This window comes from Schistocerca serialis, chromosome 2 (genome assembly GCF_023864345.2).
Source record: "Schistocerca serialis cubense isolate TAMUIC-IGC-003099 chromosome 2, iqSchSeri2.2, whole genome shotgun sequence".
Lineage (NCBI taxonomy): Eukaryota > Metazoa > Arthropoda > Insecta > Orthoptera > Acrididae > Schistocerca > Schistocerca serialis.
The window spans coordinates 493824494-493896582 of NC_064639.1; the positions used below are offsets into that span (position 1 = coordinate 493824494).

Consider the following 72089-nt stretch of genomic DNA (forward strand, 5'->3'; position numbering starts at 1 on the left):
AACGAGTTTTGGCTAATTATATTCAGTTCAAAACAGATCACTGCAGACAGACACAGTGCACAGTCGTCTGCATCAAATTTTGATTGACATTCACCAATAATTGAAAAATAAACCTTCTCTGACTATGTCCAGCAACTATATAAAACGTTGTCAAAAATGAGTTGTGGCCGGTAGACATCACTCTGAAGACGAATGAGGTATTCTGTTTGTGTGTTATTTGATTAATGCCATTAATAAAACTACATATTACTCCCACCTAATACGTAACAAGCAGAATTCGTTCTTTTTGCAGAAGACATTTGCATGTTAATCAATGTAAAGAAACTTAGGGAAAAAGAAGAAATTGTAGATACTTTTTTAAGCGCATTATTGAATGGTATTCTATAAAAGGTCTTATGATAAATTTCTAAAAGACGGCATATTCACTTTTATAGATACTACACCAACGGTAAATTCAAAAAAAGGTGATAAGTAGGTTTGAAACTTCAAAGTTAATTGATGACAATCTAAACTGAAAACAAATTTAACGTCATAAACAGCTCAGTTCTGCCACGTTTGCACTAACAAACATTGCAAATCTTGGGGAGAGACAAATCGATGAGTTGACGTATCTTGCATATATCCATTCAATAATGTCCAGTGGAATAATGTCATGGGATAGCTCATTTTTAAGAAGGAAAGTTTTCACAACTCATGCGCTGTAAGGATAATATGTGACACTCGCTCATGATTATGTTTTAGACATCTGCTCTTGGGGCTACATTTTTTTACTACTGCATCACTGTATTTCTGTTCCCTCATTAAGTTTGTTGTAAGTAACCCATTACACTTCACTAAGAACGATGGTATTCAGAGTTACAATGTCGGAAGAAGAAGAAGTAGTATTCATTATTTCATATTAATACACTACTGGCCATTAAAACTGCTACACCAAGAAGAAATGCAGATGATAAACGGATATTCAGTGGACAAATATATTATACTAGAACTGACATGTGATTACAGTTTCACGCAATTTGGGTGCATAAATCCTGAGAAATCAGTAGCCAGAACAACCACCTCTGGCCGTAATAACGGCCTTGATACACCTGGGCATTTAGTCAAACATAGCTTGGATGGCGTGTACAGGTACCGCTGCCCATGCAGCTTCAACACGATACCACAGTTCATCAAGAATAGTGACTGGCGTATTGTGACGAGCCAGTTGCTCGGCCAACATTGACCAGACGTTTTCAATTGGTGATAGATCTGGAGAAAGTGCTGAGCAGGGCAGCAGTCGAACATTATCCAGAAAGGCCCGTACAGGACCAGCAACATTCGGTCGTGCATTATCCTGCTGAAACGTAGGGTTTCGCAGGGATTGAATGAAGGGTAGAGCCACGGGTCGTAACACGTCAGAAATGTATCGTCCACTGTTCAACGTGCAGTCAATGCGAACAAGAGGTGACCGAGACGTGTAACCATTGGCACCCCATATCATCACACCGGGTGATACGCCAGTATGGCGATGACGAATACACGCTTCCAATGTGCGTTCACCGCGATGTCGCCAAACACGGATGCGACCATCATGATGCTGTAAACAGAACCTGGATTCATCCAAAAATATGACGTTTCGCCATTCGTGCACCCAGGTTCGTCGTTGAGTACACCATCGCAGGCGCTCCTGTCTGTGACGCAGCGTCAAGGGTAACCGCAGCCATGGTCTCCGAGCTGATAGTCCATGCTGCTGGAAACGTCGTCGAACTGTTCGTGCGGATGGTTGTTGTCTTGTAAATGCCCACATCTGTTGACTCAGGGATCGGGACGTGGCTGCACGATCCGTTACAGCCATGCGGATAAGATGCCTGTCATCTCAACTGCTAGTGATATGAGGCCGTTGGGATCCAGCACGGCGTTCCGTATTACCCTCCTGAACCCACCGATTCCACATTCTGCTAACAGTCATTGGATCTCGACCAACGCGAGCAGAAATGTTGCGATAAGATAAACCGCAATGGCGACAGGCTACAATCCGATCTTTATCAAAGTCGGAAACGTGATGGTACGCATTTCTCTTCCTTACACGAGGCCTCAGAACAACGTTTCACCAGGCAACGCCGGTCAACTGCTGTTTGTGTTGTAACCTCCCCACCGTAATTTTAAAAGAAAAATAACGATACTAATTAGAAATGCTGATGGACATGGCTCTATGCGTAACCTGCCCACAATGAAATGTACTGACAATGGCAACAAAAATGTGAAATTCGCAATCTGACTCAAATATAAATCCTTCAAAAAATTAAAGTCCATTCAGTGACAAGAAAATTCAATTAAACCGAAATATCGGTCTTTGGCCCTGTGTAAAACAATCAGAATTAAAGTCTTACCTCAGAATAAATGGATGTCACATATCTGCTCTTGTTGTTGCGCACCGCTTGGAGGAACTGCATTGCAAATAATAATATTCTCTTTTTTTGTGATTTTAGTGGAATTTTTCTTCAAAAGAAGTGGAATGAAATGGGAAGTGCAACGAAATCTTGAGTTCAATAAAAAATTAAATTTTTGAGAAAATGCTTTTGAAAAATAAAAAGATTATTATTGGGAGACTTGTTGGAGAATGATTACAATAAATAAAATTTTTCATTATCTAATGATTATATTAATTAAGAGTATACCTTATTCCTCATCTTGACCAGTGTTGCCGACCGCCTACATCACACAACCGCACTGGGCTGCTACTACTGACCGACCGCTCTGCATGACGACTACAGACTGAGTACTGCTCTCAACTAGACAGAGCTACAGACTCGCAACGACTACTACTGACTGACTCGCAACGACTACTGACAGACTACTGCTCTGCACAGCGACAACTAGCGAACTGCTCGCAACACTCGCGCGGTCAAGCGCATACTCTCTGGTCACAGATGCTACAATGCCTCGCCATCGCTGCTATGTTACATACGTGTTTCATAACCCTCCACTGGGGGGGCAAAAATTTGGCAGCGATGGTGAGTCATTTGGACTTGCCAAGCGCGGCAAAATTTTTCTTTAATTAACAAAATCCTACAACTTACAGAATATTTAAATGTTGTGCACACGCACTAAGTACAAAATATATCAGACAAAGACAAAATGTGAATACTAAACATAGTAGCAAATCAGAAAAAAGTATATACAAATTTTTTGACAGATAAAGTGCACAGGCACTGAAAAAATTCTTTAGCATATTCAGAACAAATAAACAGACTGGCAAAAAATATTATGTTGACAAGTGACATAAGTGTACTCGCATTGGAGTTCAGCGAATCGAAAAATGTATAATCTATGAACATAAATGATGTTACCAAAAAAAATTTTTTCTTTATGTGACAAGAATCAGGATAGGAAAGGGAAGGATTGCATCATGGTTGTAGCACTTTAGATTGCACACAGCTGCTCTGAAAGTCCATATCTTTCCACAGAAGTACAACACCAAGTGACACAACTTGAAGTTCTTTTCCCATCAGAATTTATCAGTGTAGCCAAGACACTGAACTGTCGTAGTAATGTTCCATGTTGTCATTTTGGCAGTACATTACGTACACCAAACAGTGGGACCATAATAATGTCTTCATCGCTCATGGTGGTGGACAGCATGTCGTGTCAACACCACACTCTTACAAGGCACACCAACGTAGAATTAGTGCAAAATCAAATATAGTGCTCCATGATCACTGGGATAAACAGGACAAATGGACATTGCAGTAATTCAGGGTAGTCAGCTTATGAGGTGAAGGACATCAAGTCACATAATATTGACAGTTACAGACTTAATTAGTAGTTTGTGGCATTCATAGCCCAGTTATTGAACATTTCTGTACCAAGTATGTAGTATTACAGAAAAATGTTCATTAATTGTTGTACATAGAATCAGTAGCCTTCTTTTCCTGGTTACAAAATATTATGAAATAATCGCATTCTTTTCAGTTACAGAGTATAATTAAGAATCATTAACCTTCTCCTAATTACAGTTAATTAATCATTTGTCATTAATTAATCATTTGTCTAATTACAGGTAATTAATCATTTGTCATTAATTAATCATTTGTCATTCTAATATAGTAAGAATCATTAGTATTCTCCTAATTACAAAGCATTATGAAACAATCACATTCTTTTCCAGTTACAGAGTATAATTAAGAATCATTAGCCTTCTCCTAATTACAGTTAATTAATCTTTTGTCATTCCAATAATAATCATTAGCCTTTTCCTAATTACAGTTAATTAATCATTTGTCGTTAATTAATCATTTGTCTAATTACAGTTAATTAATCATTTGTCTAATTACAGTTAATTAATCATTTGTCGTTAATTAATCATTTGTCATTCTAATATAGTAAGAATCATTAGTCTTCTCCTAATTACAAAGCATTATTAAACAGTACCATAGCTAATTAATTGTGTCATTCCAATGTAGTAAGAATTATTACCCTTCTCCTAATTACAAAGCATTATTAAACAGTAATTAAGATTCATTAGCCTTCTAATTACAAAACATCCTAATGACAGTTAATTAATCATTTGTCATTCCAATCTATTAAGAATCATTAGCCTTCTTCTAATTACAAAGCATTATTAAACAGTCACATTCTTTTCTGGTTACAAAGTATCAACATTGGAAACAAGAGCTAATCAATGGCATAATTAATCACAATTCGTGGAGTGACATTAATAATTGGCACTCAGTGGCCAGCAAGTATTGAATAGAATCATCATTCAGTATTATTCAGATTATTACGAAGTCATTATTAAAAATCAGTTAATTACAGTCAAATCATTAATAATCACAGGCATTATAAGTGGTAACATTACAATAAACAGTGTTCCTCCTTCAGTAGTATTCAGACCATTACAAAGTCATTATTAAAATCAGTTAATTACAGTCAAATCATTAATAATCACAGGCATTATACGTAGTATCATTACAATAAACAGTGGCAGTTATTAGCTAGTGACAAAGCATCATTTTGAATATAGTCTGATTAAGAGGTCATTACTCAAGTGACATGCTATTCAGAGTTGATCAGTATTATTCAGAATTTTCTCAAACTGGTATCACTATTTGGGACTGTTAATACTTTTTTTTTTTTTTTGTTAGCAATGCATTGCGTTGGGATCGATAATTAATTGCTGAGGCATAATACTTTTTGCTTTTGACCTATTGCTGCAAATGAGGATAGGTAACGTCATTCGTCATGAGTCAGCTGTAGCAAGATTATGTAACAAGGCAGTACATGTGATCACATTTAGAAGTGATAAACACAAATGGGTAAAAATATAAAAATGCAAGTACTAGAACAAGTATAATAACTAACAGGTTTAGTAAGTGTCATGAAAAACTTCTGCTGGAAAAAATACAAAAACGGATTATTGACCTGAAAGAAGAAACGCACACTATGCTGAAAAGTAGTGAACTTCGAATTAACAGGTAGCGAAATGTGTATAAAAATGTGTTTCATAGCTGTCCTTTCCAAAACTTTCTGTCATCCTACTATGCAATGTAACACCTGCTGTCAAAACAAACTGCAACAAATACTTAAATAACTACGTAGCATAAATACATAACTTCAACATTATCCTCGTCTGTAAAGAAAAAACTTCATTATCCATCACTTCATTATCCATATTATCATAACTTCATTATTATCATCACCTGTAAAGAAAAACTTCATTATTCATAATACCATATCCTTCATCATTATTCATCAGTATTCATTATCATCTGCAAAAAATCACTTCATTACTCATTACACAATTATTCCTTATCTCTAGCATATTTCATCACTAAAACTAAGATGTGTAGTTCTCTCTGACAGCCTGCATCAATCACCTTGTATTCTGAAAGAAAAAATTAGTTAAGACTGCTATTCTTCGATGAGTATAGTATATTCTTGTTAATGCTTGTTAATCCTGATCCATTTACTCTTCCTCATAAAGTTATTGCATCTCCTTTCGTTTATTCCGTAGGTGAAATTCCCATTTATGTTAAATTTATTTCTTAGAATCATCATTCCTTTCTGAAATTGATGAACAAAGATTAATGTCCTGCATTTAAATCATATACCCACTAGATAATGACTGGTTTATGGTAACATAATTAACCCTACAGCATAACATGACAGAAAACGTAATATGTCAAAAACATTGACAGTGTTCAAAAACAAAAATATACACAGAATAATACAATGCAGCAGCAAAAAAATGTGAAACAGTCACGATGTTGAGATGTCATAAGGCAAAAAAATGTCAAAGTCGACTGGTGTGTGTTATATCTTAACTATTTCATAGTCCATACAAACAAAACTGGAGTACAGTCATATACACAAAAAAATGAAAAATGTGCACGGTCTGATGTGTAACGACAAGAAAAGCGACCTGCTAACCTTACCTTGCCGGGCACTTGCCAAGAAAAAATACGATAATCATCAATAAGTAGTCAGGTGAATTAATTGCATTAGTAAATGGCATCATAGTGTGTTGAATCATACAGTGGTTTCACTCAATAAACGGTTTAATGTTTGAGATATGGTGATTGCCTTTCGATTTTCTGGTTCTCAAAGTTTCGACGTGTACAACATTGGGGTGAGGGATGCTGCGAATCCGATATGGACCTGCGTATAGAAGTTCAAATTTACTGCACTTACCTTTTAATTTGCTGGATAAATAGTGTGTACGTACTAGTATCTTCTGTCCAACGTGAAAGACGCGGCGTGTACAAACCTGTTTTTGCTGTCTTCTCCGGCGCTCTGCGGCACGTTTGATGTTGTTCAGCGCAATGTCAATTATTTCGTGGTGTCGTAGGCGACGACTTTTGGGAAATTCTATTAATTCTTTAATTTTGTTCGGTGGTTCAACGTTTTTCAGTATAACGGACGGAGATAGCATAGTGGATTCATTTGGTATGGAATTAATTACATCTTGGAATGAGAGTATGTATGTATCCCAATCAATATGTCTTTTGTGGCAGTATATTCGGCACAGCTTACCAATTTCTTTCATTAATCTTTCACAAGGGTTCGAAGAAGCGTGGTACTTGGATATATAGATCGGAGAAATGTTTCTGGCTCGTAACATGCGTGTCCATACGCTACTACGAAATTGAGATCCATTGTCAGAAATTACTTTCATCACATGCCCTACATGAGATAGAAAATGTTTTACAAATGCTTTCGAAACAGTTTTAGCAGTAGCTTTGCGTAACGGAGTGAAAGTAACAAATTTTGAAGTGAGCTCAACAGCGACAAAGATGTAGCAAAAACCTCTGTTAGTTCTCGGAATCGGACCAAAAATGTCTACTGCGGCCATGTGTCTTAATTTCACAGGTATAATGGGATATAAAGGAGGAATATGTGAAGTGGTGTCTGATTTAGCTTTCTGGAAAATTTTACAAGACGCTAAAACTCGTCGTATACGTTTCTCCATGTTAGTAAAATAACAATTCTGTCTCAGTATAAGAAAACATTTTCTTGCTCCGTAATGTGCGTAACTTAAATGAGTGTACCAAATTAGTTTGTTAACCAGTTCGTCAGGTATGCATAATAACCAATTGTTGCTATCAGGATGAGAGCGGCGAAACAGAATGTCATTGCGTACAGTGTAGTGGTTCCTAATCGTAACATTATTCTTATCTTGCCAAAGCTGTTTAATTTCTTTCCACACATTGTCTTTATTTTGCTCCTTTGCTATGTCCTGTAATGACGATGAAATAAAGTTTTCAAATGCAACTTGCTGAATGTACATGACACTGAAATTTGTTTTGCAGAAGTTGGTTGCTACGTCTTGCTGATTGTTGCTGAGAGAACGCGATAGTGCGTCTGCTATAACATTTTGTGTGCCGGGAATGTGAACAATCGTAAAATTAAATTCTTGCAAATAAAGTTTCCATCTGCTTAATCTATCGTGAGTAAATTTAGCTGAAAGTAAAAATTGTATCGCTCTGTGATCCGTGTAAACGGTGGTATGTCTGCCATAAAGAAAGTGCCTAAATCTCGTAAAAGCCCATACAACACATAATGTTTCTAATTCTGTAACGGAATAATTTCGCTCAGCGGGTGACAAAATGCGACTTGCAAATGCGATGTTTTTAATTACTATACAGCCATCTTCTTCTATTTCCTGGAAAATGTGTACGCCTAAAGCGGTGTTGGAACTGTCGGTAGCGATGGAAAAATTTCTGGTAAGATCTGGGTGCGATAAAAGTGGAGCATTCAACAGAGCATGTTTCAGGTTCATGAATTCAGAGTGTGCTTGCTTATCCCAAGACCAAATACTGTTTTTACCTGTTAATTGACATAATCTGGGTGTGTCTAAAGCCGAGTGATGAATAAATTTACGAAAAAAGTTAATTAACCCCAAAAAACTGCGTAATTGTTTCTTCGTCGCAGGAACACTAATGTCACGTAGAGCTTGAAGTTTTTCCGGATCAGGTGCAATGCCTTCTGCTGAAATTACGTGTCCAAGAAATTTTATAGAAGTTTTGCCAAAATGCGATTTACTGAGGTTAACTGTAAGTCCTTGTGCATAAAAGGTTTGTAACAGTTGTTCAAGAATCATATTGTGTTCAGACCAGTTAGCTTCTGCGATAAGAATATCGTCTACATACGTCGTAATTCTGTCTTTAAGTTCTGTCGGAAGTATAGTGTTCAAACCGCGAATAAAAGCTGCAGAAGAAATAGTTAAGCCGAACGGTAGTTTGCAAAATTGATAACAGTCGCCGAAACAGAGAAAAGCTGTATATTTTCTACAATTCGGATGAAGTTGAATTTGCCAAAATCCCGATTTCAAATCTAATGTGGAATAAATAGCAGTGCCGTGAAATTTCTGTAAAAGTTCCTCTAATGTCTGTGGTCGGTCTGTTTCATTAATAATAATGTCATTAATGTGACGTGAATCAAGTACAAGGTGAAGTGAGCCATCTTTTTTCTTAACAATATGTAGTGGGTTTATGTACGGACTAACTGCTGGTTCTATAATTCCTTGGTCGAGCATATCCTGCAATTCTTTTTTAACCTGTTCTCTGTGAATGTATGGAATAGGATAATGCTTTGCTTTAAATGTGTCGTGCGGTTTGACTTGAAATTCATACATAAAGCCGGACATAGTACCAGGAATGTTGTCGAAAACTGGAGCTTGCTGTAAAAGAATTTTGTGTAATTGCGTTCGTTCGTCGTCTGTACTTGCACTGCTCTCTTTAACCTTATCAGAAATCAATTGCATTACGTCGTAGTCAGCTTCGTCTGGAGTATTATAGTTGTGTACGTACGTATCCGTGAACAATGTGGGATTACAGTCTATGTTACGTGTTGCGGAAATGACCTCTGTGCGGTTAATTGTTTGTTCTTCCGTAGATAAAGAGTGCTGAAATTCTAAAGCAAGTTGTACATTTTCATCCTTTAACATTAAATAAGAATTCTGAAAATCAATAACTGCGTCGTGTTGTACCAGAAAATTCGTACCTAAAATAACGTCTGTTGTCAATAAAGGCACAATCCAAAAATTAGAGTGAAAAGTATGACCTCCAATACAAAATGATAAATGCGTCTGTAATTTAACGTCTACTCCTTTACTCGATACTGCTCCTTTCACTTTTGTTTTGCCTAAAGGTAACGTCGGATAAGTATTCTCTTTGTTGCACTCGTTGAAAGTCTCCTCATTAATTACTGATATAGGTGATCCGGAATCGATTACTGCTGAAAATTTCGATGAACCAATTTTAATTTCGATAACAGGATGTGAAATGGTTCTCTGAATAACTGGTCTTTCCTGTAAAAGAGTGTCTCTGATGTCGTCAAAAGTAATTACATTTTCGTGAACAACATTTTGCGTGTCTAAGGTAGTGCTTGTATTATTGGAAGATGCGTCCTGTACATTATCTAGTCAGATTCTATCTGACGTGTTATTATTATTAGGAGGATTCTGTGGCATTTCGACTATTTGAACTGTCCTATTACTTCTTCCAGACGTGTTACGCTCTGGATGGTACCTACTGTCGGGTTCATTCATGAGAATATGTTCTTGCGTATGGTTTTGCTGTTGGTGGGACCGACTGTTATTATATGTACGCTGATAATTGTGCTCGTCGTTTTTACGTCTGTCGTAATAGTCATTCCTGTACGGTGTATTGCGATGGGAATTGAAATACTGTCTTCTTTGTACATAGTTGTTTCCTTGCTGACGTACGTTACTATTTGTTGGACCAGGGGCTATACGTCCACGCGGCGAAACATTAAAGCCTGGTTGACCTTGTGTATTCCATTGTTGGTTAGGTATGCTAACCGGCTGGTTTTGATGTTGTTGTTGTGAAACACCTCTATTGTTACTAAAGTGTTGTTCCTGTTGCTGAAAATTTTGACGGTATTGATAATTAGAATTTTGCCTGTTATTAAAGTTTTGGTAGTTGTCGTTCCTAAAACGTCTGTTATCTTTCCGATTGGAATTACGTCCCTGATCATAATTGCAGTACTGTTGTTGACCTTGGTTGTTACTCGAAAAGTTTTTGTTTACAAAAGAATAATCGGATTGCTGTACCTCCAAGAGCTGTAAAAGATCTCTGAATGCTGAAATGTTTTCTTTTTGCTGGCCCGTTAGAAGTGACACTCGTAATGACCGTGGTAATTTAGAGATGCATAGTTGTATAAGTGCGGATTCACTGTACGGTTCACTTAGGTACTGGTTTTGTTGTACCATGTGCTCAAAAAATTGCGTTACACTGGGAAAATTTGAGTTTTCATAGTTTGGCAAACTAATTAGTTGGTCTTTAATTCCGCGCTGTGTCGTCTTCGACCAGTACGCTGACAGAAAAGCATTCTGAAATTCCTCTACCGAGTAACACTGTCTCGCGATCGGTCTCATACGAGTTGCCGGTTCGCCTTCCAAAAAACTGCAAATAAATTCAAGTTTATGTGTTACAGGCCAAGTCGGTGGAAGAGCAAAGCTAAACTGTTGAATCCAATCCAGTGGGTGAATCTGCGTTCTATCGTTTTTAAATATTTTGAACTTTCTTACTGACAGAAAATGTTTATAGTCGAAATTATCATCTCTGTGTAATGAAACAGGTTCAGGATCGTAAGAGTATCTATTGAACTGCGGTTGATCGGAATCTAAGTCCCGTACTCTCTGTAGATTACCCAAATTATACGCGCTGCGTGAGTCTGACACATGTTCATAAAGTGGCGTCTGTTGTGGTATGTTATTAACTGACATGTTTTTCATCTCTGTTACTTCTTGTTGTAAATTTGATAACTTCCGACGTAACGTGTTGTTAGATGAATCGATTTCATTAATTGTCTGCTGTAAATTTTGAAATTCAGGTGTTTGGATAAAAGAAACCGGTGCAGTATCGTCTGATTTATTGTCATTAGTATTTTCGATAACATCAATACGACTGGCCAATTCATCACATTTTTCAGTCAGTATTTTAACCTGATCATCGGTTTTAGAATCAGACGCATTAATCTGTTTTTGCAACTTACGCGTAGTTTCGCTCAGTTTTTTAACATCAGCTTTGATGACATCGCAATCCTGTGTTAGATCTAATTGTTCGAATCTATCTGTCACTGTTTGAATATTTACTGTGTGTGTATCTGTTTTTGCTTTAAGATCAGAAATTTCATCCCGTAATTCCGCGTTCAATTGTTCTATGGTATTAATTTTGTCGGACACTGTAGTAATATTATTGTCTACATACGTCTTCGCTTTCGCGAATATTTTACGTTTGTCCTCTTGTCTCTGTGCAGTGATTGTTTCCATGACTTGTCGTTTTACTTTGTTTTGATCTTGAATAAATCTGCGGAAACGCGTATCACTGTTCTGTATGTGCTGACTAAAGCGCTCGTTAATCTGAGTGTTCTGCTGTTCGAATTTCGCGTCTATCTTTGCGTCCATAGTGCGTGAAAGTTCTACCGTCATTGCTTTAAACTCGTCCCGTAATTGTGCAGCTTTTTCAGAGCATTGTTTAGCGACTCCGCTAATTTCGTCTCTGAGTGTTTCTGTTGCGACTGTTTGCATTTCTCTTAATTCTTGCGCAACAGATTTAATTTCTTCGCTATTTTTTTGTGAACACGCCTCAATTTCCGCGCGCAACTGTTCCTTAGTGTCATGACACTGCGCGGCAACAGCTTTAATTTGTTCACTAAGCTGCCTCGAATTGTCGTCAAATTTTTCATTTTGTTGTCTGACCTGTTCACTAAGTTGCTTGAGGTTTTCATTCTGTTGTTTGTTATCTTCCCTAAGTTGTTTGAGATTTTCGTCATTATTGTCAAGTTTTTCATTTAAGTGTCGTTTGAGTTTTTCATTATCTTGTTTGATATCTACACCAAGATCGTTCTTAAACTGTAGCATTATTGTCATAAATTGATCCAAACTTAAAGTAGCTGTTGCATTCTCAGTACTGTTTAATGGTGTACCTGCAGTTGTCGCGCTTTGTGTGACCATTTGGTCATTTTGCAACTTACAAAAAGGATTATCAGTCGGATGTACACTGTCAGACATTATTTCGGAATTAAATGGATCCGTCATACTCTCACTACACTGATCATTTTCATTCGAAAAATTTGTCTGTACATTACTTGGATTTTCTAAATCGGGTGTGTTAAACTCGGCAGCGCTCATTACCATAGAGCATTCTGCGTCATCAATTGTCGTCAAGTTAACAGACGAGACAATTGAGTTCGTTTGTTCATCATTAAGGTGAAAGTCATCTTTAGTGGTTGGAATGCACTGATTGTTAGTGAACGCAGGATTGTCATCATTACGTTGCGTATCACAATTACTATCGGTCACGTTGTTTAAGTCGGTAATTTCATTCACAATACTTCGCGATACACTATTCACAGTCTTTCGCGGCATTTTTACAATAGTCAAAATTTTTCACAAAACAAATCAACACAGTGCAAAAGCAACACACAAATACAACAAAGCAACAAACTGCCGTTGACCTGTAGAGAGAAAGTCACAATATTATTAACAGCGTTGCGCTAAATCCTAATTATATCTAAGCAAACAAGAGCAGATATCTGACTGTTGTTCAAAAGACTCTCAACGAAATACGATCCTGGACTGGGTGTCGCCAAGTGTAACCTCCCCACCGTAATTTTATAAGAAAGAAATGTAATGACAATACTTAATAGAAATGGGAGCCAAGTGTAACCTCCCCACAAAAAATTTTTAAAGAAAGGACGATACTAATTAGAAATGCTGATGGACATGGCTCTATGCGTAACCTGCCCACAATGAAATGTACTGACAATGGCAACAAAAATGTGAAATTCGCAATCTGACTCAAATATAAATCCTTCAAAAAATTAAAGTCCATTCAGTGACAAGAAAATTCAATTAAACCGAAATATCGGTCTTTGGCCCTGTGTAAAACAATCAGAATTAAAGTCTTACCTCAGAATAAATGGATGTCACATATCTGCTCTTGTTGTTGCGCACCGCTTGGAGGAACTGCATTGCAAATAATAATATTCTCTTTTTTTGTGATTTTAGTGGAATTTTTCTTCAAAAGAAGTGGAATGAAATGGGAAGTGCAACGAAATCTTGAGTTCAATAAAAAATTAAATTTTTGAGAAAATGCTTTTGAAAAATAAAAAGATTATTATTGGGAGACTTGTTGGAGAATGATTACAATAAATAAAATTTTTCATTATCTAATGATTATATTAATTAACAGTATACCTTATTCCTCATCTTGACCAGTGTTGCCGACCGCCTACATCACACAACCGCACTGGGCTGCTACTACTGACCGACCGCTCTGCATGACGACTACAGACTGAGTACTGCTCTCAACTAGACAGAGCTACAGACTCGCAACGACTACTACTGACTGACTCGCAACGACTACTGACAGACTACTGCTCTGCACAGCGACAACTAGCGAACTGCTCGCAACACTCGCGCGGTCAAGCGCATACTCTCTGGTCACAGATGCTACAATGCCTCGCCATCGCTGCTATGTTACATACGTGTTTCAGTGTATGAGAAATCGGTTGAAAACTTTCCTCATGTCAGCAAGTTGTAGGTGTAGCCACCGGCGCCAACCTTATGTGAATGCTCTGAAAAGCTAATAATTTGCATATCACAGCATCGTATCCTGTCGGTTAAATTTCGCGTCTGTAGCACGTCATCTTCGTGGTGTAGCAATTTTAATGGCCAGTAGTGTATTTTCGATAGCACCAAAAGAGGTGCATATTTCCATTAATATAATTTTTGCTCACTTACCCACGATATAAAGCTTCTTAGAGACAGCAAAATTAAATTAGAAAACAAAATGAAAAAGTTTGTCCTTGACATTTTGTATTCCGTCGAAGAATTTCTGTTTATTTAGTACGTGAACGACGGTGTATTGGAAATTATTAATTCACTTCCGCATTATAGGAAGAAACAATTTGTAAATGGTTAGTACGCAGCCATATTTACAAGTATATAGGAATGTGTAATAAGAGTGCAAAATGTCTCATTCCACATCACTAAGATTAATCGTATAAACCATACGTGGAATGCGTAAATATGCATAAATAACGCACCATGACTGTTAATTTGTACATCAGTTCGCTGAATGGACAGGTTGTGGTGCCGTTCATGAACAGCTTTCCAGGATCTGTTTTACAATGGGATAACGCTGCTGTTATAACCCAACATTCTCTACAGAGTTGCTTTGTCCTGCTCGATCACCAGATCTGTCTCCAAACGAGCACATATGGGACGTCATTGGAGGACGACTCCAGCGTCATCCACAACCAGCATTAAGCGTCCCTGTATTGACCGCCAAATGCTACAGGCAAGGAACTCCATTCCACAAATCGACAACCGGGACCTGCACGACACAATGTATGCAATCTGCGTGCTTGCATTCAGCATTCTGGCGGTTACACTGTTTGTTACAGAACCGTCAATTCACCTTTGGAATGGCTTATCTCGTGTTTGCATTAACCTCTGATCTAGTAACGTAAATCCCTTAAGGGGGGTAGGACGTCAAACGGGCCGATTTGGAGCAAGAGAGGCACCACATGACATTTTAATTTCCACTGTCTATACTTTTACAAGTAAATTCATAAAACTTTGTCAGCATGACCAGGAAGTATTCAGGATTCACACTCGTAACAGCGGAAGTTCAAAAACATAACAAAATATTTTTTTTACATGTGAAATTTCATCATTTTTTCGCTTACTATTGGCTGCATTTGTTGCTATAGGCAGACTTTTCTTCGTAAGTAAGAGAGACTGTTCGATGAATTTTGAACATCATACAAACCATACTTACAGGTGTCTGAAACTCTAGAATCTATTTAATTTATTAAAAAATGAATGAGCTGTTACGTTTTAAACTTTATGTTTAGAAAAAAATCAAATTTTGTAGTTAATTATCTCAATTTTTACCACAGTTTTTAATAGATTTGGAAAATTCTAGAGTTTCATACACCTGTAAGTATGGTTTGTACGCTGTGCAAAATTCATCAGAGAATCTCTCTTACTTGTGAAGATAAATGTACCTATAGCAACAAATGCAGCGAACAGTAAGTGAAAAAAAGATGAAATTTCAGATCTAAAAAAAATATTTTGTTATGTTTTTGCACTTCCACTGCTATGAGTGTGAATCCTGAATTCTTCCTGGTCATGCTGACAAAGTTTTATGAATTTATTTGTAAAAGTATGGGCAGTAGAAAATAAAATGTCCTGTGGTGCCTCTCCTGCTCCAAGTCGGCCCATTTGACGTCCTACCCCCCTTAAACATGTTACCTACACTATTGTATTTTTTGGTTGTGTGATTTTTTTCCATCAGTGTAGTTACATTTTAGCATATGAGCTTTAAACGAGCGGTAATGGGAATGTTTGCAGGTGTCATACGTGACCAGCCCGGCCTCGGACCTGCAGTACTTGTTGTACGCGAACGGCAGTGAGCCGGTCCACCGCCACCACATGGATGACCTTCTGTGCGAGTACCACAGCACGCTGTCGGACATCCTACGGTGCCTGGGTATGCAGCAGGAAGCTGAGGGCTTCACTTTAGAGGAGCTGAAACGGGACATGGACCGCTGTCTAGTTATGGGATTTCTCTTCAGCTGCATGAGCGGCTTTGCTCTGACTTCCGAAAAGTACGGTGTGGAATACGTGAAGGCATTCAACGACCCAGAGCACGCCGACGAAGCTCTCGCAAAGATCTTCAAGAATCCTTATTCGTTATCCTACATGAAATACCTGATGCCAATTTTTGACAGTAAAGGAATTTTATGACAATTTGTAGCACGTATAGCTATTAAGATTCAAATAATCTAACTTTGCAAATTTCTGCCTTAGACGTTCTTCTAACTCACTGTAGGCTATGAGTAAGTGGGTATGATGAACTAGCAGGGGCGTGCCAACTGTGTTACGTGATTAATTCGCATTTATTTCTTGAGGATTTGTATTTAAGTAGTAGGGCAACTCTTGTACTCCAAAAGCCCTTTAAAATATGCTTGGTATTTTTTTATTCCATGGATTATTTTTGAATATACTGATATTGAGCGAGTTCTGATGAAATGATTACAAACATGTCTGTCATTTATGAATCCTTCAACAGTTGTCGAAAAGATATAGTCGCCATTTCTTATGCTGGTGAGCACTGGTACAACAGTAATCGTGTACTGAGTAACAGAATAAATCTTATGTTGTGTGTCAATCATTCAAGGCGAAAGTTAGGGATAGTGTTGTACCTGGAGGGTAGTGTATCTAGGAACACAGTCCTGGTCGGCGGTTTAATCTAGTGACTGAGTTTAGAAACCGAAGGACTGTGCACTAGAAACCGTCATAAATGCTTCCGACATTTTCCACTGTTTTTGTTATCGTGAGACATGAGATTGTGCTCTGTATGCAGCGTTTATAAATATTAAGAATTCTACATATTTGTGGGCATAATACACATTTAATGGCTATTGTTAATTCAGTAACATAGTTTTACACTGAGTAAAATGCTGTATATTTTCAAAACCAGTCATGTAACATGTGGATAGTGAAGCCGTACATAGTCGGTCGTGCACCATCTTGTACTTTGAAACGTAATAAGATCTTGTACATGGAAAAGTGGTATTTGGAAGTGAACGGAGTTCCTTTCGTGTCTTATCAATCTTCACTCTCTTGAAAATGGAAATCTGTGTTCACTGTCAATAGCTTCTATTTCAACATATTATTAAATTATAACTGGTTCCTACTAATACTTCTTAATTTGATTTCACTTACAGAGTACTGATGTGAAGTAGAGTAATAATGTAACACAAAGGCTATTGAAAACAGTACTGACAATACCTTCCCGAAACACTTTTAAATTTGAATAGAATATTTGGTCCTTGGTTACATCACCATGTTGTACCTTGGAATAGTGTTTTATATTTAAACAAACGTTATTTTTCCGGAGTAATTATTTTTAATTTCAGAAAAAATGCAGGACATATAAACTGAATGCTATCATTTCATAATGGAATAAGAAAATATATCAAACTTCTATTACAGGGGTGACTGGAGGCGAAAGGCTGAAAATGTTCCAACGCACAACACTCTCCCCTATTGCTTAGCAGGCACAACATTCACTGCCACCAAGTAACGAAGTTGGAACAATACGGAACAGAACTTCTGTTTTAAATTAAAATCCCTGAATCGTTTTAACCAGTTTCGAATAAGCTGTGGACATGGGGAAAGTGGTTGATTTTGCCTACTTGTGGTGTCGTCGCAAAACCGAGTGTCCAATGCCGCCATTTCCTCTTAATGGCAGGAAAACAGTTTACGCCTGACTTACTCGGGGGCAAACAAAAGCGAACATGCATCACTGAACCAGACTTCTTTCAACTTTAAATGGTAAGCTAACGCGAGCGAACTGCATTCGATCGTGTTCGGTTCGCATTCATTGGAATTCGGCCGTGCTCCGCTAGTTGCTTGTCTTTTAGCGAAACATCAATGGAAGTTCGTCTGTTCTTTGTTTCGGAGCTAGCAGCATAGAAGATTTTCGTCTAGTATCTTGTCTACTTTTGTGGTTTACATCAGTTACCCGAGCGGGGGAGTGATATGAAGAGAGCATGGCGTTCCTGATAGAAAAGCATAGATATCATGGGAGCTTCTGGACTGGTTGGTACAAAATTTCCGAGGCACTCAAAGATGCAAAAGGGGAGTTCAAAATGACTGTAAATTCATCATTACTTGAATATGGTGGGAACGGAGTGAATGAACACTACCTTTGTAGCTCTTTTTATCAATGAGAAAAAATGTAATAAATTATCTTGAAAGTAAACACGTGCTAATTTTGTATCAAGTATGCTATTTAAAAGATTTGATCATTCTCTTCTTTATGTTGATGGTAGTTGTAATTGAATGGCTCTTATGCCATTGTTATATTAGAGATTTCTGATGACGAACTGAAATTGTTCACGTAAGAATACCGTACGTGCTCTCTAACAAACTATAGAGCACATTTTATCACGTAGCCCGTAGTATTAAAGTTCGACCCATACTAAACCTAAAATGTACTGGCTGGCCATTCTAAGCTCATTAGCCAGAATTATCAGGAATCCCTACAATCTTTACCCATAAATGGAACAAATATCAAGTACTCTCATTCAGCAAAGCTAGAAGTAATGGAAATGAAGTCCCATGCTTCTTGACAGAGCGTAGGGGAACGATGCGGGAGACCCGCACCAAGGTACCAGGCAAGGTTCTAATGGAGGTGGTTTTGCTGTTGCCTTCCTCAGACCGTAAAGGGGATGAATGATGATGACGAAGACGGCACAACAACACCCAGTCGTCTTTGGGCAGGTGAAAATCCCTGACCCTGTCGTGAATCGAACGTGGGACCCCGTGATCGGGAAGCGAGAACGCTTCTGCGAGACCACGAGCTGTCGACTGTAGAAGTAATAAGAGATGAAAATCTAAATTGGACTGGGCACGTAAATGCAATGCGCAAGAAAGCATAGGCATCTCTTCATGCGCTACAAAAATATTAAAGGCTCTTCCCTCTTGAGCTGAAAAAGAAACTTGTACAGACATTTATACTTTAAATTAATGATTAAAGCCATGATATCCTGCAAAGATTTTCTCAGGAAAGCCCACGCCGCCTGGAATTGATTATGACTACTTGTGTTCGACTCTTTGATCACATTTCATCACAGCATGAACAGCTATCCCTGCTGCATGCAAACAAGGACGACGATTTCCATACCTTCCGTCTTATGGACGAACGCTGTCCCTCATATCTCTCCTAGACCTTAACGCTCTTGTGTGAACAACATGGCAGAAACAACAGTTTTAATCAGAGAAAAATCTTTTCTAACCGCATGTTCATCTACTGTCTCGAAGTCCTTCTCAGTAGCAAGAACCCGACTTCGGAATAAACTACTGCAGTATCTTAGAGAACTGAACAACATCTCCAGCTTCAGAAGACAGTTAATGATACACCTGCTAAAGCAACAATAACGATTACCATTGTTCCCGTACATACTCTTTACTGTTGTACATCCTTCTTTCCAACCAGCATTTCCTACTACCACGGCATTCTTAGCTGGTGCACTCTTAAATATCCTTTCCCCAGAACGTGCTATATCGGAAAATATATATTTTGTATACCTATAAATTCTTTTTATATCTGCCACTATTATTATTGTTATTATTGTAATTATTTTGTTATCTTTATTAGTATCACCACTGTTAGTGGCAGTAGGAGTACAAGTACTGCCAGTTCAAAATTGGTTCAAACTGCTCTGAGCACTATGGGGAGGATGCTAAGTTCACCGGACTTGGATAGGATGTGACGTCATTATGATGTATACACGCTACATCGAAAACGATGGAAACCGTATATCGACTATTCGACTTTTGTGAACTTTCGAGAGGTTGTGACAGGGTAGCGCTGTGCTCTGCGCCATTCGTTTAAATGTGTTTTGCGTTCCATGCGTTTAAATCGTGTATTGTACTGTGTTTGTGTCCTGTGTGTTGTTTTTCGTTTGCTCGTCTCTAATTATGTGTTCAGCATTCGAGAGACTAATAAGAGAAAAGCTGAAAGAGTTCAGCATCGATGACGACGGGCAATTGCGTGGTTGTTGTGAATCTCAAGCAAAAATTGATGTACTTCTGACACAGCTGAAGTGCGTCGGTTATTCGTACTCGGTGAGAAGAAGCACTCAGCAGCCAAAATCTTTAGATGCGTCAAGACACTAACCTTTGGTTAAGATTACACTGAGAAATCCACTTCCCCTCATATTTCATCTCCGGTCGACGATTTTTCTTCAACGATGCCTCATATTTTTTTTTTTTTAAGTTCGAAATTCAATCATTCTACACACCAGTCATTACTGGACACTAAGGTACATGTCTCTGCGGTCAGAGTGTAAAATTACTTATAATTATGGTTGATAAAACACTATCTTGGGATGGACATATAAATTACTTAGCTAACAAACTTGCACGCGTTCTCTTTCAGCTATATAAATTTAAAAAAAAAGTCAGCAAGAGTATGATGTTACAGTCTAATATGTACTGACAAGACCAATTGTATGAAACCATAATAAAATATTGATAATAAATAAATATTATTTTCGGCGTAAGCGTTCAATACAACAATCACACAATCTAATCTGGTCGGGACATAAGAAGACTTCACTTTTTTACGAAACGTGTTTTCCGTGGTGTTTTCAAGGCCACGGTCAGGACTATTTCTATTAATATCCAGCTCTTTTATTTTGGCGAAATACATATACGCTGCCACACTGAGCTGTTATCAGAATCGCACGTGTCAAAACAAACCACTAGCTGACGACAGTTTAGAATCTCGAACGTTCGTAAAAGTCGATAGGTGTGTTAATCGACTAAAGCGTATATACGTCATAATGACGTCACATCATATCCAGGTAGGGTGAACTTAGCATCCTCCGCACTATGGGACTTAACATCTGAGGTCATCAGTCCCCTAGACTTAGAACTACTTAAACCTAACTAACCTAAGGACATCACACGCATCCATGCCCGAGGCAGGATTCGAACCTGGGACCTTAGCAGCAGCGCGGTTCCGGACTGAAGCGCCTAGAACCCCTCGGCCACAACGCCCGGCTATACTGCCAGTATTAACTTCATTAGTTCATGATATACTTATTCACACTACGCTATAGGCACTTAAATAATTTTAATACTGTTTGTCATATTAACATTTTTGTTTCTTAGGTACCTGTGATGCAAAAAGGTTTTGTATCTGTTAAACCCCGGTCCGATGTAAAAGATGGTCTGATGGCCTTAGTCGGGTTAAGGGGGTAGGTCGTCAAACGGGCCAACTTAGAGCAGGAGAGGCAGCACAGGACATTTTGATTTTCCACTGTCTGTACTTTTACAAATAAACTCATAAAACTCATAAAACAGCATAAATAGGAAGGATTCAGGATTCACACTCACAGCAGTGGAAATTTTATAATTTTTTCACTTACTATTGGCTGCATTTGTTGCTATAGATACACTTTCCTTCATAAGTAAGAAAGATTCTTCGACGAATTTTGCACAGCATACAAACCATACTTACACGTTTATGAAACTCTAGTACTTAATTTATGAAAAAATGAATGAGCTGTTACATTTTAAACTTCATGTGTAGAAAAACCTCAAATTTTATAGTTAACTATCTCAATGTTTACCACAGGTTTTAATAGATTTGGAAAATTCTAGAGTTTTGTATTAAGGAGTTTGTGTTTAATAAGCATACCAAGTTTGAAAGTAACAGGATATTTATTTTGCATATTACATGGACCTAAGTATAAAAATTTGTGTTTTGCGGAAAGTGGCCGTTAAAGTTTCTGCTTGTATTTGGCATTCTTTAGGAACTGTCCAGCACCATACGCAGATTCTTTCTCATATTATAGATCAGTTTTCTTCCTTTTCACATACCTATGACGCACTCTTCTTGATTTTATCACCTCCAAAAGTTATTTATCTGCTTTCCCTATACGCTCTCTGTCTCTTGCACACAAATCTTTGATGCAGTTCACTCCTAGCTTAGTTCCCATTTTCTCTAAAACATATGTTCTGCTTTGCACATCACCATTAAAATATGAAACTGCATCATAAATAGCAATGGCAAGTGCATTTCTTTCCCCAAAAATGGTTTTTGGCAGCTTTTCCCTTAGGCATTACTTAAAACTCTCATTTGAGTTTTTGGTTACCGCCATGAAGACATTTTTTCAATGAGTTCATTTGCAAGGTCCCTGAATGTAGGTTTGGTGGCTTCCATTACAGCAGTTGGTAGAGAATTCTTGTGATGATATTCTTCACTTACAAATGACAGAAGAATGGTGTGCAGAGGGGTCTGGCGCTGTATCTTGGTACACTTAGGTCCAAATAATGTGCCTTATAGTGTCTCAGATATATATGTTTTATACATCATCCTATTCAGGCTACAAAATGAGCATATTTTTGAAAAATAAATTTTTTTTAAACTTTGTGACATCCTATTCACCCCCATGAAATAAATAAAAAATAAAATAAATGTGACAGGTCTCCGCCCTCGTAGGTCTGTGGTCAACATGTCTGACTCCTATGCGGAGGCCTCGGGTTCGATTCCCACAACCGCCGGAAGTTTTGTCCTCGTTGGGAGGACTGGTACGAGGTGCACTCAGCTCGTGAGGTCAGCTGAGGAGTGGTTTAATGAGAAGTAGCGGCTTCTAGCTCAAAGCTCAAGAAAGCCGGCAACGGCTGGGCGAGTATTGTGCTGACTGTCGACCCCAACGCCTTCTCCCCCCCCCCCCCCCCCCCCCCACATACAGCATTCAATGACGACATTGACATATGATGACAAGGCGGTCAGTCAGCGCCGATTAGCCCTTCAGGGCCAGAACACGGAGACTGCTTTGCTTAACAGTCACAGGTCGTATGTACGAGGGGTTATCCAGAAAGTAACAGACATTTTAGCCTATCGCGGCTGTGAGCGTGGCTAGAGACGCCATCTTGATGCCATAACGTTCCTATACGCTTTATGCATGCAGCGATGATAGCGTGTGGTCTGCGTCTCAGCTACATTGTTTTCTATGACGTGTTAAAATGTACGCTGCAATAGAAGACCACGCCACTTGTGAGATGCGTGCTGTGATTAGGGTTTTGTTGGCAAAAAACTGTAAACTAATGGAAATTCATCGTGACGTTTGTGATGTGTGCAGAAACGGAATAATGAGTGAAAGCTGAGTGAGGCATTGTTCATTGATTTTAAATATGGTCGTACCAATATTCACTATGAAGGCCGCAGTGGTAAGCCTAGCCTTGTTACTGACGAACTGTTGATGACAATAAACGACAAAATTCGTGAAAATCGTCGTTTCATGATTACGGAACTTTCGCGGCATTTTACCCAAACCACACTGAGTTTTCTGCATGAAAGTGTGGCGGAGAAGCTTGGTTACCACATATTTTGTACTAGTTGGGTCCCCAAAATCCTAACGGAAGCCCATAAAAAAATAGACTGACTGCAGTACCGACCTTCCTTGAAGATTATGAGAAAATTGGTAACAAAGTTATCGGTCGTATCATAACTGGGGACGAGACTTGGGTGAAGAATGTCAGTTGTGAAAAGAAAAGGCGGTCAACGAAATGGTGACACACGAATTCTTTCAAGAAAAGAAGGAAATGTTTGCAAACGCTGTCAGCAAGAGAGGCCTTTGCTGCTCTGTTTTGGGATCTAAGGATGTGATTCTTGCTGATTTCCTTGAACATGATGAGAATTGTAAAAAACTGACGAAGTTAAGGCAGTCGATACTGAACAATCATCGGGGAAAACTTAGCACCAAAATTTCGTTTTTCACGACAACGCGCGACCACTTGCGGCCAATCATACCCGAGAGCTGCTACAGGGTAACGGATGGGAGGTGTCCGATCATCCGCCATACAGTCTCAGAGCATCTACCACCTCTTCTCAGCAATGAAGACATAGCTCGCTAAACAACGCTTTTATACTGATGCCGAACTGCATACCGGTATAAATCTGTGGTTGCAATAACAAGCAGCAGATATTTGCAGAGACAGTAGTGAAAATCTTATGCCACGGTATGATAAGTGCCTCAGTTTGAATGCCGACTGTGTAGAAAAATAGCTTAAGAGTGTAACTTTAAAATGTACATAAAAAACTTAGGTTTTTGTACGTCGTTAATTTTTACTTCAGGACGTCTGTTTCTTTCTGGGTATCCCTAGTATATTTCATATTTCATAATTTTATTGACGTTATCTTTCTTACTCATACATTAATAAAAGTAGTGCTTCAGATCTGTCGTTTCCGTAGTGCAGATATCAGAAATTGTCTGAGATATAGCAGCTACTCACATGCGAAACCGTCACTGATATAAACGTCTCCAATTACTAACAGCCAGAATAAAAATATTAGCCTTTCTTCACATTATGCTAGCTGTCGGTAATGTGTTCTGCTTTTAAATTTTCTCCTCAGTTGTGATGAGAAGCCAGCGAAAAGCGACAACTGACCTACGTGCAAAGTTGTGGAGTAGTGTTAGAGAAAGCTGGAACTCCAGTTCAGTGTTAAGTGCACTACTCCCACGCCTTTGACGCTCACGCAGAATTTATGACACCTAAAATCATTCTTTTTCTATGCTCATCTGCTTACTTCATCAAAAACAGTGCTCTTTGTGCCGAATATTAGCGCCCAGAAAGAATAACGCAGCGTATGTTCGTTACCTTCTTTTCTCTGCGTTCCCTCTAGTCTAAAAACTTGTTCACAGAAGCAAGTGAACAGTAGCGAACACTAGCGAATAGTCTGCAAATGTTCATTCGCTGTTTTTCGCTTGCATTCACTCCGGTATAAAACAAGATTTATAAGTATTTCGTTCTGCTGCTATTCTTTCCGACAAGAACCATAGTTTTCATTACTCGAGTTACTGTCGTGTGTTTAGTTATCATCCTCCGTATCGCTATGACCACTGGATTTCCGACGTAATTCAAATGGTTCAAATGGCTCTGAGTACTATGGGACTCAACTGCTGAGGTCATTAGTCCCCTAGAACTTAGAACTAGTTAAACCTAACTAACCTAAGGACATCACAAACATCCATGCCCGAGGCAGGATTCGAACCTGCGACCGTAGTGGTCTTGCGGTTCCAGACTGCAGCGCCTTTAACCGCACGGCCACTTCGGCCGGCCCGACGTAATTCCTTACAATAATGAGTGTCTCATTCCCTCTCTCTCCCTCCCCACTTCTCTCCCTGTGTGTGTGTGTGTGTGTGTGTGTAACCACGGATAAAGAAGATTAATTTCGACGTTGACCTCATGATAGCGCTCTAGCAGTAATAAGTTCCCGGCCATTAAAATTTTGCGGCACAGTTACATTGCAGCATAAAATATAAATGGTCTAATGACTTCCTTCCGTTAGCTAAACAAAGAATATTTTATTCCTTTTTGGAAAGCAGTCTAATGTTCATAGCTATCATCTCGACATGCAGAATGTAAATAATATTGAAAGCCAACTTCTACCCTCATAGTAGGCAGATGATCGGCTTATCTGTGCCAAAAACAGTCGTCTATACATTTTCCTAGTGTTATAAAATGACTCCAATTTCAGGCTCACATTGTAAGAAGCAAGAGAAAGTACGTCAGGATGTATAGTACTCCAGGAACGAAGAATGTCGATTTTCACTACCAATCATAGCCCACCAAACGGGTATAATACTGATGAATAATGGCAATACTGCGTAGGAACTTTTCCAATATGCAACAAAAATCTATCGGTATTATCACAAATCTAACTCCTTCCTTATCATGAAGTCCTGTGACATATTTAATCCAAGGAGTATCATAGTTTCTCGTGTGATTTACAAATTGTTTAAAACAGGAATATACAGGCATAAATGAACAACAGAATGTGTACTTTGGCTTCATGTGAGTTCGGCTAGCATTGTCACGTGTTTGATATGTAATGCATTCAGCCGCAGAAGTTCTGCCTATAACAGGCTGAAACGTTGTAAACCAAATACGCAATTGGATATTCAATAAAAAGATGTCTCCACCTGTACACCTAAGAAATACAGTGCAGTAACTTTAAATGTTTTGAGAGGTTGTAGCACCAATAAATCCGAGCGTTAAAGTTTACGTAAATAAGTATCTGCTTTATAGTACGCATAGAGTATCGAGATTTGAATGTTCCATATAAAGGGATACTACTGCTGTTTCAATAAAATTAGTTTGGATCGTTGACCTATCACTATACGTTGCTTAATCAGGGCAAAATGAATTAGTCAGTAACTCAGAAGAATTTTGTTGAAGCAGTCTAGGCCTCAGAAGCCAACGAACCTACTGCAGAGTTTCTTCTGTGTGTCAGCCTATAAATGAACAATCACCTGACTCCGACATGGAAAAGAACATACCCAAAAATACAAACTCCGAACAGATATACTGTTCACCTTCCTTTACTGTAATAGATTCTTGTCGTTTGGGATTATCTATGTTTTCCTAATGAAAGCGATGCTTTCCATATTGTGAGCGTCGTCTTTTGTACAAATTTTTCCTTTATATTCCCTCAATCTCATATTTTCTCAACGTAAAAAATCTGTTGAAGAAAAGAAGTTCAAATTGCACTATCCTACGTTACAGGATTCATTCACACAACAACAGAGAAATAAGACAAAAACAATAACGATGTACATATTTTCACATAAGTACTGTTCCGAGTGACAGAATTCGCGACTCCTACAATAATATTACTCTGCCAACCAGGGCATTTAGCGGAAAGAAACTAGACCCTGGCTATGAACATTAGCATCTGAGATGGTAGTGCAAACTGACGGAAACGTTGGAAACATACTGTATGTATTATGCTGTCTGAGTAATGCAGAACTCTGACATTGATTATTATTCTATAGTAAATTTCCTTCCAATTCATGGCAGCGCAAAATCAACTTATATAGCAAATGTCACTATTGTACATAGTAATCTCCATTCGTAGATATCACACAAGTGCCTACATCACATCATCCTTTCAAAACATTGCTGTCATATTGAATATAACACTGAAAAACATAACTGAGGAATACCCAAAGGTACTGAAATAAAATGTCTAGACAGGTGTTTATTACACCTGTATGTTAACTGTAATAAAATGTTAGTAATGATCCCTACACAATCGACGCGGTACCTCATCTGCGAGCAACTGTAAAATCATGTGCAGATCGACTGTAACGTAATGATCTGCTGACAGTGTGGTCTCTCATCACAGTTATTTCAAGAGCAAATGAAAATTCTTAAATAACTCGATCGAACCGCAAAATTTTAATGGCCGGGAACTTATTACTGCTAGAGCGCTATCATGAGGTCAACGTCGAAATTAATCTTCTTTATCCGTGGTTACACACACACACACACACACACACAGGGAGAGAAGTGGGGAGGGAGAGAGAGGGAATGAGACACTCATTATTGTAAGGAATTACGTCGGGCCGGCCGAAGTGGCCGTGCGGTTAAAGGCGCTGCAGTCTGGAACCGCAAGACCACTACGGTCGCAGGTTCGAATCCTGCCTCGGGCATGGATGTTTGTGATGTCCTTAGGTTAGTTAGGTTTAACTAGTTCTAAGTTCTAGGGGACTAATGACCTCAGCAGTTGAGTCCCATAGTACTCAGAGCCATTTGAACCATTTGAATTACGTCGGAAATCCAGTGGTCATAGCGATACGGAGGATGATAACTAAACACACGACAGTGACTCGAGTAATGAAAACTATGGTTCTTGTCGGAAAGAATAGCAGCAGAACGAAATACTTATAAATCTTGTTTTATACCGGAGTGAATGCAAGCGAAAAACAGCGAATGAACATTTGCAGACTATTCGCTAGTGTTCGCTACTGTTCACTTGCTTCTGTGAACAAGTTTTTAGACTAGAGGGAACGCAGAGAAAAGAAGGTAACGAACATACGCTGCGTTATTCTTTCTGGGCGCTAATATTCGGCACAAAGAGCACTGTTTGCCGGCCGAAGTGGCCGTGCGGTTAAAGGCGCTGCAGTCTGGAACCTCAAGACTGCTACGGTCGCAGGTTCGAATCCTGCCTCGGGCATGGATGTCTGTGATGTCCTTAGGTTAGTTAGGTTTAACTAGTTCTAAGTTCTAGGGGACTAATGACCTCAGCAGTTGAGTCCCATAGTGCTCAGAGCCATTTTCAAAGAGCACTGTTTTTGATGAAGTAAGCAGATGAGCATAGAAAAAGAATGATTTTAGGTGTCATAAATTCTGCGTAAGCGTCAAAGGCGTGGGAGTAGTGCACTTAACACTGAACTGGAGTTCCAGCTTTCTCTAACACTATTCCACAACTTTGCACGTAGGTCAGTTGTCGCTTTTCGCTGGCTTCTCATCACAACTGAGGAGAAAATTTAAAAGCAGAACACATTACCGACAGCTAGCATAATGTGAAGAAAGGCTAATATTTTTATTCTGGCTGTTAGTAATTGGAGACGTTTATATCAGTGACGGTTTCGCATGTGAGTAGCTGCTATATCTCAGACAATTTCTGATATCTGCACTACGGAAACGACAGATCTGAAGCACTACTTTTATTAATGTATGAGTAAGAAAGATAACGTCAATAAAATTATGAAATATGAAATATACTAGGGATACCCAGAAAGAAACAGACGTCCTGAAGTAAAAATTAACGACGTACAAAAACCTAAGTTTTTTATGTACATTTTAAAGTTACACTCTTAAGCTATTTTTCTACACAGTCGGCATTCAAACTGAGGCACTTATCATACCGTGGCATAAGATTTTCACTACTGTCTCTGCAAATATCTGCTGCTTGTTATTGCAACCACAGATTTATACCGGTATGCAGTTCGGCATCAGTATAAAAGCGTTGTTTAGCGAGCTATGTCTTCATTGCTGAGAAGAGGTGGTAGATGCTCTGAGACTGTATGGCGGATGATCGGACACCTCCCATCCGTTACCCTGTAGCAGCTCTCGGGTATGATTGGCCGCAAGTGGTCGCGCGTTGTCGTGAAAAACGAAATTTTGGTGCTAAGTTTTCCCCGATGATTGTTCAGTATCGACTGCCTTAACTTCGTCAGTTTTTTACAATTCTCATCATGTTCAAGGAAATCAGCAAGAATCACATCCTTAGATCCCAAAACAGAGCAGCAAAGGCCTCTCTTGCTGACAGCGTTTGCAAACATTTCCTTCTTTTCTTGAAAGAATTCGTGTGTCACCATTTCGTTGACCGCCTTTTCTTTTCACAACTGACATTCTTCACCCAAGTCTCGTCCCCAGTTATGATACGACCGATAACTTTGTTACCAATTTTCTCATAATCTTCAAGGAAGGTCGGTACTGCAGTCAGTCTATTTTTTTATGGGCTTCCGTTAGGATTTTGGGGACCCAACTAGTACAAAATATGTGGTAACCAAGCTTCTCCGCCACACTTTCATGCAGAAAACTCAGTGTGGTTTGGGTAAAATGCCGCGAAAGTTCCGTAATCATGAAACGACGATTTTCACGAATTTTGTCGTTTATTGTCATCAACAGTTCGTCAGTAACAAGGCTAGGCTTACCACTGCGGCCTTCATAGTGAATATTGGTACGACCATATTTAAAATCAATGAACAATGCCTCACTCAGCTTTCACTCATTATTCCGTTTCTGCACACATCACAAACGTCACGATGAATTTCCATTAGTTTACAGTTTTTTGCCAACAAAACCCTAATCACAGCACGCATCTCACAAGTGGCGTGGTCTTCTATTGCAGCGTGCATTTTAACACGTCATAGAAAACAATGTAGCTGAGACGCAGACCACACGCTATCATCGCTGCATGCATAAAGCGTATAGGAACGTTATGGCATCAAGATGGCGTCTCTAGCCACGCTCACAGCCGCGATAGGCTAAAATGTCTGTTACTTTCTGGATAACCCCTCGTACATACGACCTGTGACTGTTAAGCAAAGCAGTCTCCGTGTTCTGGCCCTGAAGGGCTAATCGGCGCTGACTGACCGCCTTGTCATCATATGTCAATGTCGTCATTGAATGCTGTATGTGGGGGGGGGGGGGGGGGGGGGGGGGGAGAAGGCGTTGGGGTCGACAGTCAGCACAATACTCGCCCAGCCGTTGCCGGCTTTCTTGAGCTTTGAGCTAGAAGCCGCTACTTCTCATTAAACCACTCCTCAGCTGACCTCACGAGCTGAGTGCACCTCGTACCAGTCCTCCCAACGAGGACAAAACTTCCGGCGGTTGTGGGAATCGAACCCGAGGCCTCCGCATAGGAGTCAGACATGTTGACCACAGACCTACGAGGGCGGAGACCTGTCACATTTATTTTATTTTTTATTTATTTCATGGGGGTGAATAGGATGTCACAAAGTTTAAAAAAAATTTATTTTTCAAAAATATGCTCATTTTGTAGCCTGAATAGGATGATGTATAAAACATATATATCTGAGACACTATAAGGCACATTATTTGGACCTAAGTGTACCAAGATACAGCGCCAGACCCCTCTGCACACCATTCTTCTGTCATTTGTAAGTGAAGAATATCATCACAAGAATTCTCTACCAACTGCTGTAATGGAAGCCACCAAACCTACATTCAGGGACCTTGCAAATGAACTCATTGAAAAAATGTCTTCATGGCGGTAACCAAAAACTCAAATGAGAGTTTTAAGTAATGCCTAAGGGAAAAGCTGCCAAAAACCATTTTTGGGGAAAGAAATGCACTTGCCATTGCTATTTATGATGCAGTTTCATATTTTAATGGTGATGTGCAAAGCAGAACATATGTTTTAGAGAAAATGGGAACTAAGCTAGGAGTGAACTGCATCAAAGATTTGTGTGCAAGAGACAGAGAGCGTATAGGGAAAGCAGATAAATAACTTTTGGAGGTGATAAAATCAAGAAGAGTGCGTCATAGGTATGTGAAAAGGAAGAAAACTGATCTATAATATGAGAAAGAATCTGCGTATGGTGCTGGACAGTTCCTAAAGAATGCCAAATACAAGCAGAAACTTTAACGGCCACTTTCCGCAAAACACAAATTTTTATACTTAGGTCCATGTAATATGCAAAATAAATATCCTGTTACTTTCAAACTTGGTATGCTTATTAAACACAAACTCCTTAATACAAAACTCTAGAATTTTCCAAATCTATTAAAACCTGTGGTAAACATTGAGATAGTTAACTATAAAATTTGAGGTTTTTCTACACATGAAGTTTAAAATGTAACAGCTCATTCATTTTTTCATAAATTAAGTACTAGAGTTTCATAAACGTGTAAGTATGGTTTGTATGCTGTGCAAAATTCGTCGAAGAATCTTTCTTACTTATGAAGGAAAGTGTATCTATAGCAACAAATGCAGCCAATAGTAAGTGAAAAAATTATAAAATTTCCACTGCTGTGAGTGTGAATCCTGAATCCTTCCTATTTATGCTGTTTTATGAGTTTTATGAGTTTATTTGTAAAAGTACAGACAGTGGAAAATCAAAATGTCCTGTGCTGCCTCTCCTGCTCTAAGTTGGCCCGTTTGACGACCTACCCCCTTAACCCGACTAAGGCCATCAGACCATCTTTTACATCGGACCGGGGTTTAACAGATACAAAACCTTTTTGCATCACAGGTACCTAAGAAACAAAAATGTTAATATGACAAACAGTATTAAAATTATTTAAGTGCCTATAGCGTAGTGTGAATAAGTATATCATGAACTAATGAAGTTAATACTGGCAGTATAGCCGGGCGTTGTGGCCGAGGGGTTCTAGGCGCTTCAGTCCGGAACCGCGCTGCTGCTAAGGTCCCAGGTTCGAATCCTGCCTCGGGCATGGATGCGTGTGATGTCCTTAGGTTAGTTAGGTTTAAGTAGTTCTAAGTCTAGGGGACTGATGACCTCAGATGTTAAGTCCCATAGTGCGGAGGATGCTAAGTTCACCCTACCTGGATATGATGTGACGTCATTATGACGTATATACGCTTTAGTCGATTAACACACCTATCGACTTTTACGAACGTTCGAGATTCTAAACTGTCGTCAGCTAGTGGTTTGTTTTGACACGTGCGATTCTGATAACAGCTCAGTGTGGCAGCGTATATGTATTTCGCCAAAATAAAAGAGCTGGATATTAATAGAAATAGTCCTGACCGTGGCCTTGAAAACACCACGGAAAACACGTTTCGTAAAAAAGTGAAGTCTTCTTATGTCCCGACCAGATTAGATTGTGTGATTGTTGTATTGAACGCTTACGCCGAAAATAATATTTATTTATTATCAATATTTTAGTATGGTTTCATACAATTGGTCTTGTCAGTACATATTAGACTGTAACATCATACTCTTGCTGACTTTTTTTTTAAATTTATATAGCTGAAAGAGAACGCGTGCAAGTTTGTTAGCTAAGTAATTTATATGTCCATCCCAAGATAGTGTTTTATCAACCATAATTATAAGTAATTTTACACTCTGACCGCAGAGACATGTACCTTAGTGTCCAGTAATGACTGGTGTGTAGAATGATTGAATTTCGAACTTAAAAAAAAAAAAATATGAGGCATCGTTGAAGAAAAATCGTCGACCGGAGATGAAATATGAGGGGAAGTGGATTTCTCAGTGTAATCTTAACCAAAGGTTAGTGTCTTGACGCATCTAAAGATTTTGGCTGCTGAGTGCTTCTTCTCACCGAGTACGAATAACCGACGCACTTCAGCTGTGTCAGAAGTACATCAATTTTTGCTTGAGATTCACAACAACCACGCAATTGCCCGTCGTCATCGATGCTGAACTCTTTCAGCTTTTCTCTTATTAGTCTCTCGAATGCTGAACACATAATTAGAGACGAGCAAACGAAAAACAACACACAGGACACAAACACAGTACAATACACGATTTAAACGCATGGAACGCAAAACACATTTAAACGAATGGCGCAGAGCACAGCGCTACCCTGTCACAACCTCTCGAAAGTTCACAAAAGTCGAATAGTCGATATACGGTTTCCATCGTTTTCGATGTAGCGTGTATACATCATAATGACGTCACATCCTATCCAAGTCCGGTGAACTTAGCATCCTCCCCATAGTGCTCAGAGCAGTTTGAACCAATTTTGAACTGGCAGTACTTGTACTCCTACTGCCACTAACAGTGGTGATACTAATAAAGATAACAAAATAATTACAATAATAACAATAATAATAGTGGCAGATATAAAAAGAATTTATAGGTATACAAAATATATATTTTCCGATATAGCACGTTCTGGGGAAAGGATATTTAAGAGTGCACCAGCTAAGAATGCCGTGGTAGTAGGAAATGCTGGTTGGAAAGAAGGATGTACAACAGTAAAGAGTATGTACGGGAACAATGGTAATCGTTATTGTTGCTTTAGCAGGTGTATCATTAACTGTCTTCTGAAGCTGGAGATGTTGTTCAGTTCTCTAAGATACTGCAGTAGTTTATTCCGAAGTCGGGTTCTTGCTACTGAGAAGGACTTCGAGACAGTAGATGAACATGCGGTTAGAAAAGATTTTTCTCTGATTAAAACTGTTGTTTCTGCCATGTTGTTCACACAAGAGCGTTAAGGTCTAGGAGAGATATGAGGGACAGCGTTCGTCCATAAGACGGAAGGTATGGAAATCGTCGTCCTTGTTTGCATGCAGCAGGGATAGCTGTTCATGCTGTGATGAAATGTGATCAAAGAGTCGAACACAAGTAGTCATAATCAATTCCAGGCGGCGTGGGCTTTCCTGAGAAAATCTTTGCAGGATATCATGGCTTTAATCATTAATTTAAAGTATAAATGTCTGTACAAGTTTCTTTTTCAGCTCAAGAGGGAAGAGCCTTTAATATTTTTGTAGCGCATGAAGAGATGCCTATGCTTTCTTGCGCATTGCATTTACGTGCCCAGTCCAATTTAGATTTTCATCTCTTATTACTTCTACAGTCGACAGCTCGTGGTCTCGCAGAAGCGTTCTCGCTTCCCGATCACGGGGTCCCGCGTTCGATTCACGACAGGGTCAGGGATTTTCACCTGCCCAAAGACGACTGGGTGTTGTTGTGCCGTCTTCGTCATCATCATTCATCCCCTTTACGGTCTGAGGAAGGCAACAGCAAAACCACCTCCATTAGAACCTTGCCTGGTACCTTGGTGCGGGTCTCCCGCATCGTTCCCCTACGCTCTGTCAAGAAGCATGGGACTTCATTTCCATTACTTCTAGCTTTGCTGAATGAGAGTACTTGATATTTGTTCCATTTATGGGTAAAGATTGTAGGGATTCCTGATAATTCTGGCTAATGAGCTTAGAATGGCCAGCCAGTACATTTTAGGTTTAGTATGGGTCGAACTTTAATACTACGGGCTACGTGATAAAATGTGCTCTATAGTTTGTTAGAGAGCACGTACGGTATTCTTACGTGAACAATTTCAGTTCGTCATCAGAAATCTCTAATATAACAATGGCATAAGAGCCATTCAATTACAACTACCATCAACATAAAGAAGAGAATGATCAAATCTTTTAAATAGCATACTTGATACAAAATTAGCACGTGTTTACTTTCAAGATAATTTATTACATTTTTTCTCATTGATAAAAAGAGCTACAAAGGTAGTGTTCATTCACTCCGTTCCCACCATATTCAAGTAATGACGAATTTACAGTCATTTTGAACTCCCCTTTTGCATCTTTGAGTGCCTCGGAAATTTTGTACCAAACAGTCCAGAAGCTCCCATGATATCTATGCTTTTCTATCAGGAACGCCATGCTCTCTTCATACCACTCCCCCGCTCGGGTAACTGATGTAAACCACAAAAGTAGACAAGATACTAGACGAAAATCTTCTATGCTGCTAGCTCCGAAACAAAGAACAGACGAACTTCCATTGATGTTTCGCTAAAAGACAAGCAACTAGCGGAGCACGGCCGAATTCCAATGAATGCGAACCGAACACGATCGAATGCAGTTCGCTCGCGTTAGCTTACCATTTAAAGTTGAAAGAAGTCTGGTTCAGTGATGCATGTTCGCTTTTGTTTGCCCCCGAGTAAGTCAGGCGTAAACTGTTTTCCTGCCATTAAGAGGAAATGGCGGCATTGGACACTCGGTTTTGCGACGACACCACAAGTAGGCAAAATCAACCACTTTCCCCATGTCCACAGCTTATTCGAAACTGGTTAAAACGATTCAGGGATTTTAATTTAAAACAGAAGTTCTGTTCCGTATTGTTCCAACTTCGTTACTTGGTGGCAGTGAATGTTGTGCCTGCTAAGCAATAGGGGAGAGTGTTGTGCGTTGGAACATTTTCAGCCTTTCGCCTCCAGTCACCCCTGTAATAGAAGTTTGATATATTTTCTTATTCCATTATGAAATGATAGCATTCAGTTTATATGTCCTGCATTTTTTCTGAAATTAAAAATAATTACTCCGGAAAAATAACGTTTGTTTAAATATAAAACACTATTCCAAGGTACAACATGGTGATGTAACCAAGGACCAAATATTCTATTCAAATTTAAAAGTGTTTCGGGAAGGTATTGTCAGTACTGTTTTCAATAGCCTTTGTGTTACATTATTACTCTACTTCACATCAGTACTCTGTAAGTGAAATCAAATTAAGAAGTATTAGTAGGAACCAGTTATAATTTAATAATATGTTGAAATAGAAGCTATTGACAGTGAACACAGATTTCCATTTTCAAGAGAGTGAAGATTGATAAGACACGAAAGGAACTCCGTTCACTTCCAAATACCACTTTTCCATGTACAAGATCTTATTACGTTTCAAAGTACAAGATGGTGCACGACCGACTATGTACGGCTTCACTATCCACATGTTACATGACTGGTTTTGAAAATATACAGCATTTTACTCAGTGTAAAACTATGTTACTGAATTAACAATAGCCATTAAATGTGTATTATGCCCACAAATATGTAGAATTCTTAATATTTATAAACGCTGCATACAGAGCACAATCTCTTGTCTCACGATAACAAAAACAGCGGAAAATGTCGGAAGCATTTATGACGGTTTCTAGTGCACAGTCCTTCGGTTTCTAAACTCAGTCACTAGATTAAACCGCCGACCAGGACTGTGTTCCTAGATACACTACCCTCCAGGTACAACACTATCCCTAACTTTCGCCTTGAATGATTGACACACAACATAAGATTTATTCTGTTACTCAGTACACGATTACTGTTGTACCAGTGCTCACCAGCATAAGAAATGGCGACTATATCTTTTCGACAACTGTTGAAGGATTCATAAATGACAGACATGTTTGTAATCATTTCATCAGAACTCGCTCAATATCAGTATATTCAAAAATAATCCATGGAATAAAAAAATACCAAGCATATTTTAAAGGGCTTTTGGAGTACAAGAGTTGCCCTACTACTTAAATACAAATCCTCAAGAAATAAATGCGAATTAATCACGTAACACAGTTGGCACGCCCCTGCTAGTTCATCATACCCACTTACTCATAGCCTACAGTGAGTTAGAAGAACGTCTAAGGCAGAAATTTGCAAAGTTAGATTATTTGAATCTTAATAGCTATACGTGCTACAAATTGTCATAAAATTCCTTTACTGTCAAAAATTGGCATCAGGTATTTCATGTAGGATAACGAATAAGGATTCTTGAAGATCTTTGCGAGAGCTTCGTCGGCGTGCTCTGGGTCGTTGAATGCCTTCACGTATTCCACACCGTACTTTTCGGAAGTCAGAGCAAAGCCGCTCATGCAGCTGAAGAGAAATCCCATAACTAGACAGCGGTCCATGTCCCGTTTCAGCTCCTCTAAAGTGAAGCCCTCAGCTTCCTGCTGCATACCCAGGCACCGTAGGATGTCCGACAGCGTGCTGTGGTACTCGCACAGAAGGTCATCCATGTGGTGGCGGTGGACCGGCTCACTGCCGTTCGCGTACAACAAGTACTGCAGGTCCGAGGCCGGGCTGGTCACGTATGACACCTGCAAACATTCCCATTACCGCTCGTTTAAAGCTCATATGCTAAAATGTAACTACACTGATGGAAAAAAATCACACAACCAAAAAATACAATAGTGTAGGTAACATGTTTAAGGGGGGTAGGACGTCAAATGGGCCGACTTGGAGCAGGAGAGGCACCACAGGACATTTTATTTTCTACTGCCCATACTTTTACAAATAAATTCATAAAACTTTGTCAGCATGACCAGGAAGAATTCAGGATTCACACTCATAGCAGTGGAAGTGCAAAAACATAACAAAATATTTTTTTTAGATCTGAAATTTCATCTTTTTTTCACTTACTGTTCGCTGCATTTGTTGCTATAGGTACATTTATCTTCACAAGTAAGAGAGATTCTCTGATGAATTTTGCACAGCGTACAAACCATACTTACAGGTGTATGAAACTCTAGAATTTTCCAAATCTATTAAAAACTGTGGTAAAAATTGAGATAATTAACTACAAAATTTGATTTTTTTCTAAACATAAAGTTTAAAACGTAACAGCTCATTCATTTTTTAATAAATTAAATAGATTCTAGAGTTTCAGACACCTGTAAGTATGGTTTGTATGATGTTCAAAATTCATCGAACAGTCTCTCTTACTTACGAAGAAAAGTCTGCCTATAGCAACAAATGCAGCCAATAGTAAGCGAAAAAATGATGAAATTTCACATGTAAAAAAAATATTTTGTTATGTTTTTGAACTTCCGCTGTTACGAGTGTGAATCCTGAATACTTCCTGGTCATGCTGACAAAGTTTTATGAATTTACTTGTAAAAGTATAGACAGTGGAAATTAAAATGTCATGTGGTGCCTCTCTTGCTCCAAATCGGCCCGTTTGACGTCCTACCCCCCTTAAGGGATTTACGTTACTAGATCAGAGGTTAATGCAAACACGAGATAAGCCATTCCAAAGGTGAATTGACGGTTCTGTAACAAACAGTGTAACCGCCAGAATGCTGAATGCAAGCACGCAGATTGCATACATTGTGTCGTGCAGGTCCCGGTTGTCGATTTGTGGAATGGAGTTCCTTGCCTGTAGCATTTGGCGGTCAATACAGGGACGCTTAATGCTGGTTGTGGATGACGCTGGAGTCGTCCTCCAATGACGTCCCATATGTGCTCGTTTGGAGACAGATCTGGTGATCGAGCAGGACAAAGCAACTCTGTAGAGAATGTTGGGTTATAACAGCAGCGTTATCCCATTGTAAAACAGATCCTGGAAAGCTGTTCATGAACGGCACCACAACCTGTCCATTCAGCGAACTGATGTACAAATTAACAGTCATGGTGCGTTATTTATGCATATTTACGCATTCCACGTATGGTTTATACGATTAATCTTAGTGATGTGGAATGAGACATTTTGCACTCTTATTACACATTCCTATATACTTGTAAATATGGCTGCGTACTAACCATTTACAAATTGTTTCTTCCTATAATGCGGAAGTGAATTAATAATTTCCAATACACCGTCGTTCACGTACTAAATAAACAGAAATTCTTCGACGGAATACAAAATGTCAAGGACAAACTTTTTCATTTTGTTTTCTAATTTAATTTTGCTGTCTCTAAGAAGCTTTATATCGTGGGTAAGTGAGCAAAAATTATATTAATGGAAATATGCACCTCTTTTGGTGCTATCGAAAATACACTACTGGCCATTAAAATTGCTACACCACGAAGATGACGTGCTACAGACGCGAAATTTAACCGACAGGATACGATGCTGTGATATGCAAATTATTAGCTTTTCAGAGCATTCACATAAGGTTGGCGCCGGTGGCTACACCTACAACTTGCTGACATGAGGAAAGTTTTCAACCGATTTCTCATACACAAACAGCAGTTGACCGGCGTTGCCTGGTGAAACGTTGTTCTGAGGCCTCGTGTAAGGAAGAGAAATGCGTACCATCACGTTTCCGACTTTGATAAAGATCGGATTGTAGCCTGTCGCGATTGCGGTTTATCTTATCGCAACATTTCTGCTCGCGTTGGTCGAGATCCAATGACTGTTAGCAGAATGTGGAATCGGTGGGTTCAGGAGGGTAATACGGAACGCCGTGCTGGATCCCAACGGCCTCATATCACTAGCAGTTGAGATGACAGGCATCTTATCCGCATGGCTGTAACGGATCGTGCAGCCACGTCTCGATCCCTGAGTCAACAGATGTGGGCATTTACAAGACAACAACCATCCGCACGAACAGTTCGACGACGTTTCCAGCAGCATGGACTATCAGCTCGGAGACCATGGCTGCGGTTACCCTTGACGCTGCATCACAGACAGGAGCGCCTGCGATGGTGTACTCAACGACGAACCTGGGTGCACGAATGGCGAAACGTCATTTTTTTGGATGAATCCAGGTTCTGTTTACAGCATCATGATGGTCGCATCCGTGTTTGGCGACATCGCGGTGAACGCACATTGGAAGCGTGTATTCGTCATCGCCATACTGGCGTATCACCCGGTGTGATGATATGGGGTGCCAATGGTTACACGTCTCGGTCACCTCTTGTTCGCATTGACTGCACGTTGAACAGTGGACGATACATTTCTGACGTGTTACGACCCGTGGCTCTACCCTTCATTCAATCCCTGCGAAACCCTACGTTTCAGCAGGATAATGCACGACCGAATGTTGCTGGTCCTGTACGGGCCTTTCTGGATAATGTTCGACTGCTGCCCTGCTCAGCACTTTCTCCAGATCTATCACCAATTGAAAACGTCTGGTCTATGTTGGCCGAGCAACTGGCTCGTCACAATACGCCAGTCACTATTCTTGATGAACTGTGGTATCGTGTTGAAGCTGCATGGGCAGCGGTACCTGTACACGCCATCCAAGCTATGTTTGACTAAATGCCCAGGTGTATCAAGGCCGTTATTACGGCCAGAGGTGGTTGTTCTGGCTACTGATTTCTCAGGATTTATGCACCCAAATTGCGTGAAACTGTAATCACATGTCAGTTCTAGTATAATATATTTGTCCACTGAATATCCGTTTATCATCTGCATTTCTTCTTGGTGTAGCAGTTTTAATGGCCAGTAGTGTATTAATATGAAATAATGAATACTACTTCTTCTTCTTCCGACATTGTAACTCTGAATACCATCGTTCTTAGTGAAGTGTAATGGGTTACTTACAACAAACTTAATGAGGGAACAGAAATACAGTGATGCAGTAGTAAAAAAATGTAGCCCCAAGAGCAGATGTCTAAAACATAATCATGAGCGAGTGTCACATATTATCCTTACAGCGCATGAGTTGTGAAAACTTTCCTTCTTAAAAATGAGCTATCCCATGACATTATTCCACTGGACATTATTGAATGGATATATGCAAGATACGTCAACTCATCGATTTGTCTCTCCCCAAGATTTGCAATGTTTGTTAGTGCAAACGTGGCAGAACTGAGCTGTTTATGACGTTAAATTTGTTTTCAGTTTAGATTGTCATCAATTAACTTTGAAGTTTCAAACCTACTTATCACCTTTTTTTGAATTTACCGTTGGTGTAGTATCTATAAAAGTGAATATGCCGTCTTTTAGAAATTTATCATAAGACCTTTTATAGAATACCATTCAATAATGCGCTTAAAAAAGTATCTACAATTTCTTCTTTTTCCCTAAGTTTCTTTACATTGATTAACATGCAAATGTCTTCTGCAAAAAGAACGAATTCTGCTTGTTACGTATTAGGTGGGAGTAATATGTAGTTTTATTAATGGCATTAATCAAATAACACACAAACAGAATACCTCATTCGTCTTCAGAGTGATGTCTACCGGCCACAACTCATTTTTGACAACGTTTTATATAGTTGCTGGACATAGTCAGAGAAGGTTTATTTTTCAATTATTGGTGAATGTCAATCAAAATTTGATGCAGACGACTGTGCACTGTGTCTGTCTGCAGTGATCTGTTTTGAACTGAATATAATTAGCCAAAACTCGTTATTCTTAGTTAATTAACAGTGGAGGGATATCTCCTGCGCCCACAATGAAAGCGATTACAGAGCTACCTCGAATCTAAGAACCACTCAGGTGTTCATTGATCATGTTCTCCCTTTCCTACGTAGGTGGTGCTGGATCAGGCAACAGTGTTGTGATTGCTTAGGCATATATGGTCTTTCGCCTATATGAGTAGGGGGAAGGGATTTAAAATGGTAAAAATAACTTTCTCCGTGACTTGGGGAATTGTCCTGTTAACAAAATGAAATTAAAAAGGACGAGGAGTAATTCTGTACTTCGCTCTAGTATCCCGACCTGGTGACTTTCAAAGCCTGCTGGAGATCATGGATTTGGATCTCTGGCACAAGACGGAGCTGTTACAGCTATGAGCGCTATCATCGCTTTCCCGCAGCGCCACACACGATTCCGCTGGCCAATAGTGTAGCTTGCGACCGCTCTGTTAAGTTACCGCGTTTCAGCGACACGCCGGCCGCGGTGGTCTAGCGGTTCTAGGCGCTCAGTCCGGAGCCGCGCGACTGCTACGGTCGCAGGTTCGAATCCTGCCTCGGGCATGGATGTGTGTGATGTTCTTAGGTTAGTTAGGTTTAAGTAGTTCTAAGTTCTAGGGGACTGATGACCATAGATGTTACGTCCCATAGTGCTCAGAGCCATTTGAACCATTCAGCGACACGGGGCTTACAAGACAACGTTCCCAAGTGTAAATAAACAATCTTGAAGCCACTCCGGTATATTGATAAGTTTCACTTATGGACTGTCTGACAGCAACTGCATAAAACACAATTTTAGTGCCATACGTGTTTCGCCTTTATTTTCTGCAAGGCATCATCAGTGGCCTGGAATACGTACATATGTTAGCTATTTTATTTATATTTTTGTCACTGTGCCTATAGGTTATCGTTATTTATAACTGTGTAACTGTAATTTTGCGAAATATCCCGCCACTATTAATTAATTTTCAAAAATTATTATTATTTTTTTTTTACGCGCAACTGAGGAGGACAGGACCACAAAAGTTGAAGATCTTGGTGCCACTTGCGGATATGTAGAGCGGTCAAAGTAATGCAGTACGTTGTTATTCGTTTCTGTCAAATATCGCTTTTAAGGGATATAACGCTACCTGAAAGATAGTTTACCATTCAAGGATTAGAGGAAATATCTTCGAAATCATGAAATATGAATAAAAGTCGTTCATACAAAGGCTGCAATGTAATTACCGTTCTTTATAAGAAAAAAGTCGTTCATATAAAGGCTTAATTGTAATTATCGTTCTTTATAACTGTGTAACTGTAATTTTGCGAAATATCCCACCACAATTAATTAATTTTCAAAAATTATTATTATTATTATTATTATTATTATTTTTTTTGCAACATAAATCAAAGAAGCTTTCACGGCATATCCATCCACCTGTAATAAAACTGGTTTCTTAATTTAGTTTTACGTTTCAAATTGTTATTTTACGTTTTAAATTTACATTTTTGTTTCTTATTTTATCATTTCACAAATATGTGTTTTGTTAGTTGAATATAACAAGTAACTCATTATTATGATACAAAATCATTAAAGTAATGTTAATCTGTAAATAAATGCTTAAAACATAACGCTTCCTTCACACCACAAAAATAAAATGAACGAAACTTCTTCACGTAATACACACGATGGACTACACAATATAAAACAAAATTCAGCAGAATTCCCAAGTAATTGTGGGCAATCCTCAAAGTACCCTGATTTGTTTCAGTACGTCGGAAAACCTTGGCGGCGAAAATTTATTATGTACCAGTGACAATAGCTAGAATATAATGTTTCTCAAGTCGAGACTGATCTCATAACATTCAGTGGAACCAGTCCAAAATTTTTCTCACAAAGTTGTTCCAATATCGAAAGCGGTATACATCCCGTAGCTATATGTGTTCTGTCAGGCCATTGGGTATCACCAGATGAACAGCTTCCCCGTCCTCAGGTATGAAGCTCAAATCGGTTTCCTCTTACTGACCACATCCTTTCTCATAATTTTAAAAGAATCTAATGGTGAATTCGGGCTAAGAATTCGAAGATCTTTCTTTGAAGCCCCAAATGAACTTGTGATTGCACCGAAGTCTAATAAACTAACGTCTGACCACGTCAAAAGATATTTGACAGAAGTTTTCTTCCCCAGTCCGGGAGAAAAATCTGTATTATTGTTAAATTCTAGTGGTGGTCAGTTTTGAGCATCTCACCCGAGGACAAGGAACTTGTTCATTTAATGATCACAAAGCGTTCGACGGCGCTTGCACAGTCGTGCGACATATAAGGCTTCAGTGTTGGAAGAACTTTCTGAGAAGATTTTGAGATATAGTTTTGTTTAATGATTAGGCAGTCAGTCTCTGGTTGATAAACAATATACTCTAGCTTGAGTCACTAGCATATAACCATTCCTCGTAGCACGGGTTTACCAACATATTGAAATATGCCTAATACAAATCAGAATATTTAGAGTACCACCCAAGACAATTTGAAATCCTGCCGAATTTTTTATCATATTCTATTCTCCGTCGTGTATATTATGTATGGAAATTTCGTTTATTTTATATGCCAGATATAAAAAACTTTATGTTTTAACCATTTATCGACAGATTATCATTATTTTACCGATTTTCTAACATGATAACGAGTTAGTAATTGTTTCAATTAACAAAATATACATTTGTGAAACGGCACACTAACAAACAAAAACAAGAGTAGAACATAACATAACAGTTTAAAATATAAAACAAGAATAAATAAAACAAGTAATTAGCATAATAATGAGGTTTCAGTTAGGTATGTCGAAAATACTCCGACAGTACATTGTGCACAGATTATTTTCAAAAACCGTTATTTCAGAAACCAGCTTCGTTACACATGGATGGATGTGACAAGAAAGCTTCTTTCATTTATATTATAACAAAATGTTTTTATTTTTCAGTATTAATTCATTATGATGGGATATTTTGTGAAATTTTGGATTATTAAAGTAGTTGGTTACACAGTTAACAAGAAAGTAAACTACGTTTTAGTTTTTGTATGATTTTTTTTATATTTCGTGGTTTTTAAGATATTCAGTCTTAACACAATATTCCAAATTACCTTTGGGGATGTCTTTTATGCCTTAAAAGCGAAATCTGGTAGAAACGAAAAAACATATAGCATTATGTTGACCCCTCTACATACCCGCTAAGTTTCATCGAGGTCATTATTTTTACACGTGGGAAAGTTTCCTTATCAGCGGTGTATGCGCTTCGCGATCATCTCTTTATCGTAATATCCTTTTTGTTCTTGGTCTCCGCTTTCGCTTTGTCATAGGTGGTCTTTCCCCTTCCAAGTGCAGCGACAAAAATTTCAAGGCATATTAGCACCGCCAGTGCCAAACACAATTCGTGGTTTCAAGTGGCCATACTCAGGTCGTCCACTAAAAATCAAAAAGCGATGGCCATCAGCTACAACAGTTGACGCACAGTGGGCTTTTCCAGCGATTATTTGTATCTACACACGCTGCAAACACTGTAAAGTGCATGGCAGAGGGAACTTAGCATGGTATCAAAGTCTAGACTGTATGTTTCAAGTCCAAAAACTTAAGGCATTTACTTGCTAAAACGTTGTGATCGCATCACCAACAGAGCGAAACATGTTAAAAACTGATACATCATTCTGGCATATTACAGTGCGTCATAAGGTAAACATTCTGAGGCCTCAACATCAAACGAACAATTATTTTCAGCAGAACACAATTTTTATTTTTGGCAATGCGTGAGTATGCACGGCGAGGCAGCTCGGACAGACCATCACAGACATATTCAGAATGAATAAATAAATAAATCGATCTAAGTTAAAGAGGGCAAAACGGCGAATTTTCTGACGCATGTAAGTAATTTTAGCTGTCGTGGGGATTTTTAATTTCTTTTAATTGTACGCTTTTTCTGTGGCTTTGGAAAAGCCTAAAAAGATGACGCGAGTGACATATTGCATGGAAGTTGACATAGAAGAGAACAACGCCACAAACTATCGTCTTGTCGTCAACACACGCAGCTCAGGCACGGTTCGCGAGTTTAGTACTGTGACTGTCAAGTGAAGTTCTCATAATGTTGACTTTTTGCGCTGTTAGATGGCTTAAAGCGATTCGAGGGGTTCATTACTGCACATTGAATTTCATCTGGACTTTGCTTAGGTCCGCATTGTATGGCATTTTTTTTCTTCGGGGAAGGTCACTGTTCCCTTGTAATCAACTTATTAAATGTACCCCACAGGTAAAAGTCAAGAACTGTTAACGCTGGGAGACGTACAGGCCATTTTGTATGTGCCGACCGCGTCTCCAACTATCCGTCTAAATAATCTATTTTATTAGAGACATGGTACAAAAAATGTTCAAATTTATGTGAAATCTTATGGGACTTAACTGCTAAGGTCATCAGTCCCTAAGCTTACACACTACTTAACCTAAATTATCCTAAGGACAAACACACACACCCATGCCCGAGGGAAGACTCCAACCTCCGCCGGGACCAGCCGCACAGGAGATATGGTACGTCTACTCATACAGTTACTGGAAAAAGAGTTAAGCTTCATGAAGAAACAAAAATTTTGAGGTATTCTAACCTGAAAGTCAACAAGTCTGACATCTGACAGTGCTCCCTCCACGTACTTAAACATCACGTTGTTCTTCCAGCAGTCACCATGGACCAGTACAGGTAGCTTGGTCTCCTCCTTCATTCGCTCAAATAATTCGAATATATTGTCAGCATATCGGTCTATAAATCCCCGGCATTTTCCAGCATACTTTTCATACCCTGGACACTTGTTCAGTTCATCTGCCAGTGCAGACATGATCTTAGACCCTATTGATCTGAAATAGTCCTGAGTACGCTTGTCTGTGAACGTACTACTAGCGAACACGCTCTTGTAATGTGGCTGCTTGTCGAGTAGAAACGCCGAGGCGGCGTGTAATCTGGCGTATGCTCGGAGGACCATCTTGCAGTGCTGGTAGTCCAGAGGCCGACCTCCCTCAGCCATCCTGAAGCCGGCTGTTGACAGGTCCTCCAACACAAGGAAGTCTGCCGGCTGCTGACCCCAGTCGTAGCAGCGAGCTGTCAGCAGCTGGAAGTCCTCACCCTCCAACGACGCCAAGATTTTGTGGATCTGCGGCAGCACCTCATGCAGCATCTGCGTCTCTATTCTGAACACCTGACAGTTTTCCATCAGTTCCTTCATCGGACCAAAATCAAGAACTGTTTTGACTAGTAGTGATTCCTTTTTCGCCTCTTCTTCGTTGTCTTCCCCCTTCAGAAGGACAGTTACTCTGAACAGCAAACTTGTATAGCCAACTCCTTCCGGACAAGCGTACTGTACTTTAATTGAATCTACAGATACTTCTTTTCCAGTTTTATTTATCATTACAGATTCTATGAATTTTTGATTGATCCAGGAAGGAGGCGGTGGTCGAGCTTCGTTGGGCGATTCCATACTGTTGTGTACCCTTCACCTGAAAAAATAACAAACAATTCCAGAGTAGTAGTCAACATACTGAGAGCTAACTTAAGTACATTTAATATCAGGCAGTTTTAAACAGAGTGAAGCACGTAACTATTTCATCTCAAACAATGTTTAATGATATATTCAAGCTTTTTTTATCATTAATAAGTAAGGTTGTCCAAGGCTAACTGGATCCAAATACCGTTCCTCTTATTCAATATAGATGCTTTGGTTTCTTAAAGTTCGTAAACTGGAGTTACAATCCTTATCAGTGAGATCTAACAGAGGAAGTCTGACCTATGCAATTTACCTCACTCTTGCACTGGTTTTGGCGAGAAGTGGTTGCAACCTAACTTCGTGGTTAGCTTACCAAGATATAACAATCTCAGAAGTCAGGAATGGTAGAAAGGCATCGTCCTGTTTATCGATGAAATTGTATCATGACAGTAATTAATAGCACTGCGTAAGCTAAGGTCACTACTTCAGTTCATGGCGCCATGTATAGAACTACCAGATACTTCACTTACAGTCATGTCTCTTAAATTTCTACAGACATCAATTACATCAGATCTTCACAGATCAAGCTGAGTTATTTAATTTCTGTATTTCACATGCTATGGTGGTTGAGGAGACAGGCCGTAATGTCAAAGTTATTATTTCACAAGTAGAAGAGCAACTATAATTATTACGAATTATCACGTCACTCGCCGTGAACCACGTCTCTGAAGACGCACAAGTCAACGAATGAGTGGTATTCATCACATGGAGCAGGCTTCCTCTGTTACATCTCACTAATTATGTATTCGATAGGAGATTTTAAGCCCCGTTCAAAACTCAGCACTTCAAACGTAGTACAGGAAATTAATAATACTCCCAGACCCCTGAGCGCAACTTCTGCAAAGAAGCAAGTATGCACACAGTACGTCAAGCAAGCAGATGCATTTCTCAGGTTCTTCCTTTTTTTGTTTGACTTTTTGCCTGTGGGCGATACAGTCATCTTTTAGTGTATTAGGTTTTTCTCAGGAGTTACAGGGCAAGGATATGCATCTTTAAAAACTGTACTATACTTATGAAATAGCACATCACGTTTATGGAGGATTGCCACATCAGTGTCTAGTGGTTAATAAAGTCTGATCAACTAGTGTAAGAATTTCATTAGCTGGTTCGCATAGAGCCTAATTGCGAAGAAAATATGATTTATATCTGATATAGCTGCTCTGAGTAAGATCTGTTTGCGTTCCTCGTAGCACTGGAACGAATTCCGAGATGTGTATGAAGCTGGCGTATAATTTTGGTTTTTGGCTGACATATATTTTACTTCCATCAACTTTCTCATTCGAGTGACTGTGTTATCTGGTGCTTAATTGGGGTTATAATTGAATTTTCGTTACTTGAACCACGTAGACTTTAAAGACAGTAAACTGTTTGTCATAGGGGTACCCAGTTTTGTAGGAATGACGTTCAGACGGTGCGCTGCAGGATTTTAGTTGTTAACAGAGTTAGTTATATGACTTGCCATTATGCGCCGATGGTACTGGTACGACGACGTGGGGTTGGAACACCAGCGTCAGTGTGTATTAAAGTTGCAGACAGTCAACATGAGTCTGGACAAGGTGAACTGGACTTTATTCGTAAAGTTGTTTTACCAAAACAACAGCAACAATGCTATCGCTATTCGCGAGGATCGACCGCTAAAGGAATTCGGAGAGGTCCTCTTTCCGCAGCCGGATAGAAGAACATGATTAGGAGGTTCCAATTAACGGCGATAAATTGGTAAAGGAGTTAACGGCTAAGAATGTTGGACGCAATGTTCGATCTGAGCAGAGTATCAGCTGTGTCACAACAGAACATTCCATGGTCCATTGTTGTTCCGGACAGAAGCAGAACAATCTCTAGTGCGGTTCCAGGCTGTCATGGATACAGAGAGTCGTCACGTTAAGGAACGTTCCTAACGCGAATCGTAAATATTGTAGGCAATTAACAAATGTTAATAACTCATGTGTAAATTAAAATATGTTTCTTTCAATAGTGTACTCGTTATTTCTCTTCCGCATGTCCTTACAAATGTATCCATTATGTTTCACTGTCCCACGATTAGTAGTTTGTCATTGGAGCCCTCTCAAATAGTGAAAGTTTAGTTACAACGATCTCTTACATTTTTAGAGAAATACGTCTGACATTAATTTGACAGGACATTTCTACAGCCTTCATAAGCACGGCATTTGTTTGAGTGCAACACAGTGCTCTTATGCAAGTCCTGGGACCATGAATCTGCATGTTTATAGTTTCGAAATAGCTTGACTGTTGCCTCTGCAGAGGTTCTTGCAATCACAATCAGTTCCATCTAGACGTTTAGGGCTCCTGTAGATCAGAAGCAAAATATTAGGACACATTTGTAACCAAGAGCGTTACGCTGAAACAAGGGCTTATCTGTACTATGACATGAGCGATGATAAATATCAGTCTGCCTATCGTAAACACCATAACACGATCACTGCAGTAATTAAGGTAACAGATGACCTAAAATATGTAATGACAACAGTGATGACACTATATTTACGCTACTAGACTTCAGGAAAACACATATTTGAGGCCGTCCATTCTGACATACTGTTTTGAAAAAACTGACAGGTAGGAGTTTCCAAAATAATGTGCTTAAGTGGTTCGAAAGCTATTTGAGGAACAGTGAGCAGTGTGGAAACGAAAAGTCGTCCTAGAAGCACGCTATCTTAGGAGTGCTACAGGGGTCAGTCCTGGACCCACTCTTGTTCCTCTTGTCTGTCAATGGTATTTTGTAATTTCTGTGCGCCTGTAAACGTACTCTATCTACATGCCGACTACCTCCAATTTAAGTGCCTTACCTGAATGTGTCTTACTGCTATCATTCGGAGGAATGACAATCTGTCGTCAGTGGTGAGATGGGCGCAATACCCAGAACTAAAATTAAATATAATTGGGTTACAAATAACACTAGTATCCCAGTAAAAATAATTTTATCTGACTTCTGCCAATAATTATCTCCTACTGATCTCGATTGCACCCAATGGGTCATGCCAGTTCAACGTAGACTAGTAAAGCAACATTTTCAACCTGACCATCTCAGGTTTCTTTCAAATTTGGTGGATTCAATGACCCCGATAAGAGATGGAAAAATACCAATTTGCAAGTGTGTGTTACAACTGTGAAGAAAGTTATACGTCTGTAAAGTTTGGAATAAGTGCGAAATTTACATGCATCTGTCACAACATAACTGACTGAAATTCTGGTTCTCATTCAGTTACAGCAATGAAAATGTTACCATCGGAAAGCTAACGAATAGGCCTTTACATTGATATGCTACATGGCAAGTTCCTGAGGATTTTCATACTTAAGTTCATTGACCTTGACCTTTGCCCTTGAATATCTCAAAATACCCCATCTTCAATTTTTTTTGAAAAAATATATTTAATTGCTCCAATATGTTACTATAAGTATGGGAAATATCAAGATGGCACACCAAAGGCATCAAGCACAAAAATTATTTTGTCAGGATGAATACACTATCGAAATGAAGAAGGTAACACACATATATGAAACACAAATTGTGATAAATACAATCCACAAGTCTTATTGTACAAAAATACGGTTTACATTATTATAGCAGTATTATGAATTATTTACATTACATTATTTACATTACAGTTGTAATGAAAAGGCAATGAAAAGTTAAGGAACGGCAATGAAAAGTTATTAGATCGCTCCTCACAACTCTCCAACTAAATTGTTAATGTTTTCCAAATCTTATGCAGGGAGACTGTATGTCCTTCCAGTTGGTATCACTGGATCCATCCTTGTGATAATGTCACGTTTTCTGATGACACAAGTGTCTGGTTTGGCAGAAAACACAAATGACGGACATGGTCCATGTGGATGCCAGAAGTTGACCTTTAGTTCATCTGTTTCTTCACATTTTTGTAAGACATATGCACCCCACCAACGACTGTCGTACATACAGGCAACAAATCCATGTATATTTGTTAACAGCATTTCATTCACCATAGCAATCACTGACTCTTCTCTACTCACTAAAGGAGCAGAATAGGTCTTTGTCTTTACTAAACCTTTGTTAACAGGTATTACACAATGAAACTTATGGGTACCTGGAATCGTCCTTGTATTTTTGAAACGTTGTTTCATCTTGGCTGTATCTTTATCATGATGGGAAACCGATGTATAATGGAAGATGTGGTGTCACCGCCATACACCACACTTGCTAGGTGGTAGCTTTAAATCGGCCGCGGTCCATTAGTACATGTCGGACCCGCGTGTCGCCACTGTCAGTGATCGCAGACCGAGCACCACCACATGGCAGGTCTCGAGAGACGTACTAGCACTCGCCCCAGTTGTACGGACGACTTAGCTAGCGACTACACTGACGACGCCTCGCTTATTTGCAGAGAAGATAGTTAGAATAGCCTTCAGCTAAGTCAATGGCTACGACCTAGCGAGGCGCCATTAGCATTACATTGCATGTATCTACAGAGTCTCACTTGTATCGTCAAGAGCGATGTACAACAATGATGGATTAAAGTTAAGTATTCCAGCAGCTACGTACTTTTCTTTATAGCATTCATTACGTGTCCTGTTTCAGACCTCACGCCATCCTGCGTGAGTTTAAGTGCGTGCCTTTCGGTTACCCGTCACTGTGGACTGGCTGTCTTGTCAGTCCACAACAGAAGACACATGAAAGAATATTTTTCTTGCACCACTCAAACAACTGTCGTGAAGTCAAAACATGATTTTCGTAAGGTCACTTGAGGCTGGCAAGTCTTGCTAATCCCTTTACAGTCCCTGCTACCCCATCAAAGGTCCTTTACCATGCGCGCTGTAGCAAAAAATAAAAAAACGTTCCGTACATCTTCGGACGTGCGAGGCTCGATAAACTCACGGCGTAAATTTTAATCTCTCAGTTACTTATCCAAACAATCCACAATAAATATTATTATTACTAATTTTTATTATATGTTATTATTTTATTTTTATTTGTTAAAACTGGCATTGGCAAAAACACAGTGCTTTGATCGAAACTCACAAAATTTGGAGAATCCAATATTTATATCTAGGTATTTATCTTTTAAATATGCATACAGGTCCTTAAGGTTGGCCGGCCGCGGTGGCTGAGCGATTCTAGGCGCTTCAGTCGGGAACCGCGCGGCTGCTACGGTCGCAGGTTCAAATCCTGCCTCGGGCATGGATGTGTGTGATGTCCTTAGATTAGTTAAGTTTACTTAGTTCTAAGTCTAGGGGACTGATGACCTCAGATGTTAAGTCCCATAGTGCTTAGAGCCATTTGAAACTTAAGGTTGTGCAACGAGAGCTGCTTTTGTTTATGTATTGTAATTCCATTTTCTTTCACAGACACAAAGTCTTTTCTTCCTGGCATCATACGGCTCACGTCACGATCACAGTAAAAGTCACGTACACACTGAACAGCTTTCTCACATAATGTCTTAACTGGCTTTGGATTTGGTGTCACTAATATACGATATTCGGCTACCGCTTTGCTCTCCATACCATGCAATCTGAAGCAGAAAATCTTTCATAGTTTTCTTTATACTCCAACTCTTTGGCAGTACAGTTAGAATTTGTGTTTTATCGCATACACGGTCTGAATTGTGAAACTTATCTTTCAGCTGGGTGATAATTTCACTTTCTCCATTTTCACTCTCTTCTTTTTCCGGTTGTGCCACATAAGTACGTTTCAACACAGAGGCTATTTTTTCTGTTTTTGCTTTGGGTACTTTGTCTCACGCTGAAGCCTCTTTTTCTTCACAGGAAATTCACCTAAATATTGAAGGCTACTATTTAAAGCATCGAGTGCCAGATCTCATGCTACTTCATCTTCACTTAAATCTTCTCTGGAAGTATCTGGCACAACTGAGGCAACATCAGCAGTGACTGTTAGGTTTTCCGAGATTTTTTTCTACATTTACTGCAAAATTTTCCATCTAACAATACATTAGGATATTTGTTTATCGTCCACTCCTGAACATCCCTTAAATTCTTCTGCAATCTTGCATAACCTTCTTTCCTTAACGGACTTGAAATCCATTTTTTACTAAATATTACTTTACGACACACTTACGCTGCACTTTGTTAAACAAGTCACAGCCATAAAACACACGAAACAAAATTTGCATAATATAGAGATCAGTGGACTAATGGTGCCTAGTTTAAATAAGAGTCTCTCTGATTGGCTATTCACTAAAACAAGTTACTGTTGACTGGTTGAAATAAAAGTGTCTCTCATTGATTGTTCACTAAAACAGGCTAATGTTGATTGGTTGAAATAAAAGTCTCTCTGATAGGCTGTTCACTAAAACAGACTAATGTTGTTTGGTTGAAATAAAAGTGTCTCTCATTACCTGTTCACAGCTAGGAATATTAAAGAACTGGTCTGAAGAAAAGTAACTGCTATTTGCTGGTGCTATAGAAAAAACTGGATACATATCTGCTTACTGCATGTTGATGGTGTAGGTAAGTTAACAAAATAATTTTTTGTGCATGATGCCTTTGCTGTTCCCTCTTGATATGTATCATATTTATAGCAACATAGTGGAGCAATTAAAGATATTTTTTCTCAAAAAACAATTGAAGATGGGGTGTTTTGAGATTTTCAAGATCAAAGGTAAAGGTCAATGACCTTTAGTATGAAAATTCTCTGAAATCTGCCATGTGGCATATCAATGTAAAGGTCTATTCGTTAGCTTTCCAATGGTACCATTTTCATTGCTGTAACTGAATTAGAACAAGAATTATAGTCACTTATGTTGTGACATATGCATGTAAATTTCGCACTAATTCCAAACTTTGCAGACCTGTAACTTTCTTCACAGTTGTAATACACATCTGCAAATTGGTATTTTTTCATCTCTTATCTGGGTCACTGAATGCAGCAAAATTTGAAAGAAATCCGAGAGGGTCAGGTTGAGAGGTGCGTTGAATTGGCATGGAATGAGCCCAATTTCACATCAGAAAATGGTGGATGAGCACGTCCAACTGGACAGAAAATACTGTCGCTAAATGGAGGAAAATTTCAGCTTGTCTCTAAGGCCTCCAGAAATTTCGGAATACATTTCCACAGGAAGTGAAAGTACACTTGCGCATTCACTCGTTCTACCAAACTTCACTATTCCCCATATCAACCGTCAGGTACCTTCCATCTCATCATAGTCTTAACACAAGGTATCACTTATGCAGTACCCTAGTTCAGCCCGTCCAAGTTACAAAACCATTCGCAAACTACTGCTCTGCTGTTACTGTCCGCCTTTCGTTCAAGCTATCTTGAACTACGCGCGCAGTGGAAAGTCTTGTGTCACACAACAAAAAAGCTGGAGGATGCACAAAAGCTTATTTTCTCTCTGCCAAACAGTAAGACGAGTGCCTTCATTTTATTCCAGTTAACCTTCTTTCTCTTTACACTTCTCAATCGTCCCCGCCACTTTCTTTTTCCTTCTCTTCTTCTTTCTCACCCTTTCGCTGACGTTCATTGGCTTCAGAGACGTCACTTTAAACTTTTCGTGACCGTGTGTAAATGCTTCTTTTCTGCTGCAACTACTACTGTTATCCACCATTTAGGTTATGTTACCTCTACGTCTTTATGCCATACAAAGTGTAAGTCATCTTACGATATCCGTTTCGTCCTGTCGACATAATATAAAATATTTAGAATGCTTAGTTAAAGTAAAAGAGGACAGGTATGTACTTTCATTTATTTTGAAACTATAAATAGTAGCGTAGCTACTACTATCTATCGATTTACTAAACTGAATGAGCGCGACACCATTGATGAAGTTTCAACCTCGAAAGAAGTTTATTAATACCAGTTAGCTGAAATAAAAAAAAAAACTCATCCAATTCAGAAGTCACTCACAATTAGAGTAATTAGTTTCTGATGTGAGTGTAGTGGTCATTGATACTTAAAAGATCGTTTCAGTAATTATATCCCTGTCCGTTTATGAGTTGCTAAGCAACGTATCAACAAGCTGACTATGCAATGATTAATATTTGTCGTATCCCGACAGTAAATCGCTTCTCGTTTGCTTTAAGTATCAAGACGATTATTATGCCACTCATATAGGCCTTGGTTGTTATTCTCAAGCTAATGTCCGTAAATTGCGATTAATGTTACTGAATCCTACACACGACGATAACGCCCGATGTCCAGCGGCGTGTCTTAAACTCCGCTCCGATATTTGAGAATTCGCACGCGATTTGTTTGCACCAAAGTCGGGCCGTGGTTCCCTAGAATAATTTTTAAATCAACTCCGGTTGTAAATTAATAATTCTATGCCCAGTCACGAAAGTTACAGAAGATCCTCACTCGACTTGAATATTGTACACAATTAAAGTCTTTACTCTGCAAATAACCAATAAAAGTTAGAAATGAATTACATGTATAAAAAAATCTCAAGTTGATATGACGTCATGGGTTACTACTTGTTTCGACTCCCCTACATTCACGTGACGCAAAGTAGATCCAACTATATTGGACATACTCATGTAATGCTACACTGTCTTCGTTCTGAGCGAGTTCCTATTGCTGCCTCTACGTTACTGGAGCTTTTGAAGCAAGTGCCGCACTTTTAACTGACGGAGTACAGCAACGAAAAACTATTACTCGCCGGAACTGCTTGAAACACTCAGAAGCGTTATTCTGAGCCTGATAATGAAACCAAACATAGAAATCAAACGCATGTATTTCCTGACGGCCAATACCTTTGATAATTATTTTTTCTGGGTGTACACAGTGACACTGAGTAAACTTTAGTGTCATGTCACAACAGAAAAAGTAAGAAGAAAATATAAGATAGCTCTCGCTGAAACATAACGGTGTGATAACAGCCGCGTAGTACCCTGATTTTGAAATTGTATGCTTAGTTTCCTCAAACTCCTACTTTTACTTTGTGATAGATTATTTGCACTTAGCCATTGAGGGCCTTTTTGTGCTCGTACAAGCAGTGTTACAGACTTAATTATTAAACAAGTCACAAATATTAGTAAACCTTTTTAACTCATTAGTGTGACTTTATTACTAATTTGTTGGATTATTGTAGAACCTTCGCTCTCCTAACCCGTTACCTGATCCTGGGGAATAGCTGTGTAATTGTGCCAGGAAGGAATTGTCTTAGCTGTGTACTGCACCAGAAACCGTGTCACGAACTCACTAACTCGGCCGGCCAGGGTGGCCGAGCGGTTCTAGGCGCTACAGTCTAGAACCGCGTGACCACTACGGCCGCAGGTTCGAATCCTGCCTCGGGAATGGGTGTGTGCGATGTCCTTAGAGTAGTTAGGTTAAAGTAGTTCTAAGTTCTAGGGGACTGATGACCTCAGAAGTTAAGTCCCATAGTGCTCAGAGCCATAACTAACTCGGCCTACCGTAACAATAGTGGCCACTCGGTCTCCACAGCAGTAGCGACGAGGCCTTTACAAAACTGGCGAAGAGGTTTTACAAAAGAGACAGATTGTGCAACAGTTCTGCTGTCCTCATTATGACTCGTGTAGCGATCTTGATAACGATACGGGGAAAGAGCCGGGTGCTTAAGCAGGCAGTAAGTTACTTTACTGTCGCTTCAGACACGAAAAGAGTACGACAAGGGTAATCTAACGTTGATTTGATTTACCCTATGCCTTGCGCTGTATAATGGCTTGGGGACTATTTGTCTATATGACGATATATGAAGGCAACAGAAGTGACCAGTACGACCCTGAAACAATTCAGACACTGTGCGACAATACAGTACCTTCCTCTAGTGTTACCGCGCAGACATTGCCTATAGTTTGAAAGAGATGAGAGGAAAGAACTTGTTGTTCAGAATGGACATGAGTTTCCCATTTTGCTATCATAACAGGACAATGTACTTAACGGCAAAAGAAACAGAAGTTAGTCAGTCTCTAAATTTCTGTAAAGCAGTCATTTCACTCAAGATATTTATTCGTATGAATTGACCCGCATATAGCACCAACTCTTTGATATTTAAGCGACATACTGTGTATTAAGACAATGGTGCAACCAAGTTGCAATCACTAAGCAACGTACTGTCACACATCTGTGCGAAAAATGTAGAGTACAGCTGGATTACCGGTGTTGGTGACCAAGATAAAATGTACAGTCATCCAATTGAATTCTTAAATTTGTTAACCTGTGTCTGTAAATATATGCCATAGTCAAAGCGCCACTTACTTCGCTACGAAATGTGAGAGCACCAAACTGCGCAACGGTACGTCAGAAAGCTGCAGCTCTGCCGTACAACACAATAGGCAATTACTAGATCATTTTTAAGGACTTACTTCAGCGTCTGTTTCGCTTGGTCCGTTGGTAAAGTCAGTGGTGAGAGAGTGTATGTCAGGGTCAGCAGCTTCTTAATTGACCTTTCTACAAGGTTTCCTCACGAATCAACTCTTTTCGCCTAGATCCCAAGAGACTCAGCATTTTAAATTTGTCACAGAGAGGGTTTATATCGAAGTTTTACCTTGTATTCAACTTTAATAAAAGACACTTCTATTTATGTGTAAAAATGTTCTGGCCCACACAAAATAAGTTAAATAATATTGCAGTTATATCCATTATGTTAACGTAACTCAATTGTCCTTCAACAATTTTTTTCTCACTAAATGGTCGATGCTTTAGAATTACTTGAAACGAAAGAGGAAATAAAAGTATGGTTTTATGAAGAAGAAACACCCGGCGAGCACAGGAACCTCGTTTTGCCTCTTGCGTTACGTAACGTGGTTGAAGGCGTTCAAGAAGACGCTGGCTACATAGTGTAATTTTACGTGAGATTAAACTGTAAGATTCAACGACGAGCCTATTGTATTGTAGCGTAATATATTCTACAGTTGTATGAACGATTGTAAATATTCCCAGCTATCTTTCAACCAGAACACTTTACCATTCGCTCCATGGTCTTGACTCGCTATTTTACGTGATTCAAGGTGAAGTAAGCCCGACTCCTCTCTCAAACCTAGATTAGGAAAAAGTAGAAGCTTATGACAAATACGTTTGCCAAATTACCCGGGAATAGTATGAGCGAAGCAGGTAAATGTTATCTGTGATGTTTTCCAAGCAAAAAACAATAATTGTCATTTACAAAACCTGGTATTTCTACTATTACGGTTGCAAAAGTATCTACATTTAGAGGTTTTTAAGGACGTCAAATATCCAAAAATAGCTCTGTTACTTTGCCAATGCTTTGTTCAACGCATACGGACAAAGAAAATTGTCATTCAAAATGTGCAGCAGACCTTCAAACTTTTGGGAGGAAAATGTTTAGTCTTGAGAGCTTTATTCAAGGACTATAATTCTATAATGTCTTCCTATTCAAATTCTAAATTAGACCTCACTTTCTCCTGTTTAGGAGATATTCCAGCCACCATGAGATTGCAAATGCAGTTCTTAGTTAACTATTTCTGAGGTCTGCTTTGATTCCAGTTCCGATCTTTTGACAACTGCCAAAATTTCAAGAATCACATTACATGCTTGTTCGGAAACGTGAAGGTTGAAAATGGTAAGAAATTTGAGATCCTTTACAACCTTGAAAAAGTGATGATGTTCTCTGTACGCGGGGAAAATCAGAAGAATCACTGTCAACTCTTGCCTGACACTTTTATCTACAACTAATTTTAACCGAAAGAGATAGGCATACCTTTTTTTCTGAGGAAAGAACCTCAGCAACGGGTCTGTGAAATCCGGAATAAGCGATGTTCGAATTTATAGCGAGTCTATTCAGCGTTCCGTTTCAATCTGCACTCGCGTGTTAGCAATCTTGCGTAATACATCCGTTGGATTTGCTTTTAAATTCGGTGTAAGAAGCGGCAGATCCGGATATTCTGCTTGTGACAGCCGCTATTGATTCGCTACACTTCTTTATTTGAGAAGCACCTACCAATGCAACGTCGCATATCAGTATTACACGGTGCAAACGACTATGATGAGCGCAATAAGAAACAGGTAGCAAACAAACATCATACTTCACTTGCTAGGTACCAGCAAGGTGCTATGATCAGAGATGCTTCTCATACCTCAGACTGTGCAGGTTTTCCTCCAGAGATGAGACGACGCAAACATTGGGCGTTGCCAGGCGCGCAGCAGCCAACACTAGCAGCGTTTGTGGTAAGCGGGACGGAAGTCAGCTGACCTCGAGGCAATGGAAGACGCGTTTGAAGGCCGCCACTTCATCCGCGCCATCTAGACCGACGGACATCCACAAGCGTTCATACGTCAGCCTCCGAATCATGTTTCTGCTTCTTTTTCTACTCGCCTCCACCTCCAGACATTCTCGGTTGTTATTTTTCGCGCAAACCGCCATAGTTCGCATTGTTTAGGTATACAATTTTTAATTTTACTGCAAAGGACTAGAAGTTCGATGACGGTAAGGAATCACATACCATATTAAGCTCCTAAAATGAGAGCCATTACATGGAATTCATTGGTAGGTAGGTGAGGCGACTTCAAAATCGCGGACACAAATACTCTAACGATATAAAATTTCAGGGACAACACAAGGAGTAGGTCAACATGAACAATACACAAAAAGGTACAGTCAACACGAACTAATGGTTGCATTGTATTGTAATGTGGCCGGCCTGTATGGCCGAGCGTTTCTAGGCGCTGCAGTCTGGAACCGCGCGACCGCTACGGTCGCAGGTTCGAATCCTGCCTCGGGCATCGATGTGTGTGATGTCCTTAGGTTAGTTAGGTTTACGTAGTTCTGAGTTCTAGGGGACTGATGACCTTAGATGTTAGGTCCCATAGTGCACAGAGCCATTTAAACCATTTTTTTTTGTATTGTACTGTATAGAACCGGGGACCTAGAAACGAAGAAGAGGCTTCGTCCTCGCCGTAGCCGTCAGGGGTTCACAACCCCACAACAGGCTACAGCAGTCCACTCACCCCACCGCCGCCACACACCAAACCCAGGGTTATTGTGCCGTTCGGCCCACAGTGGATCCCCCTGGGAATGTCTCACACCAGACGAGTGTAACCCCAAATGTTTGCGGTTTGCGTGGTAGAGTAATTATGGTGTACGCGTACGTGGAGACAGTGTTTGCGCAGCAATCGCTGACATAGTGTAACTGAGGCGGAATAAGGGAAACAATCCCGCATTTGCCGAGGCAGATGGAAAACCGCCTTAAAAGCCATCCACAGCCTGGCTGGCACACCGGACCTCGACACAAATCCACCTGACGGATTCGTGTGGGCCCGCTCGAAAACTAATAGATGACAGCTAACGTTTACATCACCCGTTCCTCTCCTTGTTCGTATTTCTATGTCGATGTAGCTAATGGCTTAGAGTTAAAAAGAAAGAATACGCATGTCATTTAAGTGAGATACACGACGCAGGTGATAACGTTTAGGCGTGGTAAAGAAATAACGATGACCAGGAGCGTACACGGGAACTGAGCTAGACGGGGTAGCTTAAATTAGTTACGTTGAAGCAGGAGAGGTAGAGGAAAAGATACATCGTTTCTTATAGAATAAATCTCAAAAGTATTGATGAACTGTGTTGACTGATCACCAAACATAGTAGTGCTACCACTATGTAATGTGTCGTTGCTATCTACAGTCGATACAAGCAGGTTGAAACTTTTAGTGCTTTATTCGTATGGAACATAGAGTGAACTGTTCAATAATAACCTAAATTTACCAGAACTTTCCCCTCATTTAATTATCCTCACAACTAACCTAGACAGAGTCCTTTCCAAATGTTGTGCAATCCCAGTGTCCCGAAATGAAAAATTAAATTTTGTGTTAATAATAATTACTTGCAGACCTAGTTATGTTGGAAAGGTGTTTAAAGAACTGTTTTGTTAATGGACCAGTAAATGAATAACGAAGGTTTAACGAAGTTGAAAGATAGCTTTAATATTGATATAGTAATGAAGTTTAATTATTTCGAGACAGATATAAAGGTATTTAAATGAACAGTAAAAAGAAAAAGAGTAGTAACTCATATACTGGAACTCTTGAACGCATAATAATTTCAGTAATCAATTTTTTTCTACAGTTTCAGAGTCCCTCCCCCCCCCCCCCCCCCCCCTTTTATTCATTTGAATTTTGAAGTGTTCTAAATTGGTTTGACCAGCAAAAGTTAAAGTCAATATAAAAGCCAAAATTTATCAGTGTTTTATCTTTATTAAAATTGACATTTTGTGTGTGGCTCGAAAGTACTATTTCTAGGGTAACCTATGCCCGATTTTAATCAGATCCGTAGACAGTACGAAGTTTTATAGTATACTTTATAGTGTAGTGTTATGTATCCATGGTTTTTCCGTATCAGTACAGAACGTGAAACTATCAGTTCAATAGATTTTCTGGTTCTAAAATTTTACTATATTATGCAGTGTTACTATGTATTGTTTTGCATGAATATACACCAACTTGTAAGGGAAGAAACGCAGTTAATGCCTAATTAGGCTGGCCACCGTATTATTATCAAATTGGTAGCATCTTCAGTGTTACTTTTGGTCCATCTTGACGTGTAATTGCATTTTGAACTTACTTGACGGAACATTGTATTTACAGAGTGGGTGTAAGTCTGATTAGCCACCATTCAGGCACATGCGGTCGATATCGATAGAAAAATCCTCTCTCATAAGGTGAACCCCGTTCACTTACCATAGTACAGGCTTTAACGAGTATTGTGTGCCCCAGGCGCACGTTACAAAGTGTCACTAAATCACTGTTCATACAACAGATTCTATACAACTATGGATTATGATGGAAACAGTTATCTTCAGCAAAATGTGTCATTAAAACCACCGAATATCAGCCGCGCACAACACTGGCATATGTTACCTGAAACAATAATCTTCGCAACTCGTGCGTAATTAATTTCGGCTCCATACAGCAGCTAGAAAAGTTTGTTATAACTATCGTGCTATGAGCACTGTTTTTAAAGAACCAATCTGATTCGAATTATTTTCATTAAAATGAGTATGGAACCACCGGAGCACATTTATTTTTACACATTTGTATTACGTTCAGCATTTATGTCTGCAGAGTTGCGTAATTTTAATTTTCCGCTGTGATAATTGTTAAGATGGCGGCAGACAATTGATAGAGACTTTCTATTGTTAGAGCAAATAAGTAAATATTTAAAATGTTTATTAAACGCTATAAACTATACTTCATATTGTGCAGTATTTAGACCTCATCAAGCAAACATTTGATTTGTTTCTAAGGAAAACACAGACAAAAACGCGATACAAATGGCTATCATCAATGGCTGCGCTCGTTGCGTAATTGACACAGAAAATGCTTACTGAGAGAGGAATTAAAGTTACAAATAATTATTCACTCATATTTATAATAATAATGAACTCTATTTTCAAGTAATAACTAACAAATAATTACAATTTCTTTCAGTTTGATATGCGTCCGCAACTTACAAAATCCAACCAACAAAAGGTAAGCACAAAGGAAGATCAACGCAGATCATAAAAGGAATTCACAATTATCATTGTCTTTGTATGATACACATTGATATGTCCAATTATATCATAGAATATTATAAAAATAATTAATATTTATCAGTTTTCACTGTTTTTTCATACGTCGAATAGATACTGTTTACAACTGTTAGAGGCATAATTTCCTCTCTTCGCACCGTAGCCAAAAATTTATCACGTGGATGTTACAGTGACTTTTGTGTGCAGACGTGTGAACGTTCTGGATACACTTGCATGACTGTTTTGTGATTTAATCACAGATGGAAATTCGTAGTAATTATTTTCCGTGACAATGTAAGTAATTACTTTAAGTTTGCAAGAAGAAAACTATCATTGCTGTACGTGAGAGACTCTGAAATGTTTACTAATGTATGATGGATCTTGTCTTTTCTATGCTCGGTGGACAGAGTGGTTGAGGATTTGTGTGTTGGAAATAGAACGGAAACCCCGCTTTGAAGAGCACGCGATAGTCGACCGAGCGCCGTATCATCCTCAGTCATTCATCATCGGATGCGGTATGGAGGGGCATGGAGCCACCATCCCGCTCTCCTGACTATTGTCGACCTTTCGATCGATGAGCCGCTGCCGCGCAGATTGGCAGCGTGGTTTGAGGCGCCATGCACGGATTGCGTTGCCCCTCCCGCCGGAGGTTCGAGTCCTCCCTCGGGCATGTGTGTGTGTGTGTGTTGCTTTTAGCATTAGTTAGTTTAAGTACTATGTAAGCCTAGGGACTGATGACTTCAACAGTTTGTTCCTTAGGAATTCACATACATTTGAATATTTCTTTGAGTCGCTACCTCTCAATAAGGTATCTCCCTAATCTACATTACGTCTAAGTGTACTAAGATCCCCAGCAGTAACGGGAACCGAACTAGTGAAGCTGTCAGTTGTGTTGTTTGGCTATAATTTTTGTCAAAGTACTTGAAACGGATGGGGAAGGTACTTACGTAAATTTTGTGGTGGCACTACTTGTGGAAACATATAAGCAGTACTATACGAGAAGCTGGCGCCGAGCATATATACACATCAAAGAAAGTTTTGCGTCAATTCGGTTCCGAGAGCTCCGAAACCTGTACAGAAAATTGGAATAGAGATCAACATAAATTTCATTTACGCCCTTCTTATTCCTCATGAAAACCACACTTTGCATGCTGTACCACAATACAGCGAGACCATCACTGGTGCTGGTCCAGATTGCTGTACACACTGGTACCTCTAACACCCAGTAGCACGCCCTCTTATATTGATGCGTGCCTGTATTCGTCGTGGCACACTATCCATAAGTTCATCAAGCCACTGTTGGCCCAATTGCCACACTCCTCAATGGCGATTCGGCGTAGATCCCTTAGAGAGATTGATGGGTCACGAAGCCGGCCGGTGTGGCCGAGAGGTTCTAGGCGCTTCAGTCTAGAACCGCGCGACCGCTACGGTCGCAGGTTCGAATCCTGCCTCGGGCATGGATGTGCGTGATGTCCTTAGGTTAGTTAGGTTTAAGTAGTTCTAAGTTCTAGGGGACTGATGACGTCGGATGTTAAGTCCCATAGTGCTCAGAGCTATTTGAACCATTTGGGTCACGTCGTCCATAAATAACCCTTTTCAATTTACCCCAGACGTGTTCGATAGGGTTCATGTCTGGAGAATATGCTGGCCTATCCAGTCGAGCGATGTCGTTATACTGGAGGAAGTCATTCACAAGAAGTGCACGATGGGGGCGCGCACGAAGGCGAATGTCTCGCCAATATGCTGCCGATACAGTTGCACTATCGGTCGGAGGATGACATTCGCGTATCGTACAGCCGTTACGGAACCTTCCATGACCAACAGCGGTGCACGTCGCCCCCACATAATGCCATCCTCAAAACAACAGGGAACCTTCACCTTGTTGCACTCTCTGGACAGTGTGTCTAAGGCGTTCAGCCTGACCAGGTTGCCTCCAAACATGTGTACGACGATTGGTTGAAGGCATATGCGACACTCATATGCGACACTCATCAGTGAAGAGAATGTGATGCCGAGCCTGAGCAGTCCATTTGGTATGTTGTTGGGCCCATCTGTACCGCGCTGCATGGTGTCGTGGTTGCAAACGCGGACCTTGCCATGAACGTCGTGAGTGAAGGTTCGCGTCATGAAGCGTATTGCGCACAGTATGAGTCGTAACACTCCGTCCTGTGGTTGCACGAAAAGCGTTATTCAACTGGGTGGCGTTGCTGTCAGGGTTCCTCCGAGCCATAATCCGTAAGTAGCGGTCATCCAATGCAGTAGTAGCACTTGGGCAGCCTGAGCGAGGCATGTCATCGACACTTCCTGTCTCTCTGTATCTCCTCCATGTCCGAACAACATCGCTTTGGTTCGTTCCTAGACGCCTAGACACTTCCCTTGCTGAGATCGCTTCCTGGCACAAAGTAACAATACGTTATTGACTGTGTAGGGATGGTTGAACTACAGACAGCTCGAGCCGTGCACCTATTTCTGGTGGAATGACTGGAACGGATCGGCTGTCGGACCCCCTCCGTCTAATAGGCGCTGCTCATGCATGGTTGTTTACATCTTTGGTCGGGTTTAGTGAAATCTCTGAACAATCAAAGGGACTGTGTCTGTGATACAACATCCACAGTCAACGTCTATCTTCAGTAGTTCTGTGAACCGGGGGTGATGTAACACTTTTTTTGATGTGTGTATTTAAAAGATGTAAGTTCACAAATCATTGTGAAGCTCTCAATAACTTAAGGATGTAAATTCCTTTCTATTAACCCCGCATCGAGATAATAATAATTTTGATTGTTATTTTTTATTTCATCTAATTATAACGAATCTGATATTAGACTCCTATGCTGTTACTTAGTTTGATGTTTTTCCCCACCCGTGGTTCCGAAAAAGAATGTTTGTAGATTTGATCCTGTTTCATTGTTTACAGCAGATAATCTGCATTACAACACGTATTTCAATTTTTAGGCTATTGCATCAGTTTATACATTGGAGAATATTTTGGATAATATTTAGAAAACTCTTTCTGTGGCTCGATAATTCATCTGTTGCTGAACAACAGTTGGTCGGTGTGGTTCATTAGATATAGCAGAGAGTTGAAACATCCCAAGTGGATGCAAGGCGACAGCGAAAGATCTGCGCGATTGAAAATATCGATAAAAAGCACAATGTAGAATTGATAGAGCAGGGTTTAAAAATGAAATAATTGACGCTATGTGGATGGAAGCACATGCCGCATCAGATATGGAAACTTAACTGTAAAAAAGTTTGCTGTACAAATAGTGCACAATATATCAGCAATTATGGGGCCGTTTTAGCAACAGCTCAAATGATTTAGTTGGTCAGCTAGTGACTTTAGGTGTGGCGCATGTTTCATTTGGATGTTGCAGGGTATGTAATGTAAAAGATATTTTGTGTGGGATTTGAGCATGAACTGCTGGTACAATCATAACATTTCCAAGTCTGGCATTCACTGACTTCTACTATTCCCGTAGCACAATTTGGCATTCAAGAAGATGCTGTAACGCACGTAGATGGGTATTCTGCGAACGTTTCAGAATCGTATTTCAAGAATGGAGACATGTGCGGGAAAAACGATGGTCGGAGTCAACTGCCTAACAAGAGATTTATGTAAACGAAGATGTTCTGACAAACTATAACATATTCTCGTCAACTTCGTATAGAATCTTTAATTTGACTGGGGATTTAACCACGGATATAAAAAATGGAGAGCGCCATTTGGTGAATCTCAAGTTACAGGACAATGACTAAAATCGATAATCGTTATTAAACCTTGGCATCGTCAAATGTAAGAAGTAACTCCTGAAAACCTCTGTAAGGTCAAATACAAGAACAGTCGCTTGTGAGTCATGGCCGGCTTTATCCGATTTTTGTTGCTGATATATGTTCGACAAGACAAAGAGCGTTTGCAGAAACCCTAAATGAAGCACACATAGGCAATAAAAGTGACACAAATCAAAAAACGGCAATTTCTAGTTTGTCACTGAAAATTGCGTTTGAAGGAGCACAACGGAAACGAAAAATATAATGGCATTTAGTGCGAACAATATTTATCTGAAATTTAGAGGAAATTTATGCTGTTTCAATTCAGGTTTCATAGAGTAAATTCTATAAGTCGTGTTTTCTCATGTATCGCATTTTCTATTTGTGTCACTGTTCTTGCGGAGTGCGATGCGATAAAAAGTGTCTTTATTTTGGATTACATCGGAAGCCTCAATGGCTAATAATTTACTAACTGTATTGGGTTTATTATCTTGTACCTTGATATAGAGCTTAATACCTAACAGTTCTGCTAGTTTCCCAACAACCTACTGTGTAATAGTAGTTTGTAACTTTTGCTAAATATACCAAAAAATTTTAAATACAAAAAGTTTCATCATAACTGAACATGTATACAATTACACTAATTATGCAGAAGTCCAGTTATTTGTTATAAAAGTATGTTGTTGTGGTCTTCAGTCTAGAGACTAATTTGATGCAGCTCTCCATGCTACTCCATCCTGTGCGAGCTTCTTCATCTCCCAGTACCTACTGCAAAATACACCATTCTGAATTTGCTTAGTGTATTCATCTCTTGGTCCCCCTCACCGATTTTTACCCTCCACACTGTCCTCCAATACTAAACTGGTGATCTCTTGATGCCTCAGAACATGTCCTACCAACAGATCCCTTCTTATAATCAAGTTGTGCCACAAAATTCTCTTCTCCCCAATTCTATTCAGTACTTCCTCATTAGTTATGTGATCTACCTATCTAATCTTCAGCATTCTTCTGTAGTACCACATTTCGAAAGCTTCTATTCTCTTCTTGTCCAAACTATTTATTGTCCATGTTTCACTTCCATACATGGCTACACTCCATACGAATACTTTCAGAAATGACTTCCTGACACTTAAATCAATACTGGATGTTAACAAATTTCTCTTCTTCAGAAACGCTTTCGTTGCCATTGCCAGTCTATATTTTATATCCTCTCTACTTCGAACATCATCAGTTATTTTGCTCCCCAAATAGCAAGACTCATTTACTACTTTAAGTGTCTCATTTCCAAATGTAATTCCTTAGCATCATCCGATTCAATTCGAGTATATTCCATTATCCTCGTTTTGCTTTTGTTGATGTTCATCTTATATCCTCGTTTCAAGACACTGTCCATTCCGTTCAACTGCTCTTCCAGGTCCATTGCTGTCTCTGACGATGTCATCGGCAAACCTCCAAGTTTTTATTTCTTCTCCATGGATTTTAATTCCTATTCCAAAATTTTCTTTTGTTTCCTTTACTGCTTTCTCTATGTACAGATTAAATAACATCGGGTATAGGCTACAACGCTGTATCACTCCCTTCCCTACCACTGCTTCCCTTTCATGCCCCTCGACTCTTATAACTGCCATGTGGTTTCTGTACAAATTGTAAATATCCTTTCGCTCGCAGTATTTGATCCCTGTCACCATCAGAATTTGAAATAGAGTATTCCAGCATATTCTAAAGCTTTCTCTAAGTCTATAAATGCCAGTAACGTAGGTTTGCCTTTCCTTAATCTACCTTCTGAGATAAGTGGTAGAGTCAGTATAGCCTCACGTGTTCCAACATTTCTGCTGAATCCAAATTCATCTTTCCCGGAGGTCAGCTCCTACCAGTTTTTCCATTCGTCTGTAAATAATTCGTGTTAGTATTTTGCAGCCGAGACTTATTAAACTGATAGTAGATCTAAAATTTTGTGTGTTGTATGGACCCAACTTACTAGGATACCAATAGCAACTTAGAAAAACCTCACTACACCAGTGAGTACGAAATTCGTGCTGTTTGCCATCAGATACATTACGAACATCTACCACATATGCGTGTTTTACGCCCATCATTGAACGTGTAATACTTCACGTTCTGTCGATGGAATCTGAAGCAGTTTTAGCTCCATCATACTGCCTTGAATGATGTTAGATTAACGAAACGGAAATTGTCACATTGATAAGAATGCCACTATCACGAACGGAACTCCAGTGCTTATATCGCTGTCAGCAACCGTAAATACATTCTTGTCATGCCTTTTGTGTTAGAATTTCCTTGTCTCACTCTTTTCAGAAAATTTAGGCTTTATTTCTACACATTTACAGTAGGAGCTAAACCTTCTGAAGAACACAAAACCAAAATAAAGCTACAATGTTAAACGTTCGACAGAGAAACGTTACTTATTTCTACGATTTGCTCAAAATGAAACAACAAGAGCGTGTCGTATAATACTGTCATTGATTGTTCGAGATTTTACCAAGTTTCTCCCCCTTGTATCATATCGGGTTGCACTGGAAATAGTAGTCACCTACATAATTTGTCATTAGAGACATAAATAAGACTAAAATGGATAGGAAAATAATTATTTGGGATATTTCGGTGAAAACACACACATAGAGGGTGTTTCAGGATGAACGGCCAGTAGTCAAGGATATAGCGGGAACGTTCATTTGCAGCAATAAACTTAATGTGTATGTATGTCATATTCTGAATGGTTTCCAAGACAGAAAACGTTTAATGTACATTTTTATGTCATTTTAGAAAGTAAGTGTTGGGGAGAAATTACTTGCAATCTTTTTCGGAAAATTTGTTTGTTCAACCGCTTGAGGACGTTCCTTTGACCACGTGGACTGCAACGTACTCCCAGCATAACTGAGCCGTTCCACATTTTATTAGACGTGTGAGGAAACATCTCAACGGCAGTTACCTTAACGACTTGATTGGTTGTCGCAATACAATAACTGGCCACCAATATTGCAAAACCTTACGCCTTTCTTTTTTCTGGGGCTGGATGAAGCCTGAAATGTGCAAACAAAGAGTGAAAACGTTAGATAAAGTGCTTGTTCGCATCATGGACTCTCCTGCCCTCTTCAGGGAATGTGCAGAGGCATTCAGACAAGCAACAGATCTTGTGCCACAAGATGTCCCCCAAGAACGCACAAATACATTGAAATTGACGGTGGGATATTCGCACATATATTGAGAACTGTACAACAGCTGTAATTTTAGTTGTACGATAATGCTTAGACATGAACATGTTGGAAATCACAGGGCTGTGACTGTTGGGGTCCCTAGTTCGACCTAATGTCAGGACATAGTGCCCTGAGACACCAGACACAAAGCCGCCACGGGACCCACTCAGCCCTAGCACATGGCGCGTCGGCTACAGCGCTCCAGCAGTAGGTCACGGCTGCTACAATGCTGGAGACACAACCATGCCACGGGCACTGGTACCTGAGCCACCGAGCCTGCAGGACGTCGCTCACGGGAACAGTAGTGTTACGCCACGGCTGGACCACAATGCCCCCTGTCAGCACTACAGGATGTCACGCTCTCACACAAGCGAAACAACTGGATACCTAACCCACACTGTTGCTGTTTGAAATATATCCCGGCGGAGAGCTGCAATAAAGGAATTTGGAAGCACAAAACTAGTCTACTGACTCCAGTCCTGTTCCAGTCAAAGTTATGAATCAATACTTGTTATTAAAATTTCCATTTGTGCACTTAAAAATAGTCCTCACCAGATTGTAACCAGCGACTTCATGATTGCAATGCCATTGCACTGCACGCTGATGTATCGACGATTTCGTTAAAAAGCCACTGCTAGTTTTTACTTACGTGCGCTCAAAAATCTTCGAAGACGATTTACTGCAATAGGAAATTAATGTTTCGGCAGTGATCCTCAAATTCTTGACGTAAGAAGAAATTCAGAGAGTGCCATTCTATAAGGTCCCCTAGTGGGTATCTTCAACAGAATGCAAAGAAACTGACGATGAAGACGACGTCCACAGTAAAGATCCGTACCCAAAGTCTGGAAAGTTACACGGGTCACACCAATATTCAAGAAGGTTAGTAGGAGTAATCCACTAAGTTACAGGTCGTTAACGTCCAAATGCAGCAAGATTTTGGAACATATTGTATTCAAACATCATGAATTACCTCGAAGAAAACTGCCTATTGACACATAGTCAACATGGATTTAGAAAACATTGTTCTTGTGGAACACAACTAGCTCTTTATTCAGATGAAGTGCTGAGTGCTATTGACAAGGGATTTCATATCGATTCCGTATTCCTGGATTTCCGGAAGGCTTCCGACACTGTACCACACAAGCGGCTCGTAGTAAAATTGCGTGCTTATGGAATATCGTCTCAGTTATGTGACTGGATTTGCTATTTCCTGTCACAGAGGTCACAGTTCGTAGTAATTGACGGAAAGTTATCGAGTAAAACAGAAGTGATTTCAGGCGTTCCCCAAGATAGTGTTATAGGCCATTTGCTGTTCCTTATCTATATAAATGATTTGAGAGACAATCTGAGCAGCCGTCTTCGGTTGTTTGCAGATGACGCTGTCGTTTATCGACTAATAAAGTCATCAGAAGATCAAAACAAATTGCAAAACGATTAGAAAAGATTTCTGAATGGTGCGAAAATTGGCAGTTGACCCTAAATAATGAAAAGTGTGAGGTCATCCACATGAGTGCTAAAAGGCATTCATTAAACTTCGATTACACGATAAATCAGTCTCATTTAAAAGTTGTAAAATTAACTAAATTCCTAGATATTACAATCACGAACAACTTAAAATGGAAGGAACACATAGAAAATGTTGTGGGGAAGGCTAACCGAAGACTGCGTTTTATTGGCAGGTCACTTAGGAAATGTAAGAGATGTACTAAGGAGACTGCCTACAGTACGCTTGTCCGTCCTCTTTTAGAATGCTGCTGCGCGGTGTGGGATTCTTACCCGATAGGACTGACGGAGTACATCGAAAAGTTCAAAGAAGTGCAACACGTTTTGTATTATCGTGAAATATGGGAGAGAGTGTCACAGAAATGATACAGGATTTGGGCTAGACATCATTAAAAGAAAGGCATTTTCGTTGCGACGGAATCTTCTCATGAAATTCCAATCACCAACTTTGTCCTCCGAATGCGAAAATATTTTGTTGTATTTTGTTGACATCGACCTACATAGGGAGAAACGATAACCACGATAAAATAAGGGAAATCAGAGCTAGTACGGTACGATACAGGTGTTCGTTCTTTCCGCGCACTATACGAGATTGGAATAATAGAGAATTGCGAAGGTGGTTCGATCAACCACCTGACAGGCACTTACGTGTGATTTGCAGAGTATCCATGTAGATGTAGATGTAGAGATACTGATGTGTAGCACAGGCTAACTCATGTCGCGGCTACAACAAATTTCCCATTAAAGGTCTTCAGAGCTGCTGCTATTGTGAGAACCTCTGCCTGTCTGTCTGGTACACTATTCTTCAGATGACCCCGCAAGAAACAAAAAACTGGGGTTTACGTCAAGAGAACGAAGTACTCACGAAACAGTGCCTCCTCTTCATATTCGCTTTCCAACACGTACGATGTTCTTAATCACGAGAAAAATGTTTTCATACTCGAACTACACTTTACACAGAGATCAAATTGGATACTTTCCAACAAAGAAGGGAATATTTCTCTCAGAAGGATAGCCTTTTTTTCTTGCAGTGAAGTGGGGAAAAGGTAGATGTGAGCGTATTGGTCAATTACTGACTATGACCGCCTACGAGTTCACCACAAATCTATGGCGAAGGCTCTTCACTATTGTGACGATTTCAACGTACTATACATGAGTCCTGAGCTTTCGGCGTTTGGTAAAACAGCCTTCATCCTAGAAAAGCCCATAAATAGGGAAGCGAGAATAGCCTCCACAGGGTTGCCTCAACATGACGCTAGGTGCGAATTCAACAAGTTAAAGATAGCATTTTCTGTAATATCGGAGATGTAGCTGCTCTTCCAGTAATATTTTGAGTAAAAATTTTCGAAGATAGAATGTACAGGGTGTCGCAGGAGAAACGGTCCGCATTCAGTCATATGATAGGAACGATCAACTGAAGCACAAAACTTCATATGGACTTATGCCATGCTATATTTCGAGTGATCTCCGAGATTCAGCAAATTTACGTTCCATTGTTATTTATTTTCTGCATTATTCAGTACATTGTCAGGCTTACAAATACACACTTCAAAAAAATTTTTGCATCACCCTGGGTTCTGAGAGTTCCGGAACCTGTACAGATAATTGGAATAGAGACCAACATAAACATCATTTCCTCACTTTTTATTGCTCTTGAAAATCACACACTGCAAGTTGTACC

The 72089-nt window shown here is 39.5% G+C and overlaps 2 protein-coding genes across 2 annotated transcripts in view; one reads left to right on the forward strand and one right to left on the reverse strand.

Moving 5' to 3' along the window:
* The window catches only part of LOC126456131 (uncharacterized), a 23559-nt gene extending 5518 nt beyond the window's left edge, over positions 1 to 18041 (forward strand). The window contains exon 2 of the mRNA XM_050091885.1: positions 15866 to 18041. Coding sequence (XP_049947842.1) covers positions 15866 to 16261 — 396 coding nt within the window. The 3' untranslated portion in view covers positions 16262 to 18041. The remainder of the gene's footprint in view (positions 1 to 15865) is intronic.
* Positions 18042 to 35509: 17468 nt separating this feature from the next.
* On the reverse strand, positions 35510 to 58625 carry LOC126455616 (uncharacterized). The gene is made up of 3 exons (XM_050091379.1): positions 58494 to 58625; positions 45561 to 46443; positions 35510 to 36949 (listed from the first exon to the last, which is right to left on the reverse strand). The coding sequence occupies exons 2-3, from the start codon at positions 46422 to 46424 to the stop codon at positions 36554 to 36556; spliced, it is 1260 nt and encodes a 419-aa protein (XP_049947336.1). The 5' UTR covers positions 46425 to 46443; positions 58494 to 58625; the 3' UTR covers positions 35510 to 36553.
* Positions 58626 to 72089: the final 13464 nt, after the last annotated feature.

Bases quoted from the DNA above. Each gene is read 5' to 3' on its own strand.
- LOC126455616 (XM_050091379.1), bottom strand. From the start codon at position 46,424: ATGGAATCGCCCAACGAAGCTCGACCACCGCCTCCTTCCTGGATCAAT. The intron at 36,950-45,560 runs GTTAGAATACCT...GAATGTTTGCAG, and splicing joins TCAGACTTGTTGACTTTCAG to GTGTCATACGTGACCAGCCC.